This window comes from Lynx rufus, unplaced genomic scaffold (genome assembly GCF_022079265.1).
Source record: "Lynx rufus isolate CCGP_SWC_20201006 ecotype Redwood Valley unplaced genomic scaffold, mLynRuf1.p SCAF_8, whole genome shotgun sequence".
Taxonomy (NCBI): Eukaryota; Metazoa; Chordata; class Mammalia; order Carnivora; family Felidae; genus Lynx; species Lynx rufus.
Window position 1 is genome coordinate 74617548 of NW_025814896.1, and position 72089 is coordinate 74689636.

General features: G+C 36.6%; 1 protein-coding gene across 2 annotated transcripts; it reads right to left on the reverse strand.

Annotated features, from left to right (window-relative positions):
- Window positions 1-4882: 4882 nt before the first annotated feature.
- Window positions 4883-53453, reverse strand: PNPT1 (polyribonucleotide nucleotidyltransferase 1). 2 transcript variants are annotated; one of them, XM_047068829.1, is made up of 28 exons: window positions 53293-53453; window positions 46258-46318; window positions 45591-45665; window positions 44804-44909; window positions 43934-43983; window positions 42870-42933; window positions 42725-42772; window positions 41726-41839; window positions 34628-34814; window positions 33466-33517; window positions 33044-33101; window positions 31042-31138; window positions 30474-30576; window positions 26848-26918; window positions 24553-24589; window positions 21411-21477; window positions 21239-21328; window positions 19655-19708; window positions 15017-15123; window positions 14438-14509; window positions 14283-14346; window positions 12708-12791; window positions 12305-12388; window positions 11175-11281; window positions 11043-11098; window positions 10016-10094; window positions 6266-6313; window positions 4883-5158 (listed from the first exon to the last, which is right to left on the reverse strand). In XM_047068829.1, the coding sequence occupies exons 1-28, from the start codon at window positions 53451-53453 to the stop codon at window positions 5000-5002; spliced, it is 2355 nt and encodes a 784-aa protein (XP_046924785.1). In that variant the 3' UTR covers window positions 4883-4999. The 2 variants fall into 2 exon arrangements, with proteins under 2 accessions (XP_046924785.1, XP_046924786.1); XM_047068830.1 differs by lacking the exon at window positions 53293-53453 and having other exon boundaries at window positions 45591-45696; window positions 46258-46305.
- Window positions 53454-72089: the final 18636 nt, after the last annotated feature.

Genomic DNA, 72089 nt, shown 5'->3' on the forward strand with positions numbered 1-72089 from the left:
GAATTTCTACCAAACATGCAAAGAAGATGTAATACTAGCCTTCTCAAACAAGGATACCATAAGAGAAGAAAATTACAGGCCAGGCCAATAACCCTGATGAACATAAATACAAAAGTCCTTAACAAAATATTAGCAAACCACGTTCAACATCATTAAAAAGATACACAAGGGTCGTCTGGGTGGCTCAGTTGGTTAAGTCTCTGACTTTGGCTCAGGTTATTCTCGTGGTCTGTGAGTTTGAGCCCCATGTCGGGCTTGATGCTGACAGCTCAGAGCCTGGAGCCTGCTTTGGATTCTGTCTCCCTCTCTCTCTGCCCCTCCCCTGCTCATGCTCTCTCTTGCTCTCAAAAATAAATAGACCAAAAAACAAAAAAAAAAAAAAAAAAAGATCATACACCATGACTGAGGTTGATTTATCTAAGGGATGCAAGGATGGTCAATATCCACAAATCAATTGATACATCACATTAACATTTGCATAGAAGAATAAGCTATTGTGTGTAAAGTACAAATAAGGCCAGGAGACTCCAAAACAACTGTAGAGAGAGAACTGCCTCAGTTCATAATGACTTAGCAGTCCTGGTGCCATTCTGCCACAGGGAGTGTGACTTGGCTTCTGCGAAACAAATTCCTGTCCCTGGGATAAATTCCCTCTTTTGCTTTAGCTTATGTTGGTTTCTGTCCTTTGATACCAAGACATATTCTTAGTTTTTCATTTACATTGTCTACCTACCTGGTCTCAACTCTCATTAGCCTAGAATTTTGTAACAGCCTCTTGAGCTTTAACATGATCTCATTGTCTACCTTCTTTTTGTAAGTAAACAAACATATTCTTGCCTGATTAAATGCTTTGAAATATCGTTTTGCACTGGCCTCCTCTTGACTTGTTTTCTTTAATAAAATTTGCGAATTCTGGTGAAGAGAAGGCACAGATTAAGAAGTAAGACTATGTTAAATTGGTTTATAAAATGAAAAGGCTACTCTATAACATAAAATACCGAGTGAATATGAAGTTGTTAGTGCCTTTATCTGGAATTCTTTTTCCAGAATAGTGGCACATCTTCCTCCGCTCTTCATTCAGGTGTCTGCTTAAATGTTACCTACTCAGGCCATTCTGGTTAGTTTTATCTAAAATGGTAGCTTTTTTCTTTTTCTCATCTTCTTAAAAAATTATTTATTTAATTTCAAGTTAGTTAACATATAGTATTGGTTTCAGGAGTAGAACCCAGTGATTCATCACTTACATATAACATCCAGTACTCATCCCAACAAGTGCCCTCCTTAATGCCCATCACCCATTTAGTCCATCCCCTCCAGCAACCCTCAGTTTGTTCTCTGTATTTAATAGTCTCTTATGGTTTGCCTTCTTCTCTGTTCTTATTTTTTCCTTCCCTTTCCCTATGTTCATCTGTTTTGCTCCTTAAATTCCGAATATGAATGAAATCATATATTTGTCCTTCTCTGACTTATTTCGGTTAGGATAATACACTCTAGTTCCATCCACATTGTTGCAAATAGATTTCATTCTTTTTGATCTCCGATTAATATTCCATTATATATATACACATAACACACACCACACCTTCTTTATCCATTCATCAGTTGATGAATATTTGGGCTCTTTCCATACTTTGGATATTGTTGATAGTGCTGTTATAAACATTGGGGTGTATGTGCCCCTTCGAATCAGCATTTTTGTATTCTTTGGATAAATACCTCGTAGTGCAATTGCTGGGTCATAGGGTAGTTCTATTTTTAGTTTTTTGAGGAACCCCATACTGTTTTCTAGAGTGGCTATACCACTTTGCATTTCCACCAACAGTGCAAAAGTATTCCCCTTTCTCTGCATCCTCACCAACATCTTGTTTTTTTTTCTGAGTTGTTGATTTTAGCCATTCTGACAGGTGTGAGGTGGTATCTCATTGTGGGTTTAATTGTATTTCCCTGATGATGAGTGATGTTGAGCATCTTTTCATGTGTCTATTAGCCATCTGGATGTAGTCTTTGGAAAAGTGTCTATTCATGTCTTTTGCGCATTTCTTCACTGGATTGGTTTTTGGATGTTGAGTTTGATAAATTCTTTACAGATTTTGGATACTATCCCTTTATCTGATAGATCATTTGGAAATACCTTCTCCATTCTGTTGGTTGCCTTTTAGTTTTGTTGATTATTTCCTTTGCTGTGCAGAAGGTTTTTATCTCAGTGAGGTCCCAATAGTTCATTTTTGCTTTTGTTTCCTTTGCCTCTGAAGACATGTCTAGTAAGAAGTTGCTGTGGCCTAGGTTGAAGAGGTTGCTGCTGCCTGTTTTCTCCTGTAGGATTTTGATGGTTTCCTGTCTCACATTTAGGTCTTTCATCCATTTTGAATGTATCTTTGTGTATGGTTTAAGAAAGTGGTTCAGTTTCATTCTTCTGCATGTCGCTGTCCAATTTTCCCAACACTATTTGCTAAAGAGCCTGTCTTCTTTCCATTGGATATTCTTTTCTGCTTTGTTGAAGATTGGTTGGCCATACATTTATGAGTCCATTTCTGGGTTCTCTATTCTGCTCCATTGATCTAGGTGTCTGTTTTTGTGCTATAAAATAGTACTTTTTCTTAATCACTTTATCCCTTTACCCAGTTGTTTTTCTTTAAAGAACCTACTAGCTGTTATGCTATATACTTCTTTACTGTTGGCTTCCATCCATTAGAACGAGCATTGGAACTTCATCTGTTTTGTTTACTGATACATCTGTAAATGTTTACTGATTCATCTGTTTTGATACTGATACATTAATAGTGTTTGGAACAGAGTAAGTATTGAATAAATGAATGATTACTATGCTTGGCATAATTGAGCTAAGAAAGATATATTTATACTATCTTAAATCTGGAAGTGTAAGATACTCTATGAGAAGAAAAAATGATTGTATACAAACTGTAATTTATGGGCAAGGGGTTATCACAGTAACTAAGAATATGAAGGAAAAAGTCTTGTACGTACCTATAGTGCACGAACTACCAAAGATGGGCACTTCAGTTTTAGTTCTTATAGCGTTTTTAGCATATAATTATATGCACTTTCATTTTTTAAAATATTTTTCAACTTTTCCATTTTTTTAATGTTTATTTTTATTTGAGAGAGAGAGAGAATGAGAATGAGTGCCAAGTGGAGGAGGTGCAGAGAGGGAGGGAGACACAGAATGTGAAGCAGGCTCCAGGCTCCGAGCTGTCAGCACAGAGCTGGATGCCAGGCTCGAACCCATAAACCATGAGATCATGACCTCAGCCAAAGTCGGATCCTCAACCAACTGCAACCAACTAAATGCACTTTTAGAAGTACTTCATGGAAAATAGAGAAAACTTTCTGGGGTGCCTGGGTGGCTCGGTCGGTTAAGCATCCGACTTCGGCTCAGGTGATGATCTCACGGTCCGTGAGTTCGAGCCCCGCGTCAGGCTCTGTGCTGACAGCTCAGAGCTTGGAGCCTGTTTCAGATTCTGTGTCTCCCTCTCTCTCTGGCCCTCCCCTGTTCATGCTCTGTCTCTCTCTGTCTCAAAAATAAATAAACGTTAAAAAAAATTAAAAAAAAAAAAGAAAATAGAGAAAACTATCAATATTTGAAGACAAAAATAAAAGTTCAGACATAAAGTGTAAGCTCTTGGTTTAAGTGGAAATGGAATCTTTTTGGAGATTTGTTAGTGGGCTGTATTGTCACTTTATGGAACCAGAGTTTTAAGAACTAGCTTCATTTTTCTCCTAGTAGTAGTAGTTGGGAGTCCCTCTGAAAAATAGAAATTTAAGAAAAACATAAATTACTATTTTGAAATTCTACCATTAAAGTTTAGGTCTTAGAAGGCAAAGTGAGAAATGAAAGATTTTGGTCACTATTAGAGAAAAATCAAATGTACAAAGCATATAGTTTATATTTAATGTTATTTTCAATTAATCTTAAGTATTTCAGAAAATGTACCTACCATAATTATATATTATTTAATATATAATAAATATTATATAATCAGTATTTATGGACTTAAATACATTTAAAAATATTTGACTAAATTTCCAGTATTTTATAAACTATGTATGAGTTATGAATATACAAACATTTTATCAGAGTTATAAAAGGATTGCATATTCTAAATTATGGCTTCCATCAGCTATTCACTTTTTTGTGGATTATGTGATAAATAAAATCATGGAAATGAACATTTTATAGCTATTACTAATAATTATGTCAACAGCCTTTATATAGGACTGTTTCAAACATTAACTGAAAATCAAGGTCTTTCCATCCTTTATACCAAGAACATACCTATGTGAGCAACATACACAAAAAATGACCTAGATCCTTTTGATGAGTAAATGATTTTCCTGTATTTTCTAAATAGTCTAAATATATTTGCTAAATTTGAAAAATGTACTCCCTCATTCTAGTTAGCATCCCATTTATAATATTTATTCCACTACATTTATGGTTTTGTGACCAATTTGAAAGATGGTGTATCATTAAAAAAACAGATCAAATTAGCTTCTTCAACTCCTTATTATATCTGGTAACTGTACTAAAGAAACTGGCTTTGAATACAGCAAGTCCCAGTCTGTGAAAGTTGTAGGCAAGTACAGCACTTGTGCAGAGGTGAGCTATTACATGACCAAGGGTAAACTGTCACAACTATATACAAAGAAGGAAAAGAAGATATGTAGGAAGAGATCCATTACAGTAGCAAATGTTACCTATTATTTCTAAGGTTTTAAGCTATTTTGGAATTATAGGAACTGAAGGGCAATCTTTTTAAAGATGTATATAAATGGTTTAGTTTTAATATTTATTCATTTATAACATAAAAATAAGAATAGAAGTAACTCTTAAAATAAAAAAATAGACCACATAAAATGAGCATTTTAATACAAATCATTAGAATATATTTATACTATATATAAATCTATACATTAGAAGACGCTACTGAAATTTTGCTCTACAGAATATCATTCTAGAATTCTCTTTAAAACAACCAAATCACTGGGAAGAATTAGATGATGACTGTGAAACAGATTCTCCCATTACAATACTACTTCTGTCATTTAGAGTTTTGACAACAGTTGTAGCTGGAGACTGTAGCACTTTACGAGAGAGCCTCATTCTTCCATCAGCTGGATCACGTCCAAAGTATTTCACCTATATTAAAGAAACAAATTTACTTTGAAAGTTATAGTACAGTGATTGACATCCAAATTAGAAGATATTTAAATTTACATAGTGCAAATAAAACACTGATTAATGTTTTTACTTGTCTGTTGAAAGCATAGCTCAGTGCTAAGTAGAGGTATATGCTAATAAATATAATTTGGTTAAACAGTGATTATAAAAAAAAGAGACCAGCATTTAGTTGTCCAATTATAATCTTCTGTTAGACTCATCTGTGCCTTCCAGGTCTCTACACTGGAAGAACAATGAAAGCCATGGTCAATGATTCTAGATAAGGGATTTCTGAGCCTAATGGTGCTATAAACTATATAGGATTATGCTTGGGTCATTTACACTATTTCTCAAAAAGGACTATCACACTGGAGATTATTTGGCTTGACCTTAGACAACACAAATCAGGGGGAATTGTGGCAGTTTTAAAGTCCCTTCCGATGTTAAAAAAACAATCTTATACAGATATATCTTAGTTTTTATTCTTCTCCAGAGGCTACTTGAACAATGGGACTACAGATTGGGAATAAACTAGAAACCTTAGCTACCCGGGTCATGGATGATAGGTGTAGCTGGAATGTGGTATGGAAGAACAATAAAACAAAAGAAACAAAACCAAACCACACCAGACTGGCAATGACTTCCTTTATTCACTCATAAAAGACTATAGAAAAGGTCAAACAACATGGCTTTCATCAAACTTAAAAACTTTTAGCCTTAAGCAGTGTAGAAGCAATTAAAGTCTCAACTCCTCAATATGACATTCGAGGCCTTCAACAGAGTTATTACATTTTCAGGGTTCTCCTGTCCTATCTGCAAATCACTGCACAGTCATCATTGACCTCATGTATTTTTAAAAGCTCTAAAGGGGACTACTGTTCTAACTAAACTATAAGCTAGGGTAAAGAATTGCATCTTAAATCTTTAGTGAGTCTATTTAAGAGCAAACCTAAAGTTTAAAAAGCACAGCATATAAATAATGTAAATCACAGATGTTGCTTTGATTCTTTCAGCTTACTTAAAAAAAAAAATTCAAACTTCAGATATAATTTACAACATTAAGGGTAAAAAGTTGAATACAAGTACCTGAATTTCTTGGCCAACTTCTAATCCTAAGGCAGTGGGATGTTTAATCTGAAAGAGAACATGTTAATCTATTAGTTGTTGTATATAATTTCCTAATATCCATAGTAGTACACATTTTTTAAGTAGAAACAGCTTTGTTTTTTTGATTTATAAAATCTGTTGATAAAGACTTAATACATAAGTATTCAGATGATAGCAAAAATTACTGAAGACCTCTATACTTTTAGATCACTACTGCTACTACAAGTATTCAAATGTCTACTTAGTGTGTATTACATTTGTAAAAATGGACCTTACTGAGCTTGTCTTATAGTATGTTAATTTTTCATTCAATAATATGTTGAGGACATCTTTTTACAGTGGTGAGAATGGACATCCCTGTTTTGTTCCTGACCTTAGGGGGAAAGATCTCAGTTTTTCCCCATTGAGGATGATAATAGCATTTGTCTTTTGTATATGGCTTTTATGATCTTGAGGTATGATCCTTCTATCCCTATTTTCTTGAAGGTTTTTATCAAGAAAGGATGCTGTATTTTGTCAAATGCTTTCTCTGCATCTATTGAGAGGATCATATGGTTCTTGTCCTTTTTTTTTATTGATGTGATGAATCATACTGATTGATTGGCAGATACTGAACCAGCACTGCATCCCAGGTATAAATTCCACTTGGTCGTGGTGTATAATTTTTTTTAACGTATTGTTGGATCTGGTTGGCTAATATCTTGTTGAGGATTTCTGCATCCATGTTCACCAGGGAAATTGGTCTATAGTTTTCTTTTGTAGTGGGGGTCTTTGTTTGGTTTTGAAATCAAGGTAATGCTGGCTTCATAGAAAGAATTTGGAAGTTTTCCTTCCATTTCTACTTTTTGGAACAGCTTTAAGAGAAGAGGTGTTGACTCTTAACTTAAATGTTTGGTAGAATTCCCCTGGAAAGCTATCTGGCCCTGGACTCTTGTTTTTTTGGAGATTTTTGATTACTAATTCAATTTCTTTACTGGTTATGGGTCTGTTCAAATTTTCTATTCCTGTTTCAGTTTTGGTAGTGTGTATGTTTCTAGGAATTTGTCCATTTCTTCCAGATTGCCCATTTTATTGGCATATAATTGCTCATAATATTCTCTTATTATTGTTTTTATTTCTGTGTTGGTTGTGATCTCTCTTTTTTCATTCTTGATTTTATTTATTTGGGTCCTTTCCTTTTTCTTTTTGATCAGACAGGGTAGGAGTTTATCAATTTTGTTAATTCTTTTAAAGAACCAGCTTCTGGTTTCATTGATCTGTTCTGTTTTTTTGGTTTCAATAGCATTAATTTCTGCTCTAATCTTTATTATTTCCTGCCTTCTGCTGGTTTTGGGTTTTATTTGCTGTTCTTTTCCCAGCTCTTTAAGGTGTAAGGTTAGGTTGTGTATCTGAGACCTTTCTTCCTTCTTTAGGAAGGCCTGGATTGCTATATACTTTCCTCTTATGACTGCCTTTGCTGCGTCCCAGAGGTTTTGGGTTGTAGTGTTATTTTCATTGGCTTCCATGTACTTTTTAATTTCCTCTTTAACTTCTTGGTTAGCTCATTCATTCTTTAGTAGGATGTTCTTTAGTCTCCAAGTATTTGTTACCTTTCCAAATTTTTTCTTGTGGTTGATTCTGAGTTTCATAGCATTGTGGTCTGAAAATATGCATGGTACGATCTTGATCTTTTTGTACTTGTTGAGGGCTGAGGACATCTTTTTATATCAATGTATGAAACAATAGAGTATTCAATTATGTAATTTGTTTGATATCCTAAAGATGGTCATTTAATGTTTTCAATTCTGGTGTTGCAAATGTTAATAATTATTGAATCTAGGTGTAAGGTATATGGGTGTTCAGTGTACTATTTTTTCAACCTTTCTGTAGGTAATTATTATTTCAACAATTGTGTATTCATTTACTCAAATTATCCTCTCAAAACAAAGTCCTAATGTTGAACTTCTAGGGCCAAAGTTACTCATACACATTTACCAAACACTCTCCAAAATGTTTGCCCCAATCCTGTCAACAGTATCTGAAGTATATGAGAATGTCCATTTGTTTTACCATATATTTACCCACACTGGGAGTTTTCAACTATATGAAAGCTGAAAAATAGTAACTTAGTTTTATTTGCATTTAAAACAATTGCTATTGCTATTGCTCTTTCTTACTGATCCATATAATCCCTTTGTATATGAAACCTCTCTCATGTTATATACATTTTTTCCCCTGAGTTGCTACTTGCCTTTCAGCTTAATTTTGCCACATACTTTTTCCCCCTTAATGTTTGTTTCTGCGACAGAGTGTGAGTGTGAGCAGGGCAAGGGCAAAGAGAGAGGGAGGCAGAGGATCTGAAGCAGGTCCTGCACTATTGGCACAGAGCCTGACACGGGACTCGAACACACAAACAGTGAGATCATGACCTGAGCTGAAGTTGGACACTTAACTGAGCCACCCAGGCACCCTTCTGCCATATACTTAAAAAAAAAAAGGTCAAATTTAATCAATTTATTTACATTTTTGGCTTTGATATCATGCTGAAAACTATTTCTCCAGTCCCAATATTATTAAAATATCCCAATTTTCTGCTAGTGTCATTCCTCAACCCCACTCTCCCATGCCCAGATTTTCTTTTTCTTCCCTCATCACCTTAAAATGTTTTTTTGTTTTTAACAGCTCCTCAAAGCAGATGGGATTTTGGTATTAAAAAAAGTAGACATCAGGGGCACCTGGGTGGTCAGTCCATTAAGTGTCTGACTTCGGCTCAGGTCATGATTTCACAGTTCACAATTCTGAGGCCTGCATCAGGCTCTGTGCTGACAGCTCAGAGCCTGGAGTCTGCTTCAGATTCTGTGTCTCCCTCTCTCACTGCTCCTCCCCTGCTCACACACTCTCTCTTTCAAAAATATACATTTAAAAAAAAAAAAACGAGTAGATATCAAACCAGCTACTCCAATATGAATTATTAAATAATCTTTGTTTCTTCACAGACTGAAAATGCAACTTTTAGAATGTATTATGTTCCCATGCATATACCTGGATGACTTCTGGTCTCTATTTTCTGTTGCATAAATTGTCTATTTCTGGGTCAGTAATACACTGTTTTATTCTGTATAGCTTTATATTTCAAGGTTTGGCAAACCAAATACTCCTATTCTCTGCCCCCCCATAGTTTTCTTGAATAGTTTCGTATTTTTAGATTTATCCTGCCATGCTTGGTTGGCCAAGAAAAGTGGCAAGACAGGGCTACAACTAGACATTTGTAGTTAACTGCCACGTGTTAACTCTAGATGTAATACTCAAGAATGTTTCTATTCCATCATGAAAGAACAAATATAAACATCTGTGTTAAAGAGTATAAGGACCTTTTGTCATTTTTAGTTTTCTTTATTTAGGCTAGTATTGGAGAAAGTACACAATCCTCATCAACCCAGGTAATTTCACTATGATTATTTTAAGGCAGTTTTATATTTTTTTTAAATTTTTTTTTTTAACGTTTATTTATTTTTGAGACAGAGAGAGACAGAGCATGAATGGGGGAGTGTCAGAGAGAGAGAGGGAGACACAGATTCTGAAACAGGTTCCAGGCTCTGAGCTGTCAGCACAGAGCTCGACGTGGGGCTTGAACTCACGAACTGTGAGATCATGACCTGAGCCGAAGTCGGACGTTTAACCAACTGAGCCACCCAGGCGCCCCTTTAAGGCAGTTTTAAAAATAATCAAGTTATTTATTTTTTTTTTTACCTTTCGTTGATCAAGTTGTGTGTTATGAAGCAGTACTGCAGTCATATTTGGATATAGTTTAACCATTACTCCAGTGTCTCTGAAAAGGAAATAAGCCTAGTTAAAATAGTAATATCTGTGTATGTACTGATAATCAAACTGATTATGTATTCATATGGGAACAAAGTAAACACACACACACAATAAAAAGTAGGATTCTCTAACTTATATTTTCAATTGAACATACAACCCATATTTAAATACTTGTGAATCAAAGTACAGAGAAAAGATAAAAAGGACAAGCTTTTAGACTGTATATTTTTTTCATAGTATTTCCCAAAACATTTTGAAATGACATTAAATATTTTATTTTACTTTTAAATGTTTATTTATTTATTTTGAGAAAGAGAGGGAGAGAGAATCACAGGCAGGCTCCATGCTGGCAACACAGGGGCTTGAACCTATAACCGTAAGATCATGGCCTGAGTTGAAATCAAGAGACAGACACTTAACTGACTGAGCCACTCAGGTGCCCCTCCTTTGGTTTTTATTCTTTATTATTCATTTCATATCACTTTGAACATTCAGGCTACATCTGATATAGTTTTTTTTTCTTCTTAGATAGTGGATTTTCTCATTCTGAAAATCAATCTTTTCAGCTGATGTTGAAGCTGACATTTTAAAAAATGTGCTCCTTAGGCATTAAGTAATACTATCTTTACAACAAACTAACAAGAAACTACCAGAAAAAGAAGAAAGAAAAAGGAAATATTGCTAGGTCTTTTCTGGGCCTGTTTACTATTAGAAGATTTAAATGGTGGGAAATTTGGTTTAAGAAAACAATTCAGATATAAGAATATATTAGTACAATCGCAGAAACATCTTATTGAAAACAAACTAGTATAGAAAATAAAATATACCTTAAAAATAATTAATGATTCTATGGTAATTGACATAAAATCTAAATACCTTATACTTCCAAAGTACATAATGCAAATGTGAAGTTAATGTGCACTTATAAATCTTATAAAAACCAGAAAAGCATTACCTGATTTCAGTTATTGTGGCAGTATACACTGCTCCAAATTCTAGTTGGTGCTCTTGCTGTAAGTGCAAAATAAGTCATAAGATTAATAAACAGCAACAGAAAAGAAAAAAGTATTATAAGATCTATACTTACATCATCTCTGCAGATTTCAGTAATGAAGTCTCTTGCTTCATGCATAGCACTGGGTGTTGGTGCAAATACAGAAAATGTTTCTTCATCCACCTGACTAATAGTTACTCCTTTTAAAAAGATAATTTAACATATTAAAGTTAACTTGCTCATGTGAGGGGTGCCTGGGTGGTCAGTCAGTTGAGTGTCTGACTCTTGGTTCTGGCTTAGGTCACGATCTCATGGTTTTTGAGTTGGGGCCCCACACTGGACTTTGTGCTGACATCACAGAACCTGCTTGGGATTCTCTCTCCCTCTTTCTCAAAATAAATAAATAAGCTTCAAAAAAAAAGTAGATGTGACAGCAAGGGATTGACCTGTAAATAGCTGGGCAGGGTTGCGTTATATTTAGTCACTGCTTTCGGAATGATAGGATTCATTCACCAATAAATACATATTGCACACCTGCTATGTATCAGACATTGTGCTAAGCCCTAAGGAAACAACAGTGAGTCACTGTCCCTGTGCCCTTGGAGCCTACAGTTTGGCAGGAGAAAGCATATATGAGTTCTAATTTTGGAAGGTTTGGCTTTGCTCTCTTAATTATGAGTAGAAACTATACTATAATGTTTTCCTCACCTTTTCTTCTTTCTCTTACCCTTTAGAGTGATGAACAGACGGGTAAGGGATGAAATTATGTCAGTTTATCAACTAAAAAGCTGGTTAAGGCAACTCTGCTTCTCATTTTCCCTCAATAACTTCAAAGCTGGTAACTACTAGGTAACTTAGATTGTTTCCAGAAAAAACAAAGTATACTATTTCTATACATACTCTTTAAATAGCTTAAATAAGACTAAGTGAAAAACAGAATAGAAGATTACAGCAAAATCCTCTAAAGTTGAAAACTCAACATTTTTCTAAATGTTCAATTTTAAAATGTTGCAAAGAAACTGATGAATTCTAGGTGATCCTTCTTGAATACAGTTAAGGATGAATGCTGATTTATTAAGAGGCATACAGAAAACGTAAAGACATGTCAATGTTACATTCTTTTCTCTTGTTTTCTTAAACATATTTTTGGAGCATCACAATAGAGATGAAATGGACCCTTACATGGCCTAGCATTAAAACCCCAAACTTCATACAACTCTCACCTGTTTCAGCCTGAAGCTTTTTTAAGTGATATCCACCTGGTCCAACAAATTTTGCCCGTTTTGATAATGGAACCTGAATAGTTTCTGAAATGTAGTACAGACAAAATTATAAATAACTCAAATATGTATATGAATATAAAACATGTCTTGATCAGTCAAGATTTTTTTTGACTTAGACACATGTAAAAATATTTCATGTAAAATAGAAAAATAGTTATTTGACTAAAGTTTTTGAAAGTTCTAATGTCTAAAAATATCTCCCCAAATTTAAAGCATTTTCACTATGGAAGTATTTATAATATTTCTGTTTTATGTATGGAGTTAAAGGAAATTTAAAAGTAATAACATACTTTTATATATTAATGTTTACCTTATCATGGAATAAATAATTTTAATGCGTTACCTACAACAGGTCCATTTTCTTTTCTAGATGCTCGAGGTTTTGAAATAGTTTTGTTCATAATCTGTAAGATCTCCTTCTTTGCCACTACAAGAGATAAAAACATGATAAAAATTATAACTACAGTTGACCTTGAACAACTAGAGACTAGGGACATCTACCCCTGCTTAGAAAATTCATGTCTAACTTTTGATTCCCCAAAACTTAACTACTAATAGCCTATGTTGCCTGGAAGCCTTATCCATAACAAAAAAGTTAAGTAATACATTTTGTAGTTTATATATATTACACACTGTATTTTTACAAAGAAGTAAGCTAGAGAAAAGGAAATGTCATTAAGAAAACCATAGGATGGGGTGCCTGGGTGTCAGTTGAGCATCCGACTCTTGATTTTGGCTCAGGTCATGATCTCATCATGGTCCATGAGTTCAAGCCCCAGGTTGGGCTCTATGCTGACAGCATGGAGACTGCTTGGGATTCTCTCTCTTGCTCTCTCTGCCCCCCTCCCTCTAAATAAATAAAAAACATTAAAAAATTAAAAAAAGAAAACCATAAGGACCAGAAAATACATTTACAATACTGTATGTTTGTTTATTGAAAAATATTTGTACACAGGCATATCAGGTAGCTTAGCTAGGATGGGGGCTCCCTGTAGAATGGCAGAGCTTCATAGCCTGATTGCCTAGGCTCAGTAGTGGCAACCTCTGGGTGGCCTGCAGGTAGCAACAGTTGTGTGGAGACAAAGTATAGCTGCCTTATCTGCCTGGGCATGTACCACAGTCCCATGGCCATTCACCTGACACCTGTGGCCACTTGTGAGTGCACTGGTCTCCAGGGGTTCCTTGAGGCCAAGGTGCCATGGTGGGGAGTGGGTCCCTCCCCAACCCCACAAGCACTGAAGACTTTGTGCAGGGACTCCTATGCAGTGCTGTCCTGCCCTCTGGGCATGTTCCTCCTTTAGCTGAGGCTTCTGCCAGCCAGCCCTGGGTGCTTGACAGGACCACCCTCTCAGCTCACTGGGTGATCTTCAGCCCAGCACAATTATGGGCCCCCTGGGGGGCTGCTGATGGCCTGAGAAGGCCTCTCAGGATAGTCAAGAGTATAGCAGGCATGACCTTTGTGTGAGATGCCTTTAGTTGGTTGGATGGAGACTGGGATGGGCAGTAGAAAATAAATGCCTTTGCTGTAAACTTAAAAAAAAAAAAAAAATCCACATAAGTGGACCCATGCAGTTTGAGCACATTGTTCAAAGGTCAACTGTATATAAAATAAAGGAGATCAGATATAGCAGCATTCTTAGTTTTTCCAGAGTAAAACCCAAATTCTTTAACTTAATAAACAAAGCTCTTCATATCCTAATTACCTTTACAAGTCTACTTATAATCCCCCTTCTCCATAAATCCTATAAAAATTGAATTTTCTCTGGTCTCTCATAAAGGTTGTTACGTGAAATTTCATTTTCTAAAGTGGTATTTTATAAACAAGCCCATTTTCAATAATAAGTTTAATGGGAATTATAGTTGCCATGAACAAATGAACAATGATGGAAAGAGAATCAGGCACACTGGGTTAGCTTACCTGAGGCTTGTTGAATGGCCTCCATTACAATTTTTATTGGTATTCCGGGTAATTTAATATCAGCCTAAGATGGAAAAGCCAAAAAATGATATAAATATTACTTCATGACATTATTTAAGTATTATACAAGTGAAACAAAATAGGTTTTAAAATACCTGTAATGCGGTTATTCCCTTATTAGTGCCAGCTATTTTGAAATCCATGTCACCATTGTAATCTTCGATTCCCTGAAAGAATTTAAGAAAGTATGATATGGTTTTAAACAAAAATAAAATTCATCCAGTTACTGTAGAAGAATTTAAAAAAATAGCTTTAGAAGTAAACCATGTCTTCTGAGACTAAAAACAAAGAAGTGTCTTCTACAGTAACTACTGCTTCTCATTTGTGACTTTGTAACTATTTCATCACAAAATCACTTTAAAATCATGTTCCTCACATAAATACATAAGGATTCATTTACAATCACCCTAAAGTGAGCCATTATAAATATTTATAGTGTAAATGTATATATATATATATATACACACATATATATATATATATATATATATATATATATATATATTTACTCACATCCTATAAAATTCAAGGCTAGTATTCAGAAGAAAAAAGTAAGCACAAGGACCTTTATTTCTCAAGTAATTATTATTCTTCTAAACATACAATGTTTATAAAATGTTTATAAAAATGCACAATCTTCACTCTTAAATATTTGAAAATGTGGATATACTTGCCAGAATATCTGTCAGCAATCGATAATCTTCTATTTCATCCTTGTCAGGATTGTTTTTAGTGACCAATCCTATTGCCACACCTGCGACAGCAGATGAAATTGGAACTCCTATAGTTGAGAAAAAGAACTTGTGTGTAATGTGTATATCAGCCTAACACACATATCTATCATACTCTTGACATTTATTTTAATGTAGGTGAATAGTGTTTTAAATTGACAATCACCAGAAGTAAGTTGGAGAGGTCATCTGACTACCTCATTTCTTTTTAAGCATACGATAAAAGCCCCTTAAGACAATTCTAACAGGTAATTACTGTTCTCAGCAAAAACCTCTATAAACATAGCAACCTTAACTCCTAACAGAATCCATCCATCTTTTTGCTTTTGGTGTGTTTATCTTTTTTTTTTTTTTGAAAAGCAACCATGTATTTGGTAAATTCTTCTAGCTTGAACCCCTCAGTTTACCTTTCCATGAAAGCCATCATTAGGTTTTGTGTATCCTCCCAGAAAATTTCTGTGCCCAAATATGAATTGTAGTGTAATCTTCTTTACTTATGGAAGCATACTGAATGCTCTCACTCTCCTGCACCTTGTTTTTTTCACTTAATAACATACCTTGGATATTGACACATAATGCCACACAAAGCTCCACCTTCTTCTTTTGAATGGCTGCAGAGTACTCCCCCCCTAGGTTTATAGGCCACATAACAGAAGTGGGATTACTGAGTCAAAGGGTGTGTGGGTTTACATTTATTATAAGTCTGTCAAACTGCCTTCCAAAGAGTGTAGCATTTTATATTTTTACTGGCAGTATTTGAGGTTCTACATTCTTAATTCCCATCCAATCTCCTGACCTTTGTTCAGATAAAGGGTAAAAATGTAGCTTATTGTTTTTAATTTGACTTGTTTTTATGAGAAGGGCTAAACTTCTTTTGAATGTTTATAGGAAATATAAAAAGATTATTTCCTAGTCAGTTGACTTTCTTTATTGTGATTTATTTTCCTGTACAGAATTTTAAATTTATATGCAATGATGGTTCCTGGATTCTGCCTAAAATGGTTTTTCCTAAGATTTTGATAAAATCTTCAATGTTTCATTTTTATATAAGCATTAAAAAAAATTTTTTTTAATGTTTATTTATTTTTGAGACAGAGAGAGACAGAGCGCGAGTGGGGGAGGGGCAGAGAGAGAGGGAGACAACAGAATCTGAAACAGGCTCCAGGCTCTGAGCTGTCAGCACAGAGCTGATGCGGGGCACGAACCCACGAACTGTGAGATCATGACCTGAGCCGAAGTTGGATGCTTAACCGACTGAGCCACCCAGGCACCCCAAACATTTTTTTTAATCACTTGGAATTTATTATAAAGGAGTGTGGCAGGGGAATCTCATTTCATATTCTCTAAGTAATGTCACTTATGCCCATGGTTTTTAACCATCACCTATAATGCTGATGACCTAAAAAATCCCTCTCGCCTGCCTACTTCTCTTTGCTAAAGCCTTACATCTGTATACCCAATAATCTGCCTTGGACGTCTCTTGCTAAATGTCCCAAAAGCACCTTAAATATATATACGTATATTCAAAATGTAATTACCCCCAATAAATCCTTTTTGTCTTGCCTTTCTTATCTTGGTTGAATGCAACTAAGACACTTATGCCAGAATCAACACTTCTTTCCTCATGTCCTATATCCCATGAAGTCACAAAGATCTGATAGTTTATCCTTTAAATATTTTTTTTTAGAAAGTTGTCCTTTCCCCTAAATACTGAAACATCCATTGCTACTCCTTTAGTCCAAGTTCACATTATTTCTTGCTCTGACAGCATTCTCCCTGTCTGGTTTCCCAAATTTTAGTGTCTCCCCCCAACTCTCATTCTCTCCTACTTCATCCTCCAGGGCTAACATCTAAGCTGGGAAAAACTACCAAAAAGAAAAAAAAAAAATCAGATTAAAAAAAAACCAAATTCAAATCAAATCTACATAAAATTCTCTGAGTTCCCCATTGTCTCCTTTCAAGAAATTTTTATACATTTCTATGGTCAAAAAAGTTAGGGAAATAGTATATATCCTATTTCTAGAGATTCAGAATTCATACTAGCATATTAAAGTTTCTTTAACTCATATTAAATAAACCTGCTTAACCCTGCTCAAATGTACTTTAGAACAGAAACATTTTCAATAATCAATATCCAGCAGGAACACTAGTTCATAGAACACAATACGGAGTTGTTAAATACTAGCTTTAATTTCAAAATCCTTAGCATAACAATAACCTTTAAAATCTGGTCCCAATTTAATATTTTTTTCAAATACATTTCAGAAACACGCTATACTGCTTTCTAACTTTATACATGTTGTTCCCTTCAAATGAAATATGGTCCCTGCTCCTAATGACAGATCAAAAACTACTCAACCTTTGGAACAAGATGAAATGTAGCTGTCTCTATGAAGCAAATTTTCTTCAATCTAATTCTTCATCTATATTGTACATATTTATGCCTTTTACCTATTTGTATTATCTTTCTGATTTGTTAGTGTCTTTGGGTTTTTCACACCTGTAAGATTTAAAAAAATAGGTACCATTTGTATCTCTGGAGCACAGGACAGTGCCTGATATAGGGCGTGGCAAGCACTCAGGTTTTGAGTTGAATTGTATACACTTTGTTGGCTTTTCCCACAGGACTTGACATTCCTTCTTGTCAAATTAAATTTTTTTCTATTTGGCTTTTTTTTTAATCCTGTTTTTTACATTTTTTAGAGATCAAAATTGTCATTTAACTATCGGTTACCTACTCCTTTTTAGCAGTATCCTTTTTATCAGCAGGCCAGTTTTCTCAGTTCAGTAACAAAAACATTGAAAGGGACAGGGTTTAGAATGAAGTATCCTCAAGCATTCCACTTGAGGTCTCACTCCAACATACTGATCTGATTCTCTTATCTCCTCTGCTCATCCTTCCACCAGTTATGAAGGTGCACCTATCATCCACCTCAATTTCTGCATCATTTACAGAAAGATCATAAACTATTTATCTCTAGATACACAGCATAAGCAACATTCCTCACACCCCCCTGCTCCAAATCTAGTACTATTTTCGAAAAATGGAACATTAGTTTACTATGACATGTTTTAAGTCAGTCCCTTCTGGTCCCTTCTCTTCACAGTCCCCTTCCTTCCTAAAAACACTTATACACCTTTCTTTTCATAATCTATTTAAGAGTCTTCCACAGTCAAGTTCACTGAGTTATGCTTTACAGAAAATACTTTCCTTTCTTTCAAAATTAAAAGCTTTTTGTGTCCTTGGTATACCACATTCTGATTTTTCAAATACTGCCAACATAGGTCAGTTTTCTCATCCTGAAGATCGTCTTTTTAGGTTGGGTTTTTGTCTAGACCAAAAGATCTGAATTCATTTAATGCAGTTAAAGGCTCTCTCTTTTAACTTTATCTTTCAGTTCACCTTTTTGAGAATATGTTGTGTTTTCCAATATGAAATTGCAAGACTGAGGAATTCAGGACCCACAAGGACAAGGACTTCATTTTGTTCATCTCTGTGTCCCAAGGGCTTAGATTAGTACTTGGCACAGGAGTGACATACAGTAAAGATTTGTTGAATGAATGCATGATGGTGAAAACAGCAACCTTAAATACCAGATTCTGTTTTCCTTCCCCTAAACACAACTGAAAATTGCCTTTAGCATTTTTTTTTTTTTTTTTTGCTTTGGCTTAAGTTTTCATCTTTCTAGATTCTTTCATCTCATTCTTGGTTATGGTATCCTTTCTATCCATTTCTCTGTACTATAAATGTGTGAACTTAGAGGGAACTCCTTGTATGGCCTCTTGAGTATCTTTAGGTTCCTTTTTCTTCTGAATGGCATCATTGGTGGGATGCAGGAATTGTTTTCAGAGCCTCTTAACATGTTGACTCTTTCCCTTTTGGTGTTTTAGACCCAGAGATTATACTGAACCACCTGCAGTCTTCCTTCCTAAAATTCTGTGTACCCTTCTATGGGTGGTATTGTTCTTCTTTTATCTTGCATAAATTGACTAGAAGATTACATGGTTACTTTCTTTTATGGGTCCTAAATACTTGTGCTTGGTGATCCAAACTTCCTTAGTGAATGGAATCAACTGCAGAGCTCTTTACCTTTTGGAAGGTGAGAAAGCTCACTGCATCCCCAAGGCAAGTAAATGATTTCAGTGTTCTGCTTTTTGCCAAAGATAAGAATTCTAGTAGATATCTGTATAGTTGAAGGTGTACTTTGATCTTGCTCTAGTTTAGTTTGGTAATCTGTAATCTGACTTCTCCAAGTCTTAGTAAAACCCAATTTTTTTTTTAAATTTTTTTAACGTTTATTTATTTTTGAGACAGAAAGAGACAGAGCATGAATGGGGGAGGGTCAGAGAGAGAGGGAGACACAGAATCTGAAACAGGCTCCAGGCTCTGAGCTGTCAGCACAGAGCCCAACATGGGGCTCGAACTCACGGACCGCGAGATCATGACCTGAGCCGAAGTCGGATGCTCAACCGACTAAGCCACCCAGGCGCCCCAGTAAAACCCAATTTTAAAGAGATCTATATTTAATACTAATCAAATCCATATAAAGCGTTAGTAGTTTTGAGACATAATCCTTTTACCTGCATCCATTAATGCTAAGCTTCCACCACATGCAGATGCCATTGAAGATGATCCTATGGAAAGAAAAATACTTGCTTTATAATGTACTGATTTTTTTAAGTGTTGAAAATTATTATATTGGTTATTTCCTTGTACATATTCAGTTATCTTTCCTTCTTTCTTTTTATTTATTTTTTATTTTTTAAAATTTACATCCAAATTAGTTAGCATATAGTGCAACAATGATTTCAGGAATCGATTCCTTAGTGCCCCTTACCCATTTAGCCCATCCCCCCTCCCACAACCCCTCCAGTAACCCTCTTCTCCATATTTATGAATCTCTTCTGTTTTGTCCCCCTCCCTGTTTTTATATTATTTTTGTTTCCCTTCCCTTATGTTCATCTGTTTTGTCTCTTAAAGTCCTCATATCAGTGAAGTCATATGATTTTTGTCTTTCTCTGACTAATTTCACTTAGCATAATACCCTCCAGCTCCATCCACGTAGTTGCAAATGGCAAGATTTCATTCTTTTTGATTGCCGAGTAATACTCCATTGTATATATATACACCACATCTTTATCCATTCATCCATCGATGGACATTTGGGCTCTTTCCATACTTTGGCTATTGTTAACAGTGCTGCTATACACATGGGGGTGCATATGTCCCTTCGAAACAGCACTCCTGTATCCCTTGGATAAATGCCTAATAGTGCAATTGCTGGGTCGTAGGGCAGTTCTATTTTTAGTTTTTTAAGGAACCTCCATACTCCTTTCTTTTTAAAAGCAATTAACACAAGCTCTGCTAAACCACAAACTACAGGACTACACAATCCAGTATGATAGGTACATGTAGCTACATGTAGCTACTAAATTTAAGTTAATTGAAATAAATTCAGTCCCTAAACTGCATAGCAGAGATAACTTTCATCATCACATAAAGTTATATTGGGTAGCAATGCTATAGGAGATTCTAAGAAACCTCCCACAAAAACCAGCACACCTCTTTTGTTGCTTAATCAGATGTCAATTAAAGATACAGGCTCTGGCTCTCTCACTGGACCCTAAGTCACACCCAGTAGAGAACAGAAAGTCTCTAATTTAAATTCAGAGGGTGTTTTTGTTTTTTAAAAATATTATCTGATCTATGTCTGATATATCTTTGAGATCTCTGTGATCTTTCTATCTCTAATGACCATACCTTGCCTTGACCTGGGTACTTAGTTTTAATTTAAATTTGATCTTATAATTCAGACTCTCTCTGCTATTTACTTGTATCTGTGATATATGATAGGTGTCCCCTACCAAATGGATCACTCTCTTCTGGTGCTTTCTTGCTGTAAGCTGGCCTTGTTTATTCTAAAAATAAACATCCCCAACTGGATAAGTTATAAAAGATAAAGGGAAATATTCACTTTATATTGCTTTAGAAACATCTCATTGACTAAGAACAGAGATTTAGACAGTATATGATTAAACACATTTTTCTTTTGTAATGGACTTGGGCACTATAGTTATAAGCATAATGTAACATTAATTATGAAAAGAATATATAGAGAGAGTTCTGGTCTTTTTGACTAGAAAAAATTTATATTAATACTCTACCATTTGACTCTAGGACTTCAGATGTGACTCTTATGGTGAAAGGAAAATCCTTGGGGATAACAGGATACAAAGCTTTCTCAGCAAGAGCACCTAAATTAGAATAGAAAATAATAAGGATAAATGTATTAAGTCTCTGTAAGAATAGCATTTGAGTTTACAGATTTGTACTCACCATGCCCAAGTTCTCTTCTGTTCACACCAGTGACTTTGCCAATTTCATTAGTTGCATAAGGAGGAAACTTAAAAAAATAAACACATATACATAAACAACCAACATGGAAAGATATCTAATCTATATTACCAAAATAATAACAAAAGTTACAAAACAGTAGAATCCCATTTTTTTTTAAAGTACATTTATATATGTAGAAAACGTCTGAATATCTGAAATATACAACAAACTGCTAAAGGTATCTATTTCTAGTGTGTATATGAGCCAGAGGGGAACATGGATGGTTATGGGGACTTAATAACAATGACAAAGTATTACATTTTTATAATAAAAAAATATATACAAATTAAAAAAAATGCACACTGAGGAAATAGAGATCTTTTTAGTAAGGGTTTTCTTTTAGTCAGAGGTTGCAAACTATTTTATTTGACCAATACAGTATCTCAAAGGAATATGAATTAGTTGCAGTCATCTAAAATATTGGGAAATTTCCCATAAAAATTTGGAATTCCAGTTTCTTAAACAAAATATTTTTATTTAAGGGGTGTCTGGGTGGCTCAGTCCGTTAAGCATCCAACTTTGGCTCAGGTCATGATCTCACGTTTCGTGAGTTCGAGTCACACATTAGGCTCTCTGTCAGTTTGGAGCCTGGAGCCTGTTTCAGATTCTGTCTCTTCCTCTCTCTCTTCCCCTCCACCACTCAGTTCTGTCTCTCTCAATAAATAAACATTGAAATTAAAAAAAATTTTTTTTAATAAAATTGATTTTGAGAAAGAGAGAGAGAGTGCAAGTGGGGTAGGGGCAGAGACAGAAGGGACAGAGAGAATCCCAAGCAGGCTCCACACTGTCAGCACAGAGCCCCATGTGGGGCTCAAACTCGTGTGTGCAAGATCATGACCTGGGCTGAAATCTAGAGTCAGATGCTTAACTGACTGAGCCACCCGGACACCCCTAACAAAGTATTTTTAAAAAGGAGTGATGATGGTACATGAATCTGATCAAGCCTCTGGATCTAGCCATCAATTTTCAGGAATGCAGTCAATTTTCAGGAGATAGAAGGACAGAGAAACTTGCTGGATTGCACCATGAGTGTGTAATCAGCAACATGCAGACTGTGGGGAACTCTACAGGTCAGATGGCTCTGGGACTTCAACAGACAGACTGAAAAGAAAAGAATGTACTGGAGGAGAAACCTATAGATTAAAAGAGAAATCCCAAATTAAAAAAAAAAAATGGACAAGACTATAGTGTCTAGGGATGTACACTAAAAATGCAAGGAAGTAATTACTATAAAACTTAGCAGAGTAGTTATTTTTAGGGAAAGAATGATATTGAGACTAGGATGAAAAGCATGGAGAGGTTTCTGGGGTGACTGGGAACATTCTACTCTCTACCTTGGGTGGTAGTTTGTAAGGGTCTCTGCCTTATAAAAACTCATTATGCCATCCTTTTATAGGTTTTTCAGTATCTGTGTTTCATTTTACAATAAAAAGTTTAAAAAAAATGAAATGATATAGCAGGGGCACCTGGGTGGCTCAGTTGGTTAAGTGTCTGACTCTTGATTTCAGCTTAGGTCATGATCTCACAGTTTGTGGGTTTGAGCCCCAAATTGGGCTCTGCATTGACAGGGTGGAGCCTACTTGGGATTCTCTCCCTCTCTCTCTTCTCTGCCTCTACCCTGTTTGCTTTCTCTCTCAAAATAAATAAGTACACTTAAAAAATTTTTTTAGGGGTGCCTGGGTGGCGCAGTCGGTTAAGCCTCCGACTTCAGCCAGGTCACGATCTCGCGGTCCGTGAGTTCGAGCCCCGCGTCAGGCTCTGGGCTGATGGCTCAGAGCCTGGAGCCTGTTTCCGATTCTGTGTCTCCCTCTCTCTCTGCCCCTCCCCCGTTCATGCTCTGTCTCTCTCTGTCCCAAAAATAAATAAACGTTGAAAAAAAAATTAAAAAAAAAATTTTTTTTTAAAATCAAATGATACAGCAATAACAGCCTATATCCTTTTCATGCCCCACTTCTTTTCCCAGTAATCAGCTAGAGCTGCATTTTTCAGAACTGCCCTTTTAAAAAGACTGTCATGTGCTGTGTAGCTCACAATGAAGGATATGCTTCACTCAGTTATAATTCCTCTCTGGCTTCTATAACATCTGGGTATATCCAGAACAGGGTATTTATCAAGGACTGAAAACCTGTGAAAATCTCCAGGTTTCTGGATATTCTCTAGCAATTACTGTCTACATGAAGTGTTCTCTATTATTTATAGCAGACTCAATAAAATTGACATGTTGGGATTCTGAGCAGCCAATAATGGTCACTCAAAAGTGAAGAGACTTGCTACTTTTATACCAGCCTCTCTGCATATATGCTTCAAATACTAAAATTAAAATGCTATATATAGTGTCTGGTTCCTTAGGATTAGTTGTAAATAAAGTCAATCACAAACTCATAATAATTTCACATAAAGTAATTTAATATCAAATACCTTAGAGTTCTTTTACTATTTATCAACTGAGTAAAAATATGAACATTTAAATGAACTAAAGGGAGAAGGTGATTTGTCGTTTAAGGTATTTGAAAAGTCCCAGTTTTGCTTGACACATGTGAATGGGTATGACTTTTTCTTGACTAAAACAAAGCTGTCTACTATACTTTAACTTTTATGTATGATTCAGAACATGAAGTTGTTGATTGAAGACTATGGCTTAGCTCTCTAAATTCCGTTCTGCATGTAAGAAAACAATAGTGCCCAAATCCACTTTTTTTATTTTATTAAAAAAAAATTTTTTTTTTTACATTTTATTTATTTTTGATAGAGAGAGACAGAGCACAAGTGGGGGAGGGGCAGAGAGATGGAGACACAGAATGTGAAGCAGGCTCCAGGCCCTGAGCTGTCAGCACAGAGCCCGACACGGGCCTCGAACTCACAAACCGCAAGATCATGACCTGAGCCGAAGTCGGACGCTTAACTGACTGAGCCACCCAGGCGCCCCCCCAAATCCACCTTAACAGATATATAAAATGAGCGCCGTAAAATATTAATAGAACCGAGGTAGTGGGCATATAAGTATTTACTATAAAGTTCTTTCAACTTTGTTATATCCCAGAAATTTTTCATAGTAAAATACTGGAGAAAAAATTTATCTTACCTCATAGTGCAGCATGAAATTTTTATCTTTTATCCCACTACAAACAAAAAGCATAATATTAAAAACATCACATAGATACAAAAACATGATTTCAAAGAACTTAAAAAGATTTAAGGGTATCTAAAAAATAACTAGGTATTAAAGAGTTGGTCTGAAATTGAAAACCAGAAGAACTAGAAGGATGAATGTCAGAGACAGTATTTTTTTCTGGGACTTATAAATGAATTTTACACAGATTTAGAAAATAATTTTGCTTTATAAGCACTTTAATATTCAATTTGAATACTAAAGACAGTAGACATTTATTTTTAAGCATTTGTAACTACTGAGAGAATCTCAAACGTTTAAACACATTAGTTAAATCTCAGAATTATGATCTATCTCCCAGTCAACATGTGAAATGAAGATCAATAACTGAAATGATATATGGGAGAGCAATCAGGAGATCAGAGAGGCAAAGATTTTTTCAGGGTTTGAAATGAGAACTGTTATGACTCTGTCTAGAACAATGGGGGGAAATAAGGATGAGAAGAAACACAATTCCTGAAGTAGGAAACCAGATTTATCTTTAACTGAAGAAAAGACTAGCATATATAGGGTCTTAGCTCAAATAGTGTCCCCTTTGGGTGGATGTTTAATTACAAAAAATACCTCTCTCCGCTGAGTATTTAAAAAGTGCTGGATTAGGGCTAAATCTGCATAATCATAAGCCACAGTCTTGGGAAAAGAAATATAAAAACCTGACTCTAGAAGACTAAAGGAGTAATAGATTTGATTTGGGGGGCTAGAGAGAAGGATATGGATCATTAGCCCAGCACCTGCATTTTACAAGTATGAAGAAACCAAAAACCAGCATGGCTGACTGATGTGTGTGTGCCCTCTCACTAACATAGGTTACAGACCTAAGACTAGAACATAAAGAAGTGCCCTGGCCAAACACAGTGCTCTTTCTTATGAAGCTGTGTTGCCTCCTACAAGGGAAAGGAGTCAAAGTGAAAAAGGGCAGGGCAACCAAATTGGGGCTCAGATGGGAATTTATTTTTTTTTATTTTATTTAAAAAAATTTTTTTTTTCAACGTTTATTTATTTTCGGGACAGAGAGAGACAGAGCATGAACAGGGGAGGGGCAGAGAGAGAGGGAGACACAGAATCGGAAACAGGCTCCAGGCTCCGAGCCATCAGCCCAGAGCCTGACGCGGGGCTTGAACCCACGGACCGCGAGATCGTGACCTGGCTGAAGTCGGAGGCTTAACCGACTGCGCCACCCAGGTGCCCTGTCAGATGTGAATTTAAAATACAAAATATAAAAGCTCCCCCCCAAAGGATTATGATTACAATGAACAATCTCACCTTATACACACAGCTGCATTGTCAATTTTATCAGAAAACTGAAAAACAATTAGCAATGCTATCCTGAAAATACTGGGGATTATCCTCATAGGAAGAGTGCGACAGAGTCTTGTGGTCTTCTGAGACCCTCACCAAGGGAAAGGGAAGCAATGCTGTTAGGCACTGAGGAAAGAAAAGAACTGTGGCTATGAGTCCCAGGACTGATGCAGTAACGCTGGTGAAGACTGTAACACAGATTCTCATCATCTAAAATTGATCAACAAGATATTATTGCTGATTTTTTAGGAAAAGAGGAGGAGAGCCAAGTATTTCTGAACACAAATTCCAACGTGGCTTGGGATTAGATAAAGCTTTTTTTACTTATTAACAGCCTCCAGATTCTTTTTAGCAACTGGGACTCTTGCTTATTTATTTGCTCTCTGGTTTGTAATAGAAAAACCTACTTATATCTCTCCTGAGAAATGGTTCTAGAGACAGAGAATAAATGTACCCATGTTAAAAATACCTTAAAATCACTATTAAGTAAACAGAAAAATAAAGTACAGATATATAGGTTTAAAAAAGTAATAATGAGGGGAGCCTGGGTGGCTCAGTCAGTTAAGCATCCAACTCTTGATTCTGGCTCAGGTCATGGTCTCACTGCTGTGAGATGGAGCCCCATGTTGCACTCTGCACTGGGCGTGGAGCCTGCTTAAGATTCTCTCTCTCTCTCTCTCTCTCTCTCTCTCTCTCTCTCTCTCTCTTCTCTCCCCCTCCCCTGCTTGCGCTCTCTCTCTCAAAAAAAAAAAAACATAAATAATAGTAATGAATAATATACTATGAGCTTCAATTATATGCTGTAAGACCACAACTTCAAGACCTATCAAACGTATGTTTTAGAACATAGCAAATGTATGTTTTAGAACATACCAACATACTTATAACTTACCAAAAAACTTAACTTACTTTATGGCTGTTATAATTCGGTCTGACTTAATACTGGATTCTAATGAATCAAACGTAACAGTACAAAGTACCTAAAATAATAAGAAAAAAAAATTGTCAGGCTTTAATTTACTAACAATGAGAAGAAAATAAAATATCTGAAGAACCCAATTAGTTATTAAAGAAATGGGACAAATTCTATACAAAGCTTGTCATGCTACTTAACACAGTAAACATTTATTCATTTTATAAATATTAGAGTTATGTGTAAATCTCAATAATGCAAAGGTGTAACATCACAGACTACTATGTAAAGCATTGTACTAAAAGTGCTGGGGGAGGACAGAAAGAGGAAGGTATATTGGACCATATAGGAAGCCTCAATAAAGGTCTAGCCAACAAAACTGCCTACTTAAAAAAAACCCAGTCTCATTTAGAGGGACACAATGTAGTCCAAACTCTACAGCACATCATTCACAACATCTGAGATACAACGTACAAAAAAATAAGAAATGGGAATCATTCTTCAGAGAAAAGACAATGAATAGAGATTGCCCCAAGCTAATTGAGATCCCGGATTAACAAACAAGGATCTTTAATAGCTCTTATAATTATACTTAAGGACATAAAAAAGAACCAATAGAAATTCTAAAACTGAAAAACACATTATCTTATAATGCAAACGAGATGACAAGAGTCAATAAACATGTAGATAGATTAACAGAAATTGCCAAATCTAAAGAACAAAGAAGAAGGGGTGTGGGACTATTTCAAAAGGACTAACATATATACTTACAATCCCATAAAGAGAGATAAGAGAGAATAAGGTAGAAAAGTATTTGAAGTTTCATTAACAATACAAATTTACAGGTTCAAGCTCAGGAAACCCTTAGTATGATAAATACAAAGAAAACTACACTTTTTATAGTTATATTGTTGAAAACCAAGACAAAAAGAAAATCTGGAAAGCACCAAGACGAAGACAATTGGAACAATGATTTGAATGCATCTTGACTTTTTATTAGGAGAAAAAATAAACAGTGGAACATTTTTTAAGTGCTAAAAGAAAAAAAGCATCAACTTAGAATCTATACCTTGCAAAAACATTCTTTGTATGTGAAGGCAAAATAAAGGTATCTTCAGATAAATGAAATATAAGAATTTGTTGTCAGAAGACCCACAGGACAATAGCAAAGGAAGTCTTGTCAGATTGAAGGTAAACAATACTAGATGGAAACTTAGATCTTCAGGAAGAAATACGAAGCATCAGAAATTATATATGTAGGTCAATATAAAAGACTATCTTTGCCACTTACCTTCTTAAAATACATGATTGTTTAAAATTCAAGTTGTAATATTGCCTTGTGGACTTTATAACATGTAGATGTTACTCATGAGCCAACTACAGCATAATGTGTGAAATAGTACAAAATTAACTCTAAAATGAAAAATTAATGATATATACCGTATTCTCAATAGTCACCACTAATAATGTAAAGATACAGCTAAAAAGCAAAGAGACATATTAAAATGGAATTCTAAAAAAATATGCAGTTAATCCAAAAAGGAAGAATAGAAAAAAAAAAACAGAGGGGGCAATCAGAAACAAATAATAAAATGACAGGCTAAATTCAATCAAATCAGTAATTAAAACCAAACATCAATGGACTAAACACTCCAGTTAAAAGGCTGAGGCTGTCAAAATTGCTAACAAAAGTATGCAGGATATCTTAATTGAGTTATTTTTAAAATTTTATTAAAAGGCATAAAAGAAAACCTGAATCAAGAGTGAGGCTATTTACTGTAAAGACTGTGATTTAAATTGTAAAAATATCATTTCTCTGTCAAGTTAATTTATAAATTTAGCACAATACCAATCCAAATCTAAGGACCTTCCCCCCCCTCCCCCCGAACGTAATTTAACACTGAAATTCAAATGAACGAACAAATGCACCAGAATAGCTAAAACAATTTTGAAGGGCAGAGGAGAATAAAAAGGGAGGATTTTGGGTGCCTGGGTGGCTCAGTAGGCTAAGCATCAGACCTCAGGTCAGGTCATGATCTCGTGGTTCATGGGTTCGAGCCCTGTTTTGGGCTCTATGCTGACAACTGAGAGCCTGGAGCATGCTTCTGATTCTGTGTCTCCCTCTCTCTCTGCCCCTCCCCCGTTCTCTCTCTCAAAAATAAACATTAAAAAAAAATAAAACAATTAAAAAAAGGAGCATTTGCTCCTCATATATTAAGACAAACTTTAAACCATAATAACTAAAACAGTTTGACACTGGCCAAGGAAATTCACAGAACAGAATATAGTTCAAAAATATATTTATAAGCTCAGAATATATCAACATTACAAGTCAACAGGAAAAATGAATTAGTAAATAAGTTGTAAAATTGGCTCATTCTGGAGGTTTCCACCTCACACCGTATGTAAGAGTAAACTCCAAGATAGATTAATGGTCTAAATTTGATAGCTACAACCAGAAAGTTAACAGAAAAATTAGGTGCACAATTTTGTGACTAGGAGGGTAAGGAAAGATTCCTTAAATAAGACTTTAAAAACACAAATCACAAAATAAAAAAGAGGAAGGATTATCTACATCAAAACTAAAGATTTCAGGTTCACTCTTCACAAAGCTAAAAGGCTTATGACAAAGAGGGAGAGGATATATACAAATTCTGGTTACTAAAAAGGATTAATATAAGAAATCATTAGAAAATAGGAAGAAAAAAATAAACCACAGTAAAAAAAAGAACAAAGAAAAAAAACTGGCCAAAGGATATGACCAGATAATTCACAAAAGAGCAAACCTGAACCAGGAGGAGCACGTTGCTTAAGTTCAGGGACCACTATCTAAGTGAAAAGAATGTCCTGGAGGGTGTGCAGCCCTCCAGGGTATGATTTATGCAGTGACCACACTGATAGGCTATTTATATAAAGAGATGCTTAGACTCATAGGGAAATACAAATGAAAGCAAGGACATACCACAGTTTGTACCAATTAAACTGGCAAAATTAAAGTAGTGATTAATATAAGAAGAGGGAGGGAGTATAAAGCAAATACCATACACAAAACAATGGATACACCTATATGTTAAATATAAGGCAATGGGTGCCTAAGTAAAGGAAAAGAAAAGGACTGAGGTATAAGCTAAATAGAGAAAACAAATGAGGGCCTTGAATAGACCAAAAATGACAATATGCCATAACTGAAGAGCATGGGTGATTCAATTCTGTGCATGAAAATTAAAAGAAAAATATGATAGAGATACCAGGTAATTCTAGAAAATGCAAACCAATTTACAGAGACAAAAGCACATCAACAGTTGCCTGAGGAAAGGGAGGGGAGCAGGAAGAAGGGATTATAGAGAGGCAGGAGGAAACTTTGCAGGGGTGATATGTTCATTATCTTAACTTTGGGGACAGTTTCTCAGTTGTATACACCTGAAAACCTATTAAACATACACTTTAAATATGTGTAGTTTTGTGGATGGCAATTATACCTCAAAAGCCATTAAAAATATTTTTAAAAAATCATGTATTAACACATTCCATAAGATAAAAATCTATAGTGTCTACATAATGTACTTCTATTAGATCTAATTAAGCAATCCTGTTAGCAAATACAGCTTTTCACATATATTACCTGTGTTTGTCCCCTCTGAAATAATGCTGATCCATGAAGAATTTTAAACATATCTACCTCACAATTTATATTCCTAAGTGAAGTCAAATCTCGACCATCGCACCTACAGTAATAAAGGAATAAGTATGTAAAGCAGTGTTCAAAATCATAAATATCACCTATTATCTCTTTATTCCTACCAGAAAGTTCTCAATCCCAATTGTGTCATATCACCTATGGCACTTTAAGAACTTTAAAAAAAAGAAAAAAAAAAAAAAAGAACAGTTCCTTGAACAAGTTGTCACTTTCAAAGCACCTTATAGAGACAGCACATATTTCATTCAGTTCCATCAAAAAAAGATATATTGGGGCACCTGGGTGGCTCAGTCAGTTAAGCATCCTATTGAGCTTGGCTTAGGTCATGATCTCATGGTTGACCGAGTTCGAGCCCTGTGTCGGGCTCTGTGCTGACAGTGTGGAACCTGCTTGGGATTTTCTCTCTCCCTCTCTCTCTGCCCCCTTCCCCTCATGTTCTCTGTCTCTCTCAAAATAAAAATAAAATAAATTAAAAAAAAAAAGATATATTTACCTTTTGTATTCATTCAAGATAATACTTCTAAAAACCTCCTTTGCAACAACATTGAAGGATTCTATTATTTCATATGTATCAGCCTCTGGAAACTTTTCTGTAGAAGAAATACAAATCAAAACAGAGGTTTTCTCCTTTTGGAAGATAAGATTTCTCTTCGATTCATAGTATTCAAATCAGTTAACTGTGGGAGTAAACCAAGGGGGAGGTGAAGCTGAACATTTTGTCCCCAGGCAAACAAAGTAGATGAATCAAATATTCTGAAGTAGGAGAGACACAAGTATTATACCTCAAATGTATTGTTATCGAGAACTCAGTCTGCTTTCTACAAGAAAAACAGTGCTTTGTAATTAGCTCTCTATTGTATTACATTAATAACAAATCCAGCCATATTATGAAAAGGTCTGAATGACACTCTTTAAGACTAATCACCTTCACTGTTTTACCTTAGGAACTTGTATCTTAGTCTGCAAAGAGAAATAATTTTCTTTATGTTACAAATCTATAGTTACAAATCTTTTTAGTTAACATTTATCAAATTCTTTCATGATCCATGTACTATATATATATATATATATTTTTTTTTAAAGTCTTTAGTCTTTGAAACAACTTATGAGGTATATTCTATTATTATCAACATTCTAAAGAAGAAAAATCAGCTTAAAGAAGTAAATTGCCCGAGATCACATAGTGACTGACACAGCTGTGACACTGTTCTTTAAGGCATTTGGTTTCTTAATTATAACTTTAACCAGAACTAAGAAATGGACACAGAGAGATATATTAAAAACTGTACCTTCATCAGGCAAGAATAATTTTATACACTTTAGTATGAACTTTTATGCTCTGACTTGCACTTGGAAAAGAAAATAATTAGTAATTAAATATTTAAAATATTATCCTATGAACTCAAAATGTCCTCAAGATATTCTACTACATATAATATTAACACAAAATCACTTTTCTGTTTAAATAAGGCAACAAGTGTTATACAGCTCATTTTTAACAAATAGGATGAAACGTAATGAGAAAAGACTATACATTTTCAATGGCAATTATAGGCAATGGCCTTAGTATCAATACTAACAGCAGAGTTATAATCTTAAAAATAAGATAGGAGAGGGGCGCCTGGGTGGCGCAGTCGGTTAAGCGTCCGACTTCAGCCAGGTCACGATCTCGCGGTCCGTGAGTTCGAGCCCCGCGTCGGGCTCTGGGCTGATGGCTCAGAGCCTGGAGCCTGTTTCCGATTCTGTGTCTCCCTCTCTCTCTGCCCCTCCCCCGTTCATGCTCTGTCTCTCTCTGTCCCAAAAATAAATAAAAAACGTTGAAAAAAAAAATTAAAAAAAAAAAAATAAGATAGGAGAGAGGACATTTATCTCTTAACCGAAAAATTAATAAGTATATGTCATTCTTGGTATACATTCAGTTTGTGATTGATATTAATATAATAAGATCCTTTGCTTAATAATTTCTGGAGAGCTAAATTCTCTAAAATCTAAATTTTACAATCCTACATGTTAATAACAGTGTCAGTTAACATTTTTTGGACAGTTGGTATGTGGCAGGCACAAATGCAAATGATTTACCTATTTAATCCCTATAAACCAGATATTATCAGTATTATAATTTCACAGACTAAAAAGTCAAGAATTTTAAAGAATATTTTTCAGATGTTCAAATGACAGGATACAAAATTTCCTATCATAGAGGTTTAAGAACCTGATCCAGAAGAGATTGGGAGTATTTCACATTCAACATTTACTGGTGATCACTCTGTATCAGGTACAGTGCTGACCACATTCACAGAAGTTAATTTAACAGTACCCCTGGGATGCAGCATTATCCTAAGTTTAAAGTAAGTTTAAGGTAAGTTTAGGTATCCTGAACATAAAACTAAGGAACAATGAGAATACCTGATTCTTTGAAGTCTTCGAGTAAATTGAAATTTAAAAAACATATTTCCTTTAAATATTTTTCTTCAATTAAAAAAACCAAAATTTACCTTTTAGTTGTTCCTCTGTATCTAATCTTATCTTGTTAATAGCTTCATCTCTGGAAATCTAAAAGAAAGATGAAATTCAGTATACATGGCAATATTTGCCATTTCTATTTTTACATTATTATACAATTAACACAATGCAATAGTACTCAGATTTTTCTACTGATATTCTTCAGAAGATTAGAGCTGGTTATTGATTTACAAGAGCTATTAGCTGTTGAATTCAGTCAAATATATTTGCACACTTCCCTAAAATTTGCATTAATCAACAAAAGGAGAATGGAGAAGCAAATTGCTATGCTTCTATTTACTTAGCTGTTTAGAGATTTTTAATAAAAATAGGACTAACATTCATAAATAAGATTATGTGAATTATGACAAAAAAGAATTCCCAGAACAAGAAGACAAATTTCGGGTACACCTACTTTATCATGTTCATAATCAGTAAAAACTGCGTAGAGTCTTTCCATGGCGAGTCTATTTGAAGCACAAAATAAATGTCAGAATAAAAATACTTAGAAACATGAGGCAGTGTCTATTATAAACAAAACAAATATTTAATAGTAAGCTAAAATACTTAATAAGCATTTCATAGAGAATTTAAAAATATGTATTTATTATTCTTTAACACAGCTCCTCTGTTTACTGTTTATAATGATACACAAATTTCTTTCTCCCCACCTGTCAGGGAAATCACTCACACATGGTGCTATGCCCTCCCTTTTTCTTAATTGTTCAATTTATTTCAACTTAGATTTTTTTCTTACACACAAAGTCTCTCTCCCGAAACACTCTCTTTTAACTTCTTGCTTTTTTCTATTCTGTCTATGTTGGCTGTTATTGCAGGCAACTGTTTTGTTGGGGACAGTTTACATCTCTTTACTCTCTCACTGATGGCTATGAGATTGATACTAATGGAAATATTAACTTTTTCAATTTATTTGAAGTAAAATGAAATACTTTTTCTGGTGATTTCATTTATATTTACTCAGTGCTTGCCTATGTACCGGCACTGCTGTAAGCACTGGGCATAAAGAGATGGTCATACTTTTTTTTTTTTTTTTCAAACTCGATTTCTTTTCAAGAACCTCAGCAATTTCCTTGGATAGATATCCTATACTTTCTTTTTACTTTTTGACACAGAGTTATGTGGATTATATGAATCATAACCAATAAATTCCCTCCCCCTTGCATTTGGGATTCAAGCTTAGGCCCTTAAAGAGGGAAGTGGGTTTATCCCTTTTAAGGCATTAATGACTGATACTTATGGCACTCTTAATTTGGGGGGTGGGGCGGTTAAGAGTACACAAACTGGGGAGAGGGGCAGAGGGAGAGAGAGAATCTTAAGCAAAGCATGGAGCCTGACATAGGGTTCAATCCCACAACCCTGAGAATCATGACCTGAGCTGAAATCAAGAGTTAGACACTCAACTGACTAAGGCACTCAGGTGCCCCTGGCACTCACTTTTAAAATAGAAGGGTACCATGTTAGTAATGCATAGACAATGCTTCCATGAGAAGTTTTTTTCTGAGAGGAAATTAAATCTGGTAACAATTTCAAATTTTCTTTTGTACAGATATTCTTACTTATGAGTGTGTTCCACAATCTCTGGTGAAGGGGTAAATAACTTCTGAGGTGTCCTCTTGGTAACACCAATTTCTTTTACCAACTGCTGGATGCCCTGAATTATTTGTTGGGTATATTTTACCCCCACTTTAACAGCATGGCAAAAGTCCTGTTGTAAAATGTTCTCTGCAGAGGCTTCCATCATAACTATTTAAAGGGGGAAAAAAAAGACTGTCATTGAATCTTTTACCAGTATAGCATTGTCAGTGCTACATATGACATGCATGTATATGACATGTATACATACATGTATACATGACATAAATACTACAGATCAATTTTATTAATAGTATATCTACCGTTTAAATTTCTTCCCTTAAAATCAACATACTTCCAAAATGTAAACAGCAATGAATAAAGAAAACTTAATATCTGAAATTAGGTTTACATTTTCCTTTAATTTAATAAGGGACTTCTCATAACAAGTGAAACGAATTATGCATACTTCTTTTTAAATAAGTTCTGAGCTATAATTCAAATACCATAAAATTCCACTTTTTAAAGCATACAGCTACATTTACTTTTAATATATAGTTAAAATGAAATTTAAAAACAACAGCATAGTAGATATCCAATAAATGTTTCCTGTTTAACAACTATTTGCTGTGACCTCCTACTTAATTTTGTCATTGTCACATTGTCTACTGCTTGCACAGGTGGGTGAAAATCTTTTGAAGTGATACTGTTTCAAGTAAGCCAACTAGAGGACAGTAGCTATTACCATAAAAAGGCTGTTTATGGTTTTGTAATAGTAAAACTCCTGTGTAAAGCAGAAGAAACCCCAAGCAGTGCTTCTAGCATGGTATCTAGCTAAAATCTGCTATTTGGGTTTGGCTTTGGTTTCTGCTAGGCTGACAGACTCTGGCCTGCTTGTGTGTCATTCCTGGCACTTCTCCATTTGTACCAAGTCAAAGATCCTGTAATGCAAAGATATGATAGTAATTATCACATCTAATATGTTTAATTACATCATGTTGTCATTAAGGTCACTTGTAAAGCTTCTAGTTATAATCTAGAATGAAAAAAAATCTTATGTGCTTTGTATGTTGGAATTCCATCAGTCAGTTGAAGGAGACCTGTGAAACTAAAACGTTAAAAACCTAACATTTTTTGGGAATACAAGCTGGTGCAGCCATCCTGGAAAACAGTATGGAGGTTCCTCAAAAAACTAAAAACAGAACTACCCTACGACCCAGCAATTGCACTACTAGGCATTTATCCAAGGGATATAGGTGTGCTGTTTCGAAGGGACACATGCACCCTCATGTTTATAGCAGCACTATCAACAATAGTCAAAGTATGGAAAGAGCCCAAATGTCCATTGATGGATGAATGGATAAAGATGTGGTATATATATACAATGGAGTATTGCTCGGCAATCAAAAAGAATGAAATCTTGCCATTTGCAACTACGTGGATGGAACTGGAGCATATTATGCTAAGTGAAATTAGTCAGTGATAGACAAAAATCATACGACTTCACTCATATGAGGACTTTGAGACAAAACAGATGAACATAACGGAAGGGAAACAAAAATAATATAAAAACAGGGAGGGGGACAAAACAGAAGAGACTCATAAATATGGAGAAGAAACAGGGTTACTGGAGGGGTTGTGGGAGGGGAATGGGCTAAATGGGTAAGGGGCACTAAAGAATCTACTCCTGAAATCATTGTTGCACTATCTGCTAATTGGATGTAAATTTAAAAAAATAAAAAATAAAATTAAAAAAAAACAAAAACAAAACAAAAAAACCCTAACATTTGTGTCATCTGAAATCTGGAAAGAGAGGCTAAAGATGGCAGGCTGAAAAGTACTGGAAAAATAATAGCTGGAAAGTCCCCAGATTTGGCAGTGACATAAACCTACAGATTCGAGAAGCTGAGTAAACCCTATATAGGGTAACCCAAAGAAAAACATATCATAATTAAACTTCTGAAAATCAAAGACAAAGAAAAAAAATCTTGAAACCAGCCAGAGAAAAACAACACCTTACCCGTATGGGAAAAGCAATTCAAATAACACTAGATTTATCATTAGAAACCATGGAGGCCAGAAGGAAGTGGCATAATATTTTTTAGGTGCTGAAAGAAAAGAACTGTCAACCCAGGATCCCATACCCAGTGAAAATATTTATGAAATAAATAAATGAAGGAATGAATATTTAGAAATGAACTGATACTCTTAAATGAAGGAGAACTAAGAAAATTTGTCACTGGCAGCCCTCCCCTAAAAGAATGGCTAACAGAAGTTCTCTAAACAGAAACAATAAAGAAACCATGGAATATCAGGAAGAAAAGTACCTGTTAAGCAAAAATGTAGGTAAATACACTTTCTTTCTCCTCTTGAGTTTTCTAAATTATGTTTGATGGCTGAAGCAAAAGAAAAAATTGTAACAGCCTGTTGTGGTTCTAAATGTAGAGGAATATTAAAACAGTTATATTACAAATGGGGGAGGGTAAAGCAAGGTAAAGTTTCAATACTTCCCTTGAGATATGAAGCAGCTTTTCTGTCACCATGACACTGAAATGGTTATATTCTTCTCATCAGTATTCCCATGACATCCTCTCTCACTTTTCAGATTAATTTGAACTGAAGGATTTTTGTTTTTTTTTTTTAACATTTATTTTTGAGAGACAGAGAGAGACAGAGCATGAGCAGGGAAGGGGCAGAGAGAAAGGTTGATACAGAATCGCAAGCAGACTCCAGGTGCTGGGCTGTCAGCACAGAGCCCAACGTAGGGCTCGAACCCACAAACCATGAGATTATGACCTGAGCCAAAGTCAGACGCTTAACCGACTGAGCAAGCCAGGTGCCCCTGAACTGAAGATTTTTAAAAATGTATTTGACAAATGTAAATTATACCTCAATAAATTCATTTAAAAGAATATGAAAGGAAGAATATAATAAAGAAAATTAATGGCACAAAAACAGACACATAGACCAGTGGAATACAATAGAAACCCCAGAACTAGACCCACAAACGTGTGGCCAACTAATCTTTCACAAAGCAGGAAAAGAACATCCAATGGAAAAAAGACAGTCTCTTCAACAAACAGTGCTGGGAGAACTGGACAGCAACATGCAGAAGGTTGAAACTAGACCACTTTCTCACACCATTCACAAAAATAAACTCAAAATGGATAAAGGACCTGAATGTGAGATAGGAAACCATCAAAACCCTAGAGGAGAAAGCAGGAAAAGACCTCTCTGACCTCAGCCGTAGCGATTTCTTACTTGACACATCCCCAAAGGCAAGGGAATTAAAAGCAAAAATGAACTACTGGGACCTTATGAAGATAAAAAGCTTCTGCACAGCAAAGGAAACAACCAACAAAACTAAAAGGCAACCAACGGAATGGGAAAAGATATTTGCAAATGACAGATCAGACAAAGGGCTAGTATCCAAAATCTATAAAGAGCTCACCAAACTCCACACCCGAAAAACAAATAACCCAGTGAAGAAATGGGCAGAAAACATGAATAGACACTTCTCTAAAGAAGACATCCAATGGCCAACAGGCACATGAAAAGATGCTCAACGTCGCTCCTCATCAGGGAAATACAAATCAAAACCACACTCAGATATCACCTCACGCCAGTCAGAGTGGCCAAAATGAACAAATCAGGAGACTATAGATGCTGGAGAGGATGTGGAGAAACGGGAACCCTCTTGCACTGTTGGTGGGAATGCAAACTGGTACAGCCGCTCTGGAAAACAGTGTGGAGTTTCCTCAAAAAATTAAAAATAGACCTACCCTATGACTCAGCAATAGCACTGCTAGGAATTTACCCAAGGGATACAGGAGTACTGATGCATAGGGGCACTTGTACCCCAATGTTTATAGCAGCACTCTCAACAATAGCCAAATTATGGAAACAGCCTAAATGTCCATCAACTGATGAATGGATAAAAAAATTGTGGTTTATATACACAATGGAGTACTACGTGGCAATGAGAAAGAATGAAATATGGCCCTTTGTAGCAACGTGGATGGAACTGGAGAGTGTGATGCTAAGTGAAATAAGTCATACAGAGAAAGACAGATACCATATGGTTTCACTCTTATGTGGATCCTGAGAAACTTAACAGAAACCCATGGGGGAGGGGAAGGAAAAAAAAAAAAAGAGGTTAGAGTGGGAGAGAGCCAAAGCATAAGAGACTCTTAAAAACTGAGAACAAACTGAGGGTTGATGGGGGGTGGGTGATGGGTATTGAGGAGGGCACCTTTTGGGATGAGCACTGGGTGTTGTATGGAAACCAATTTGACAATAAATTTCATATATTGAAAAAAATAACATGATAAACAGTAGATGGGATATTTCAAGCACAATGTGAGCTTTTAGTAAAATAAACATGAGAATAAAGCTCCCTAACAACAAAAAAAAGAAAATTAATATTCCTCAAACTTTGTTTTCACTAAACTTCAAAGCAATTCATTTTAAAAAATACTTGATAAGAAAATTCCTTACAGTTTTGTATCTATAGACCCATGCTGTCCAATATGGCAGTTATTAGTTCCATATAATTATTTGCATTTAAATAAATTAAAATTATATAAAATTTGAAATCCAGTTCCTTAGCCATTCTAGCCACATTTCAAATGCTCAGTTGCCACATATTCAAATATAAAACATTTACTTAATTGCAGAGTTCTACTGGACAGCACTGCCATAGAGGCTAAAAATTTACACAAAAATAGCTTGTCTAAATGCTTACTCTAAACTGTTAACCATTTTCAGCAGTTGAAGATTTTTGAGATTAGTTTAAAACTATGAATTCTAGATATAAATTCCTTAAAAATTGTTACTGGTATACTTTTTCCTAAATTATATCCTAGCACATGTAGAAAGATCAGTGATATTAAGTGTACCAGTTGAACACAAGCAGAACGTGTAGAATGATGGCTGCTGAAGTCATCTGGCAGCTAAAAGCACAAAGAAATTATTCTTCCCCTATAAGGTCATGCTTTAAAGATTTGGATTACTAAATTTTTAAATAATGGAATGGCAGTAAGTAATTACTTTTCTGTATTTTTGTATCCCAGAAGTTCCATGACTTGGGCCCAATATTAACTTTAACACATGAAACATGAAGTAAAATGTGTATCTGGTGCATCGTTATCAAAGTAGAGAACTGGCTGAATATCTTCATGGAGACAGTGATGGCAAAAGACATAAAATGGAGGCTGGTAATTTCTGAAACCAGTCCTTTAGGAGGTTGCTTCTGAATCACTTTCAGTCTCCTAGTTACTCAAGATAACCTACTGATGGTTTCTTCAGTCTCTAGACTGCAAGAGAGCAATCCATCTAGAGAGCAAGAGGTAAGAAGAAAAAGTAGAAGGTTGCCTGTGAGGTTTCTACAGCATGCCATAGATGCAATAAAGATCCCCAGTTCATTCCTCCAACATCTACATAAAATTAGAGGAGTTCAAAGTCCAAAGTAGGTAGAGGCTATATATATGACTATATATGTGACCATTTATATGATATAAATTTTGAATCAAGTTAATTTCTGTGTCTGAATGATAACAGCAGGTATGAACGGTATGCCTACTAGGTACTAGATATTATGTTAGGTACTTTACAAATCCTGACTCTAATCTTCACAACAACCCTATAAAAAAATAATTTACTAAGTAATGAACACTACTTGTTCACTTGTAAAACTATTTTTAAGCAAAAAAAATTTCAGATTCAGATCAAGTAAACTTTAGACAGTAAACCAACACTTTGCTCAAGGCCCCTTCTGAGATGTTCAAGTATGTAAGAGTCATCTGTTATTCATGGCTTCCCCAAATCTTTGCAATGTTCTCTCTACATTGTAATAGTTCCCTACAGTATGAATCTCACCTTCTGGAGGTAGAATCCAAAACATTTCCTTGCTTCCCCTATAGTCAAGGATGCAGTCATGTGTTACAGTTCTGCCTTAGTGTGATGTAGGTGAAAACTGCTATGTCGGGGCTCTAGGAAAGCTCCTTGAAAGGGAAGGTGACTTACTCAGTTGGCATACACCTTTTTGTTATTCCCCTCTTTTTTCCTTCCTCTTGCCTACAAATCAGCTTAGTTGGTCAGAGCTCCAGTAGCCAGTTCATAAGCATGAAATAAGGGCCACCACTTGAGGATAGCAGGGCAGAAAACTGAAAGGAATCCAGATTTCTTAAGATCTCATAGAGCCACTATAAGTGTCATGGACCCACTTGTTATTTATTTTACCAACACAATCTCTAATATGTAGATAACATACAACTCCTATTATATGTGTTTTATCTACCATATAGTACCAGATTCCATCTCCATTACTGACCAGTATTCCAAAAGAAGCTGGAAATGAGGTATTTCATATGTTAATTGTACAAAAAAGTAATAAAAGCTCAGTAGTTTACATTTCATCAAAATATTTCCACATCAGAAGATCCCATGTCAGAAAGTCCCAGATATCAAATATCACACAGAATACACTGATATGAGACCTTAATTAATTTGTCCAAGGTTACACAGTTAACTGTGAGGCAGCTGTTGGGTTTCAAGCACAGGTTATTTTGACTGTGGAAGCCAATTCTCCTTCAACAGAACTATGCCACTTTTCATTCATACAATTATGACATTTTTGTTACGAGGAGCGAGGGTAACCTATGGTCAGTGCATTTCTTCATTAGTTTTCTACCTACTAGAAATAGGTCACCTCTTTTTCAGAGGACATTAAACAGGTTTTGAATGATGAATTAGCTAAATTAACATATTTAAACTAATAAAACAATTTATTACCAGATTTAGAAATTCAATTTTTAGACTAGCTTTTTAGTCTAAAAATAATTACCAGAACTGTCGTGGAAAATAAAAATTTTTGTAGATTTCAATTAAACTTGTACAACATTCTATAATTCTAGGTATTGTTTGATATGTAGCAAGAGCACTACCATAATAGGGCAGCAATAAAATAGAACAAAAATCTTTATGGCTAATTGACAAAACAAATACACAGAAGTATACAAATGCATTTTTAAGGAGCCAAAATTTCTAAGTGAAATCCAGAACAAATGTAGTAAACTACTTACCAATTTGACTTTTAGGTGCTCCAGCAACCACTAGATTTAAAGTACTGGAAGACATTTCTTTCCGTGTTGGATTAACAACACACTCTCCATCAATCATTCCTATTCGGACGGCCCCTAAGATATTCAAAATACAGGCAGTTGTGCAATAAAAACTCAGTTTTCAAGACATTATTTCAGTGATAGCTTCAATCCCTATCTTTAATTGTGACTACAATAAAATCCATATTTCTACCATGGTATTTAAGGCCCACAGAACATCCTACCCCACCTTACCTTCTGGCCTCACTGGAGCACTCTGAATTGCTCAAATACACTATTTCTTCCATACCTCTGTGATTATGCTCATGCTCTTTTCTTGGGCTAGACTGTACTTTCTCCAAGGCAAATGCTTACCATCTGTTCCTACTAAGGTTCAGCTTTAATGGTGAGTACTCTGAAAAGCCCTCCTTGACAACCTGACTTCACAAAACTAAACCCACCCTTTTCTATCATTTTCTTACCATTTTTACTATACTTTTATAATGCTGTTTATAAATAATTGTTTCCCCTGCTTACATTGAAAGCAAGAATTGTGCCTAGTCTGCCTTTATTCCTTCAGTTTTTACCTTAGTATCTGGCATTTAGGATATTCAAAAATTACTTACTTGATGAGTCTTTTTTATATTGCATGAATACAACTTTTAAGAGTCATTAAGTTCTAAACATGTTGTTTTATCCTGAAAGACTATGTACTCTAATAATTTCCTATTCCCCCGCAAAAAGTCCTTAAACAGAGGAGGCAACTAAGAAGTCAAAGTATCTAGGAACATAAAAGTCTCTAACACTATAACTTATTGCTATCAGAAATAAAACTCAAGGATGAAAATATCTCAAAAAGGAATCTTAGATGGTCATCTAACTAAACTCCCTATGAGATTTACAGAGCCAGTAAATCTATGCCCTTGCTATAGCATGCTCACTAGTAAAAAACATGTTTCTTATTTTCAAATCCTAACTTACCAATAGGTCCATTCCAAGGAATATCTGATAATGAGAGGGCTACAGAAGCTTAACAAAAACAAAGAAAAAAAAATAAGAGCTGAAATAAAATTATTTCATACCTTTAAAAAAAGGTGATAATTTTAATCTCGATTTTTAAACTTACCACCATTAATTGCTAGAACATCAGGTTCATTAACACCATCTACTGCTAACAGATTACAAAGTACCTGGTACAAGGGGAAAAATTTAAAGCACTTAAAAAAAAATCTACTTGATTTAGGAGGATTATCATTTTTGTTAACATCTTGAACTAAAATAAAGGATCACCATGTGGTTAAAAATATGGACTTTATAGTCAAACCCTTATTTCTGGCTATCATTTAACTACATGCTTGACTATGGCAAATTACTTAAGCCTCAAAAAGTTCCTTATATTTAAAAGGGAAAGATAATAGCACCTCCCTAAAAGATATTCTGTAAGTTAAAGGTAATATTATTTGTAAAGCATTTACAATACTGGGCATGTTGAAAATATTTAGTAAATGTTAGCTATTTCTATTACATAAAAATACTGTTTTCTATTAACAAGCATATAGAAAACAAATGAGTGAATTACTTTATTATTACACTGCAATAATACGCCTATGTCATATACTTAAGAAAACAACTTAAAAGAGAGAAAACTTCTTGAGGCATCCTTGCAAAGGCATATTTATTTTTGTCAAATAAATAAAAGTTAATTAAAGTAAATTAATGGGTCATTATTCAGAGAGAGTAATATTCACAAAATATTAAAATATAATAAAGTAGAAGAGGACCCAATAAAAATAGGTAATAAAAACTAGTTGCAGTGATTGTCCTAGCCTCTGACACTAATCTGACTTTCAGGCCCCAGCCTGATCTGTCCCCGACCTCCTTAATTGCTATAAACTTTTGCTCTAAACCCTGTTTCCTTCATCAGAGCTTTTGTGCTTCCCCCCCATCTGCTCAGAATGCTTCCTCCACACTCCTAGGTTGGCTAACTCCTACTCATAATTCGGTATCAATTCAAATTGACATCAGATTAATACTAATTTTTAAAATTATTGGTATGTTTTTTAAAAAAAATGTAAAATAGCATGACAAAAAATTCTTATTTTGTTCTTTAATATTTAGCCTAAGTAGTATTATAGAGATTCATTACGTAATTTTTGATCAATCTGGAAACAAACGTAAAACAGAATCTACCTGTGTATCATAAAAGTAGCCAGCTGGAAAGAGAGGTCTAATTGAACGATCTGCCAAAAGAAAAAGAAAAGTAAATAGTACTGACAAAAGTTGCTTTATAATTCAACCTTTTCACTCTATTAAACACCAGGCTGGAAAATAATATAGGTAGCTGTTCAGATGTTAAAAAAAAAAATCCCCTTGGACTGACTTACTGAGAGGGTCATGGATAAATGTGAGTGCTTCAATTAATCTATACCATGCCCTAATAACAAAAAACTAGCAGGGCTGGAGCACACAAGTCTAAAATTGGGGAGCAACTTTTCATTTCTGTTCCAAAGGCATCAGTTACATATATAAGCAGAGGAAAGAGACTTAAGGCCAATAACAGACCAAAAGAAAATCTTTCGAGGTATTTTGTGTCAGAAGAATGCATATACATATACACAAACTAACAATTTCTGTTGTAGCAGAGCTATAAACTCAAATGATCCCACAATATTTAAAGATGTCAAAGATTTGAAAGATTGCAGGCACATTTCAGTAGTTGAATATAATGCTTTCAGGAATTACTATGCTGAATATGAAAATGAAAAATACTAGAGCAGTAGAGGCATGAGCCACGGAATTTATATTGTCAACAGAGATTCATTCATTCCATCGACCTGTATTTACTGAATGCTCATTTTGTGCCAGGTGGTATACCAAGTACCCAGGATTCAGTAGTGAATAAACAAAATTTTTTCTTTCATAGACCCCACATGAAAGTAAATAACCTCAGGCAGTGTTAACTTAATGGAAGAACATTTAAGGGAACTGTAGAATATAGACAGAAGAAAGGCTAACACAAGCATATCAGAGAGAGTTAATGTCTCTGTATTAATATCTTACCTATTACTCGACTTGTAAGAATTTCTTTATCAGAAGATCCAATCTCTCTTCTAAGATAGTTTGTGGGAATTCTACCTGCTGCAGCAGCCTTCTGTCTATAGTCAACCTGAAGTAGTTATGAAAAAAAAAATGAAGTTTATTTAACTCCTTTTTATGGCAACTATTTCCCAAGAACCACTATTCAGATACTAATTCTCCTGAGGTTGCTAACAGTATGGTCCAGATTAAGAATGGAGAATATTTTATTTACTTTTAGTGTTTTGTATGTCTTTGGGAAGTGAAAGCTGATACAAGTATTTCAGTAAATTGATTTTTAAAAAGCCCTCCACTTAGCAGTGAGAGGACTATGTAGCCTCACTACTTCCCACAGTGGCTTATTCTACTCAAATTAAACATTCCCTTTTTTATATCAACTCTGTTCAATAAAACTGCATTCCCCTTTTCATAATAGAAGGAAGCCATAAACTCCTAAAGAACTCTTTACTCTTCACCAAACATACTTGCAGACTCATACTGAAGGGAAACCTATGAAAGCAATGAATTCATTGCTATTCAGCATCAAAGTATTAATGCACTTCACTGTTGTCAACCTGGACGTTCTGAAGTATGCTTACTACTAATACGAGAATTGGTTATGAAGGAATCAGTCATAATGACTCAGTATCAACTAAGGAAAATCCTTTACTGTGCAAAGTTTACATTGTGCACTCACTAGACACTAGACAAAAATATTGCAAATTCTACATTTGTGCCATATTACTGTTTAAATAAATCAGCAAATACTTACCACCAAAGGCATGAACTGGGAAGGTGAAGGTTTTGTTTTACTGACTGCTGTGACCATCACTGCAGTGTCACCTGACTTAAACATAAACAACAACACTGGCAAATTCCTTAAAAATCAGACATTAACATATAAGTAGTGACTGAATGAATCCTTGCTCCAGTTCAATACAAGAGAACAGTTATCCCAAGACACCATGATAATGAAAATAATCACAACTAGTCCAATCTTGATCCTTTCTACAAGATCATGATCTGTTTTATAACAGTTGCTGAGCTTTGCAAAAGCAATAGAACTAAAACAAGAGGCTTACTGATAGCTTAACCACATCCAATCATATTTTCTACTTCTTATGAAGAAATTTAGGATATATATAAAGATTTCTCAATTATTACTATTAAAAGAAAAAAGTAAAATCACATTCTCTAGAAAAGCATTACAGAATATATTAACAGAATAAAACAGAACCCTAAGTTTGGAACACATCTTAAAGGTCATTTAATATACCCAGCCTTCTGACTCCCTACTTCTCTGGAATGGTTCTGAAACTAGAAATGGTCTGCATTAATTTCCAATACCACAATTCTAAGAAGTTATATGATGCTGTAAAGACAGTACCAGTCTCCATAACCATTTTTAAGATGAAAATTTTTAAATCTGGACTTTTTACCTGTACTACAGCAGAGCCATCTGCAAATCTGGCCAGTTTTCCAGAGGATATTTCTAACTTTCTGTTTAAAAATAAAAATTCAATACAAAAGGACTTAGGTCATCAGTACAAATTCCAGCTTAGTATAAAATACTCTAAAATATCTAACAGAAGAACCAAGCCACACAGGCTCCCACCCAGCAAAAAACAAACAAAAAAGGGATAAAGTTCACAATTATTATCAAAAGTACTAGGGGAATTTAAGAGCTGCTTAAGGAAAATATAGAAACCAATGCACAGAAATAATCTGAATGAAAGATAAAGTATTTTGGGGGTGCAGAAGCTAACTGCATTCCTAAATGTTAATTCCGTTTACAACCTTAGTCTGTCAACCTTAGTTTACAACCTTTGTCTTGTTGATAAAAGTAGACTCTTAACTCACACACTGAATCATTTCCCTACTTACAATCCTTTAAAATATTCTCCAATGCTTTCAGGACAAAATATAATTTTTAAACATTGCTTACAAGACCTTCATGTTCAATAATGGTGCCAAGACAAGTCAATAGGGGGAAGAATAGCCATTTCAACCAATGGTACTGGGACAACTGGATATCTATATGCAAACAAGTTAATAAACTGGACCCCTTCCTTTCCTCATACTATAAATAAAAATTAACTCAAAACAGAGTATAGACCTAAATGTAAAAATTAAAACCATTAAATTCTTAGGAATACACATAGGAGTAAATCTTCAAACTTGGGTTAGCCAACATCTTCTTATATATGACATCAAAAACACAAGTGACAAAAGACAAAAACAAATAGAACTTTATCAAAATTAAAAACTTTCATGTTTCAAAGGATATCAAGAAAGTGAAAGAAAATCCACAGAATAAAAGAATGTATTTGCAAAGCATGTAACTGGTAAGGGACTTGTATCTAGAATATGTAAAGAATTCTTACAACTCAATAGAAAGACCAACAACATTAATTTTTAAATTGGCAAAGGATTTGAAGTCTATCCAAAGAAAATCTACTAATAGCCAGTAAATACATGGAAATATGCTCAACATTGTAAACCGCCAGAGAAATGCAAGTCAAAACCAAGATGAGATAATGACTTCACATGTACAAGGATGGTTATAATAAAACAGATCAATAAACAGTGTTGGTGAGGATATGGAGAAACTATAACCCTCATACAGTATTAATGGAAATGCAAAATGGTACATCTCCTTTGGGAAATAATCTGGCAATTCCTCAAGAGATTAAACACAGAAGTGCCATATGACCCAGCAATTCTACTCCAAGGTATATAATCAAGAGAAATGAAAACTTGGGTGGTGCCTAGGTGGCTCAGTCCTCTAAGCATCTGACTTCAGCTCAGGTCATGGTCTCACGGTTTGTGAGTTTGAGCCCCACATCATGCTATCTGCTGTCAGTGTGAGGCCTGCTTCAGATCCTCTGTCCCCCCATCTCTTCTCCTCTCCCACTTGTGCACATGCTTTCTCGTTCTCAAAATAAATAAACTTAAAAAAAAAAAAAAAGAAAAGAGGAGCACCTGGGTGGCTCAGTCAGTTGAGCATCTAACTTCAGCTCAGGTTATGGTTTCATTGTTCGTGAGTTTGAGCTCCACGTTGGGCTTTGTACTGACAGCTCAGAGCCCGGAGCCTGCTTCAGATTCTGTCTGTCTGTCTGTCTCTCTGCCCCTCCCCACTCGTGCTCTGTCTCTCAAAAAAATAAAGAACATTAAAAAAAAAAAAACATAAAGAACAAAAAAATAATAATAAAAAGAAATGAAAACCTGTATGTCCATTCAAAAATTTGCATATGAACGTTCATAGCCACAGCATTTTTCATAAAGGCCTCAAAAAGGAAACAATCAAAATATGTCAATGAATGAACAAAATGTGGTCTAATACATACAATGGAATATTATTCAGCCATTAAAAAATGAAGTACTGATACATGTTACAACATGGATATACCTTGGAAACATAGTAAGTGAAAGAAGGCAGTCACAAAAGACCACTCATCATATTCTATTTATATGAAATGCTCAGAATAGGCAAACCCATACAGACAGAAAGTCTGTAGATTAGTGGTTGCCTAGGGCTATGGAGTTTGGGGAGAAATGGAAAGTTACTGCTAATGGGTCTGAGGTTTCTTTTGGGTGCGATGAAAATGTTCTAAAATTGTGGTGATGGCTGCAAAACTGTGAATACACTAAAAACCACCAAATTGTACATTCTAAATGAGTAAATTGTATGGCATGTAAATTATATCCTAATAAAGCTGTCTCTCTATATAATAAACAGTCAGTATTATTAGCATTATTTTCCAGCTTCTGGTGAGTACAAAAAGAGGTTAATGAAGGCTTGAAACAGATCAGCAAAACTTGTCAAAGAAACTAAAATTCATCAGAGTATTGTGAAGCCTAACCAACTCAGTGACTCCTGAAGATACGGAGGAAAATGTTCTGTCCCATGAAAGCAGCTTCCAAAACTTTCTATCAACTCCCAGTGCTGAACACACACACACACACACACACACACACACACACACACACACACAATGCCCTGCCTCTGTACTTTATATACAAACGGGATAAAGAGATCACTCAATATTTCTACTCATTAAACACTTCTGTCAGAAGTCTGAGTTCATGAAAAGCACATTTACCTATTCAGATAGTCTCATTTTGTTAAATTTGAAAATCAAAAAAAGCATGTACACTTGTGTTATCAGTCTTGAAAAACTGAGGATTTTTTTTAATCACAAGAAATATTTGAGATATTCAACACAGATGTTGCAATGACAGCCTATAATAAAATGGGTTTACCTTGAGAGATGGAATAATGAGATGCAGAGATAAGAATGAAGCTGGAATAGAAGGTGGAGGGAATGAGATGCTTAGAGCCAGTAACACTGGAGCCTTAAGCAGAGCCCCACCAACCTATAGCTGAAATCAGTATTAAGGTTTTATGTGTAAAATGTAAATTTAGGGTCTTGAAATTTTGTTTAATCTGGAATAAGAATACATTACCACTGTTTCTCAAGATTTATCAGGAATTGGCATTCCATCCAATAATGCAAATTCTGAGTATCTGAGTGATCCCTGTGAAAGGGAGAGTATCTCTAAATAAATTGAAGTGGGCCCAAGACAGAAGAGCTGTGAAAGCTACAGTTCTATTCCATTCATAGGGCTCTTGCCCCACGGTTTTTGAGATTGCCCACAGTGGCATATTCTTTTGAGTATCTTCAGCGATGGTTAAGTCTTTATTCTTAAAGGGGATATAATTTGTATAGGGGACGAAGAGAAGGCAGTAGAGAACAAATGTTAAAACATGGGTTCTCTCTGAATAATGGTAAGCATCACTGGAATAAAATAAATACTTCAGTCTGTGGATAACCTGTATCACTTCATATTAGGTTTTGCTGGTGAAAACCAGTCACATAGCCCCACCTGTGTAGGGACTAGCAGTGTACCAAAGAGAGCACACATACAAAGAAAGCTTGAGGCAAGGAGTAGAGGACCCACTCCTCTCCTAAGAACCAGCCTTTCCCAGTTCTATCAGCAGGCAGAGAAGCAGAGAGAAGGCAACACTGTTAAGCTTCCAAAGCTAACCTGTTTACAATGGGAGCTGAGTGAGAAAAACAAACAGGTCTGCAGTGCCCCTAGATCTTAGACGTGCACGCTTGGATTTATGTATTTATTCAAACATCCCACCTTCCTGCCATCTTTGTTCCCTCTCTTGAGTCTACCCAGTGTCTCCATTAGCGGTCCTAGCCCACACACCAGACAGTCCTGTAGTCCTGCCTTGATGATTTCCCTAATTTGAACTCTTTTTCTTCCAGGTGTGTGCAATTTATATTACACAAAGAACCAGCCGGTTACTTTTCATTATATCTCATGATCTCAGCTGATGTTACCTGACCTTGTAATTTTTTTCCTATTCATGCAGTTTTGGTTCTGTTTTTAGTGCAAACTGGTTATTACTTTTATACTTCATAGTTGGTTTTACCTTTTAACAACTTACTCTCCAGTATTTTATGTGTAAAACATCTCCAGATGCATACAAGATTGGTAACACAAGTGGCCTTTGGGAACTGGAATTAGGCAGCTATGGAACCATATGGGAAGGAGATTTTTGAACTTCTTAAAATGCTGAATCATGTGAATGTTTACCTAATTAAAAAAAACACTTGAAAAAAATAAAAAGGATTAGGATGAGCAAGGAGATTCTGTTGGCGGGGAGAAGAGTGGGTAAAGGTAGCTGAGGAAGAGAAAGGGAAGAGCAGAGCCAGCTGCTACAGGGAGTAGAACTTCAGGGAGAGAGATGCTTAAAGAACATTTTTAGGGGTGCCTGGGTGGCTTAGTTGGCTAAGCGTCCAGCTTCAGCTCAGGTCATGATCTCATAGTTCGTGGGTTCGAGCCCCTTGTCGGGCTCTGCGCTGGCCGCTCAGAGCCTGGAACCTCCATCGGATTCTGTGTCTCCCTTCCTCTTTGCCCCTCCCCTGCTCATGCTCTCTCTGTCTCTCAAAAATAAACATTAAAAAAATTTTTTTAGAAACATCTGCAGAATGATGTGGAATGTAACCACCTTGCTCCAACTTCCACAGAGAAAAATTGAGTAATACAAAACTAAAAAAACAAACATCTTTATGATTTGGACTCTGCCTATGTCATTTGACCTTTGATGCTAAACTCCCATTTTACCTTTTGCTTCATCCACATTGAGTTATTTGTAGTTACTCAAATACACTCTCTCACTTCCCTGTAATTGCACTTACCTCTTTCTCCTTGCTAATTCCTCCTCCTCCTCACCCCTCAAGATTCACCTTCAATGGAAAGCTTTAGAATGGAATATGCCTTTGCTCTCCTTTGGCACCCCATCCATACCTCGACCACAGTGATTTTCCCTGCACCAAACCTGTGTTTATCTTACTCCCTCATCAGATTCTGTATCTACAGTGCCCTGTACACAGTAGATTCTCAATAAAAGCTTGTTGGAATGTGGGGCACCTGGGTAGCTCACTCAGGTAGGTATCCAACTCTTGATTTCGGCTTAGGTCATGATCTCATGGTTCCTGAGCTCAAGCCCTGCATTGGACTCTGTGCACACAGTGCAGATCCTGCTTGGGATTTTCTCTCTCCCCCTCCCCAACTCATGTGCATGCACTTTCTGTCTCAAAGTAAACATTAAAAAAAGAAAAAAAATGTTGAAATGAAAATTAAACAGTTGCCTCAAAGGTTACTCTGAGTGTTAAGTACAGCATTTGAAAAACACCAGAACAGTATATAATCTATAGTGTATTGTAAATAATACACAAGATAACAAATATAAAGTGAATGGTACATAGTCAAATTTAATAAATGCTGCAAAAAAACAAACAAACAAAAAAACAAACAAAAAACAAGACAAAGATGAAGGAACTAATTTACCCAGCGGGTATGTTATTTATGAATCTAGTTGTTACAACACATGATGCAGTTTAAAAGAACTTTCAGGCTGACTAATAAATGATTTAAAGTAGATTGTTTATGGAAAATTTAAAAGGCAGGGACTAATACTGTTGCTTTTGTGTCCATTAAAGGAGTCTGTATAGCACACAGTAGCTGTCTGTTGAATGAAATGCTTTGAGGCATTTCTTCTTATTTGAGAAAAAGAGAGAGCACATGCATGCAAGTGGGGAAGATGGGCAGAGAGAGAGAGAGAGAGAGAGAGGGAGGGAGAGAGAGAGAGAGACGGTGAGAGAATCTCAGGGAGGCTCCACACCCAGCGCAGGGCTCAATCCCATAACCCTGAGATCATGACCTGAGCGGAAATCAAGAGTCTAATGTTCAAACAACTGAGCCCACTCAGGTGCCCCCGCTAAGGCAGTTCTTCAAAGAATGTTAAGTCCTTGAATAATGGAAGAGATATCCTCTCCCTCAAAAAATCACAATCATAAACCTTGAAAAAAAAAAATTTAAAAAATCACAATCAAAGAATGTCAGAAGTGGAAAGGGTGCTTAGAGATCATCTAACTTAGGGATCAACAAACTATATAGCCTGTTTCTGTACAGCCTTTCAGCTATTTTTTTTTTTTTTTTTTTACATTTTTAAAGGGTTTGTAAACAGGAATATGTGACAGTATGCAGTCCTCAAAGCCTAAAGTATTTACCATCTGGCCCCTTTCAGAAAAAGTTTGACCCTTGACCTAGACCAGTCTTCTCATTTTGCCACAAAAAACTTAACTTGTTCAGGATTCGGTAAGTTAGGAAACAAGACCTGTAATCCAAAACAGATTTTTCAACTTTTTGCACGAATGAGGGTCAAAGAATTTTAAAGTATATGTAAAAAAGATAGACATATAAAGTAAGTAGCAATTTAATTTATTCCAAAAAGGATCCATTTTGTTATTTTAGACGTGAATTGTGACAAACGGACCCCTAGTAGAAGCATGGGCTTGGAGAGAAACATAAAATCCACCTAGTCTCAAAGTACTGGCTTTGTTGACTCTGAGAGAGTTACTAACCCTTTCTGAGCCTCTGTTTTAACTATGAAATGGGGGTAACAGCACGTTTACCACAGGTTTAAAAAGAGTGTATCACAAAACTAGCGTTCAATAAACTGACGTTTTCCTTCCCTTCCTACCCAGGGTCATACTGGCCACGCATTTAAACAATAAACTGGATTGGATGACGTAGGCATCCATTATCAACTCATTATCCCGAGGTGGAATGTTACCCACTTAGGAGTCCAGGAATCCAAGCAAATAAAGGAGATGAAAGCCAAGTACACAGACTCAGCTGGAGAAAGGAAACCGGAACAGGGTAAAAGGGAGGACCGAGAGGCAAAGGACATGAGGCTGAGACAGCGCGGCAAAGGGGAGGGTACCAGGAGACAGCCTCCAAACCCGGAAAGGGAAATCCAGCATTTTACGTTTGGGGTAAAGAGGGATAAACGAGACTTGTGTTGCCGGATTTCTAGCCTGGGAGATGAATATACATGCGATAGCTAGACAGGATGCCTTGTGAAAGGACAGAGAACGTACACCGTTACTCACCTGCTGCCTAAGTCCACGGCCACGGCTCGGAACCCCGCGCCACCCCACAGTGCTCGCACTTGCAACTGGGTGAGCGCCCGGTCCCGCCCAGGCAGGCGGAGGGTACCATCGCCGAGCGGCCGAAGCCGCAGGCACGAGCAGCAACGCCTGCAAGCCGCCATGACACCCGGCACGCGATCACCCCGGGCTGCACCCTGATTGGCTCACTCTGCAGACGGTGGGGCGGAGCCTTATGCAGTTTTGTGTCCGTAGTGCCTGGGGGCGGGGAACGCGGGGTTGCGGATTACTTGGCCGCTTCCTACGAAGACTAGAGAGGGTCAAACATAACTGAACGCAGTTGTGACAACCTGTTTTTCCTATTGAGGTATCTACCAGTGAAAGACAATTGGAAACGTAATGCCGTGTGTGTGTGTGTGTGTGTGTGTGTGTGTGCGCGCGCGTGCGCGCGCTCGGGCGCTATCGTAGTTTTAAAAAGTTCTAGAATAATGTATATGTTTAATAAGTAAAGTATAGTAATAAGAGAAGCCACCAGACAACTCATTATTATTTGGCTTCTGTGAACTGGCAATTACAGAATTTGTGTTGTGGTCCATGGAAAGAGGTCTCGCCGCTTCTCTGCCCTGGTTTTTACTTTAATAATTTCACGCAAATATTACTGCAAAGGTTTATGTTAATTTATTTCTAATAAGTTAATTTCACTTCTTATTGACCTGTATCATTTTAGATATCTTTAACATCATTTGTGATTCATCTTCATTTCCATTGTTAATATTTAGCAATTCATTTCTCTGCCCCTTTTGATCAAATGTTAATCTTTTTTAAACCAACTTTTATTAAATGCAAAATGCCAGCGAGTATTTAAAGGAAATGTTTCGGAAAATGAAGAAAAAGAATTTTTGGAATTCGAATTTGGTAAATTTTTAGGGAGTAGATAAATCTCTCCCACTCGTCTTAATCTTGTCTGTTAGAAAATTTTCATAATGGTTCCTTGAATGAACCAGTGATTTTTTTAATTATTATGAGGGTCATATTTCTCTTTTAAGGTCGTAACTTCTTTCCTCCAAAAAACTCCAAACAAAAAAATCCAACACACAGTGGAACATGGTTTTAAGAACTAAAAATGTTGAACTTCAAACAAATGATTTAGTGGCAAAGCAGCTCCCTGACACCTTAGTTTCCAGGAGCTGTTATCACTGATTTTGGAAGGGATTACTACTAACACTGCTTAGGGGTATTTAGTGTTAAATAAGTTTTTTGCCTCTTGCTCTACATATGACTGTACTTTGTGTTGCCACAATGTTTTCAAGACCAATCTATTGAAACCTGTCCTAATGACAAATCTGTCATAATCTACTTGCCACAATACAACATGACTTTGGATTTATAAAATAAGAATACTAAATCACCTTTTGGTAAAGCACTTAAGTACTATAAAATCTTTCATTTAGGTGGTGTTGCCTACTAATTTAGAGCATAAACTTGAAGTTAGTCTTGAGTGGTCCCAATCTAAGCTCTGCCATTTACTAGTTGTCTGACTCTACCTTTCTAAGCCTCAGATTCCTCATTTATAGAAATGGTTACTAATATGTATCTTCTGGGGTTTTTGTAAAGGTTAAATGTGATAGAGAATGTAAAATGTTAATCACAGTACCTGGCACATTGTCAGCACTCAGTAAATGGCAGATTCAGCTTTGATCCATCCTTTTCTTAATTTTCCCTCTAGTTTCCTCTGAAATACTGAACAACCCTCTTTCCTGTAGAGCCCCATGGATCTATTAAACTTTCATCCATCTGGAAATACTGGAAAAGCAATATTCACACATTAAGTCCACCTGTTTCTTCACACCCACACAAAATAACTGATATGGTAGTAATTGGATCATAAATTTAAAGGTAAATGTGGGTATCGAAATTTGTTATAACGTAGTCATAAAGATGACCCAGACTATGTTTATATTGAGTGTGGTGTCTCTCTTGATCAGATGAAGGCCCCCAAATGTGGGGTGACAATTGGGTGAAAAATTTCACCCAAGGCAGAACAAAGGAGATAGTTTACTGAATATACTACAAGGGAGCAGTGGGCAAGACGGCAGAGGAGAGGCTGTCTGCAATGAGGCAGTGGGGGCTGTATTTAAAGGGAGAAAGTGAGGAGGTATGGTGACGTTGGGAATTTTTTTCTATTTTGGTAACTGCTGTCCACTGGTTAGTTAGGGTCTATGGGTATTTTGAGGTGAGTCGCCTGATGGTCCTGTCTGTATTCAGCCAGAGTGTCGCTGTGGGCCCTTTCTACATTCTATTGCTCAAGGCTGTTTGCCTAACAGTGGCCCCTACATTATGTATCTTAAGATTAACACAGAAACAGGGTGCCTGGATGGCTCAGTCGGTTAAGCGTTCGACTTCTGCTCAGGCCATGATCTCGTGGTCTGTGGGTTCGAGCCCTGTGTCAGGCTCTGTGCTGACAGCTCAGAGCCTGGAGCCTGCTTTGAATTCGGTGTCTCCCTCTTGCTCTCTGCCCCTCCCCCACTCATTCTCTGTCTCTCTCTTGCTCTCTCAAAACAATAAACGTTAAAAAAAAGATTAACACAAAAGCAAAAATATAAAAAGTTTAAATTGTTGTGGTTGTGAGATAGGGAACCTGAAGAATTCCTTAAAAATGTGGCTTTTGCTCCTTTTCCTGCTCCTGTTCATGCTACGACCTGCACCACCACTTTACACATGCCTCAGAATGTAGTGTGTGTCCCCCTTGTAAGGGACAAAGAGTTAAGGATTTCTTTAGAATATAGAACATCTATGGAAGGACCAGATGAGAATGATGGGGCAAAGCTATCATATGCATATTCCAGACAACCAGGAGCTAGGCTTCTCAACGCCAAGACCTGCTGGCTCCAAGGAATGACACCTGGGCCCTGTCTTTATTCTAACCAGTCCCTGGATGCCTGAGAGGACAGGTATACCAGGCCACAATCCTCAGTAAAAAACCCCCAGACCTCAAACAAAGACAAGACTCATACTCCTTTCCTTTCTGAGTCTCCCAGACACTCCATCTGTATCTGCTCTCTCTATATCTTCAATTAACTTTGCTCTCACTTCCTGCTGGCTCATGTTTGATTTCCATCCTATGTGAAGCCAAGGACCATTTTGGCTGGTCCTGGGGGACCCCCTCTGGGTCCCTGGACCCGGCCTGCCAGGCTCATTTGTATTTAAAGAAGCTATGATTCACTGAGGTTCAATGTGAGATGTCACATTCTAGAAATATAGTTCTGCCAAGTATAGTTCAACAGCCAAAATACAATTTAAGAGGAAGTTCTTTACCTATAACTCCTGAAGGACATTAAAGATGATCTAATTTAAATCTACCAGCAATATTTTTCAGATCTCCTTTTCTCTTTTTTTCAAACTCCAACGAATGTGCATCCAAATAGTTAATACCACTGCCTGCTCTGAGTGGCAATTTCGTTTAAGTAAAACATCATTGCATTAAATTACTGTTAATTAAAATTTAATTTGATTTGTAGTTTGGCTTATGAAGTATATACAATTGTTTCAGTTTGATGACTGTATAAGAGGTACCAGACTAAGGAGTTTGTGTCTTCTTATGTATTTGTACAAAAAGTATCAGTGGACACCAAGTCCACTGATACTTTTTTCTCTTAAAGAAGTGTAGGCTGCTCAACTTTAAGAAGACTGCTCTATGTTACTGCCAGAGGGAGTTTTCTAAATCACAGCCTAATTGTATCTCCATTCTGATTAATTTTCTTTAATCACTTCCTAATCTTTAATCTACAGGATAAAAATCTAAACTGCTTAGTGTTGACTACAAACTTTGCCTTTTAGACTCATCAGTTTTGACTTTCTACCTATTTTCTTCTCATTTTATAATCCAAGGAAACAACTACTTGTTCCCCTCCTAACATACAACCCTCTCTTCTGCCTCTGTGTCTTTGCATGTATGAGTCTCTGTCCTTGGTACATTTTCTCTCCTGTCAGTCTGGCACACTCAATCTTCAGGTCTTAATACGGGAGGTCTTCAATATTAGCCTCTCTGACTTCCGCATACTGACTTGTGGGTACAATCTATGTCCGCCCTTCCACTTTATTAATTAATATGTGTAGTCATTATTTCATCCATGGAAATGAATGTGGGAGTAGGTATTGCATAGTGGTTAAAAGTGCTGGCATTGGCATCAGATTCTCTAGGTTCAAATTTCACCTGTTACCTCCTAACCATGTGACTCTTGTTAAGTTGCTTACCCTTTCTATGCCTCAGTTTCCTCACTTGTAAAGTAAAAATATCTACCTCTTAGGGTTGTTAGGCAGATTTAAGTGCAATCTTATTTTTATGCAACTTAGCATAGTCTTTCGCATACCTACTTTATGCCAGGCAGTATGCTAGGCTCAGGGCATACAGGCGTGTAAGACAATCACAGGGCATAATAATTCCTGCATTAATAGCTTGAAGTTTAGTATGAGAGACTGACAAAAACACAACCAAACAAATAAAAAGAAAAAAGTAGAGGGTGATGGTAAGAAGAAAATAAATTAGGTGAGAAGATAGGGAACAATGAGATGGAAGAACTTACTTCAAATAAGGTGGCCAGGAAAAGCCATTCTGCAGAGACATTAAAGCCACCCTGAAGGATGAAAAGGAGACAAGTTCTGAAACATGGGGCAAGGTTGGAGCAGTGACTGGGAAGGGGGATGGTTGCCCCTGAGTCTTCAGAGAGTTTGGCTTTTATGAGGACTTGGAAAAGCCAGTGTGGCTAGAGAGTAGTAAGTAGGGGTGTGGCAAAGATGAGGTAGGAGAGGACTACACTGTAAAGTTTAAACAGAGAAGTGTCATGACCTAGTCTACATTTTAAGATGGTCCCTCTGACTGCTGAGTCTAGAATTGATTGGAGGAAGATAAAAAATAGGTGTAGAAATCAGAAGTAATATGGTGACAAGGGTGACAAAGAGAAAGGATGGGCAGATCTGGAATATATTTTAGCTTGTTGATGAATTGGATACTGGCAGGGGTGAATTAAGATAATTAACAGGATCAGATGAGTCAGAAATGCAGTATAGGAGACACCCAGAAGTAGCTGTCAAGGCAGTTGGATCTGAGTGTAGAACTCAAGGAAAGGAATGGTAATTGGGTGCCTGGGTGGCTCAGTCCGTTAAGTGTCTGACTTCAGCTCATGTCATGATCTCACAGTTCGTGGGGTTCGAGCCCCGCCTCAGGCTCTGTGCTGACAGCTCAGAGCCTGGAGCCTGCTTTGGATTCTGTGTCTCCCTCTTTCTCTCTGCTCCTCCCCCCCCCACTCATGCTCTCTCTCTCTCAAAAATAAGGAAACATTAAAAAAAATTCAAAAAAAGTAATCAGCATACCAGTGATACCACAAGCCATGGAAATGCATAATATCACTTAGAAAGATGGTAGAGAGAAGAAGGAAGGTTCAGGTTTGCACCCTGAGGAGGGAGAGGCTGCCAAGGTTATGGAGGTGGATCCTGTGGTGATGCAGTAGTCAAGCGAGGATGATTATGCTGGGTATTTTCCATTTGCACCCACTCCATCCATACCCTTGGCTCTTCTCTGTGCCCCCATAGGTCTGATGTATGGATAGCAGCACGCCAACTCCCTGGCTCTTTTTTGGTTTGGTCAGCCAATGAGAGACACCAGCAGCCGATGAAAGGGCAGGATGAGGGAGAAACTAAAAGTATAGAACATAATTACTTATGATGTGGCATTGACTGCAGCTGCCTGCTACCTGCTTGCTGGGCTCTAGCTATCACTCCAATTGCTGTTTCTTCTCCTTGCCACTTTAAGTCTTTACAGTTTCCCATCATTGGTCATCACTCAGTGCCTTCAGCATTCCTCATCATTAGTTCCACAATCTGCCTTCCCCACCAGAAATAGTCTCTTCATTAAGTTCTCTTTAGAACTCATCTGAGTGTGCCCTCTGTTCCCTGTTTCCCTTTGCACTGCTTCTCTGGGAGCACGCCCTGGCCTCTCTCCCGGCAGTAGACCACCATTACTTGTTAGGAGTAGCTTGTTACCCTGGAGGTGGGAGGTGAGGGGTGTGCAGTGCTATCTGCTGTTCTGACTAACCCTCAGTCTTAGGAAGGTAATGTGTCTATGGATTCTCAGTGCTCATGCCCCTCTCCCAGCTGTAATTCTGGGCCCAGCATGTATTCTACCCATTATGTTCTATTCCTTCTTCTACCTGGGTTTTCACAGCGCCTTAAGATTAACAGTATTTGTCACATTCCCACAGAGCATAGAGCTTTGATTCCTATGGAGAGATAGGGGAGGAGAATCCAGTAGGGCTTTTGCTTTCCCCACAGCGCTGCTGGGTGCCTTCCCCAGACCTGCACCTTTGTCAGGAGTTTTGCTTTTACCCCAGTCTTTTTTGTGAGTGCTCGGTGAAGTCCAAGAAAAGCCTGTGAGAGGTTGTGAATTCCTGTGTCTGCAGTCTCCATGGGTTCCATATACTCTCATTAGTCCACACTGAGCCATTAGCGATTGGTTAAAAAATCTAGTTGGATTCTTTTTACCCATGTCTGTTGGTGACTATGTTGGGTGAGCAAGAGCTCATGTCCTCTTTGTCTTTGGAGGCTCTTATCTTTAGATTTCAGATTCACTGGTTTTTCTGTCACTTTTAGCTCTCTGATGGGTTTCAGAAGAGTTGTGAATTTTCAGACTCTCTGGCTTTGTTGTAACTGTTGTTACTATTACTCTTGTTATAAGGATGGGATGCTCTTTCCAGATTTCTGAATCCTAAGCAGAAGTGGGTCTCACATGCATTTGAAGACCTCTTTTCTCCATTAGTCTGGAGAAATGAAAAAAGGGCATAATTTGTTCTTTCACTATTTTTTGTAGCTTGCTTCTGCCTCCATAATTTTTCTGGTTCTTAAGAATTGGGACACAGGAACAGGGAATAGAAGAGGGATGAAAGAATTCAAATTCTGGAGCCAGTGGAATTTTTATTTGACTGATGCTTGTTGGTTTTCATGTCCACTATTAATGCAGACGTACAAAAGCTGGCTATGATATGGGGTGGATGTGGGAATTGCCTGGTGACCTCTGCTGCGACCTCCAAAACTGCATAGTTTCCTAATGTGGGTACTCTTGGGGTGACCTTTTGTGACCTTCCCAGCTTCCACTCCTGGTGGTCTGTTGCACAGCTTCTTAGTGCTGAGATCCTCTTGTCTTGGCTCTTATCCTTCTTGGGTGAAATACCATCAAAACAGCTTCCCTGGGTTTTTTTGGCCCACATATTCACACATCTTTGCCCCCAAAACAAGTGGAATTGAAGCTTCTCTCAAACACTGATTTCTTGCCTTGTCATTGCAGGTGAATTCAGTAAGCCTCTACCTTCCAAATTCTCTTAAATGGGAAGCAGGCGCTGGTGTCTATATTCTTAAATGCCCCTGTATGGCCATTTTGTAGTAGCAAAGTGGACCCTCATCCAAAATTTGGCTTGAATGTCAAGACTGATGTTCTCTGCCCTCCTTTTATCTGCCTTAAAGCTGAACACAAATTTCCCTTTGTGAAGGTGGCGTAAATATACCCCATCTCCTGTACCAGGACGAGGAAAGTGACCATTGTCTAGAAATGGAAGGCTGGCATTAAGGTGAGTCTGCATCAACATACTTTACTAAAATAACTCTTCCATTAGTTTCCCTCATTTATTTCCTACTCACTTTCCCACAATTTATCACCAAACCTCCCTTTACTTTGTCTACTTTTTTTCTACAATTTATTGCCCTTTGTTAAAATGTACAACCTCTGAATCTAACTACATCCTTAGGTTTTCCCCTTTTTCTGTGAAGCCCCTATACATGTAAAAATATTAACATCAACAATATTTGCATGCCTTTTCTCCTGTTGATCTGTCTTTTGTCAGTTTAATTCACAGGCCTCAGTACTGAAATAAGTGGATAGAGCAAAAGCTTAAGAAAACACCTTTTCATCATTGTCATGGATTCATTAAGAAAGCCATGACTGGATTCAACCACTGGCTCACATTTTCTGCTATGAGGAAAGCAGTAAAGGTTTACTCCTTTGGAATGGGCACCTAGCCTTGCTAGTATAGATAGTAGACATCTCTTATGTATCTTCACTGGGAACCAATGGACCTGAGCAGTTTTGAGGTTCTGGGTCATTTGGATAACTGAAAACTCCCACCTTCAGAGAGAGGGTAGGAGCAGATTCGGTAACCCATGGTAATACTTGCTACTACATATTTGGACAAGAATTCGGGATAGTGAAAACCCCTTCAGCTTGTTTCTTGGTGTACTGAAAATTTCCTCCATCCCAATAAAAGAGAATCAGAAAGACATCTGCCCCAGTAAGGGGATCATCCCTAATTTTTTCATACCTTAAAATAGCTAGGGTTCAGTATTCAGACCCTCAGTCTATAGCTCTCTCCCTCTTGTGTCAAGATACCTCCAATCACCATTATGATTATTTATTTTCTTCTGCCACCACTAGTCATTGTAATTTTTCCTAATAGATTGATTTTCCTGTACTGACTACACTCCTGATGCCTTCAATTCATTGTCACAAATTACCTCAGACAGAGTGTTACCGAATTGTGATGAACAGAATCAATTTACAAATAGACTTTTGCGTGAGTTGTGTGTCTTTAGAATTCTAACTAACTGCAACCTGCATTAGATTATTTAAATTTTCATGTTGGTTAGTTGTTTGTAGGATATTGGGATCATTGTTCCTTCCCACAAAAGTTTCTTTAAAGTCAGCTTGAATGAACAGTAATTGAGCACAAAAGCCTGACCTTGCCAACACTGCATTGCATGCTCAGTCAAATTAGTTCAGACCATTATGGTTTATATTAACTATATTTGTCATTTGTAATTAACATGGATTAAGATTTGGAGGAGATTTCTGGTACTTGTTTTTGGTTGATTATGCTAGTGGGAATTTCAGACCATATTAACATTTTCTCTTGCTTCTTAAGTTTGTTTTGTGTTTTCTTAACAGAATAATTATATCTTTGATCTGATTTTGGAATAGTCTGGCTAATGTTTGCTTAGGAAGAAAATAAAACCATCCCTTACCCAATTTTCTCATTCTCCCTTTGACAAGTATATAAAAGGTTGATCGGGAGAGAAGCAAACCATACATTTGAGTTTTGGCTCATTGTATAAGATGATGATAATGATCCAAATTTAGAATGTCATGAAATCTCTTAAGGTTTTGTTTTAAAATGCACTTACCATGTCTTGGATATGAAACAGGTGGTTCTGCAGACAGGCCTGAGTTATCGCCAATGAACAGACTATTGTGTGCAAAGTAGCTTTTCATTATCATTGTTAACCCTCATTAAAATCACAAACCTTTAGCTTTTCACAGCTTTGTTTTCTTTTAAAGAGATGATGTTCAAGGTTTTTGAAATGTCTACATTTTCTTGAAATGTTTTCATTTAAAATAAAACTTCTTTTGTGGTTATACACATGCATCAGTATTATGAGAGAGGAGGGTTTGAAGCTGAGCAGTAATATTAGTTTTAATATTTTATTGTCTTTTCCAGTCTTTCATAAAACTTTCAAAAATTAATAAATTCATAAAAATTTCATTTGGGCATCTGTATTTGCATTTTCTCTTCCTTTAAACAATCCCTGTGTCTGCTGGAAATATGCATCATCCTCATTACCACTAAACATTTATGGAACAATATACCATTATGTAAGAAAACAGCAATTTCTGTAGCAAATGCCTGCACATTTTTGCTCTTTAAACACCAACTCCCATGGACTCATTGCAAGGTAATATCAGGGTGAGGAGGGCATTTGAGATTTCTTTTAGGCCTCAACCTACTTCTCATTAGGCCTCCTTTAATTTGGTTTTGGCCTTAGACATAGCTTAATTTAATTGTTCATAGCTGGTTTGCTTCACTTTCCCCCTCAAAGTTTAACTCTTCTAATCCTCCCAGTATATTCTTATGGAAAATTTTAGATTGAGTTTTTATCTCTTGTAAAGTTTGGTTGCTTTGATGGTTAAGAAGGTACACTTCAGTCAAACCTTGAATTCTATGCACATTCAAATTGTTGCTCTTTTTGATGAAGATGTAAATTTTGAAATGGTACTTAGAGTATATGGTTCAGTTTCAACAATAATTTATTGAGTGTTGGGTATAGGCACTATGCTATTTTCACATTTGCTGTTTTACTTAATTATAAAGAATAAGGGATCATGGCTGTAAAGACTTGACCGAATATAAATTCATGAGCAATGTGTTATGGGGGAATTCAGACCATATGGAAGACTATCTTCTCTTAAGAAATTTGAAAGGAGGTATACAAATATAGTGAGATTACATTTTGAGATACTTATTCTTCCTTTCCAATATTTTCTGCTATCCTACCACTCTCCCACACTCAGGAGGTGACCTGAGTGTAGTATTCTCACTGCCCCTAAGCAAGGTTGTTACAAGAAAGAAAATAATAAATACTTGGTTTATGACTTTAAAAATAGATGCAGACAATACTTTGAAAGAAATTATTTGTGAGATACAGGGCAGAAAGTTCTGCACATCATACAAAACAGATTAGGAAGAATACAGGATGATGTAAATTCATTTTTCCAGTTTTTAAAAAGATGTCCGAGAGAGAGAGGCTAAACACAGGTGTGAGAGGGGCAGCAATAGGAACTTCATGGAAGCTTGAATATCTGTGAGAAGAGAGGACTGCAGCCATATGAGCTATTTTCAGTCCCCTAAAGAGCCATGCTGGCATATGCCTTGATGATTTTGTTCATCATCATTTTTTGCCTATATTTCTTCTGACTGATGTGTGTCTTTTGCTATACAACTCCAGTGTCATTTCTGTTGGGAGGTCTTCCTAAGCGCCCCCACTCTACTGAATTTCTATAAGTGGTAAAGGATTAACTCACTAGTAAAGGATTAATTGGTTGGATTAATTTATCCAAACCCTGCACATTCTGAGGATCTTCAGGACTGGTCTTGACCACCTCCTGGGAGATAACCTCTGATCCCTTGAATATTCTTCCTGATAACTGTGTCTTTGTATACCTGAGACTTTGTATCACACTAGATGGCTTATGTATGCTAACCCTGTTGGTGGCAAACGCTTGTTTTTTTATGCCTTGGGCTTTGGGTCATTCTGCATCAGTTTGACCTTTGGGTGGGGAGCTGGCGACTGTCATATAAGACTTCATTGCTTCATGCCTATGTGATTAGCCCAAATAAAAACCCTGTAACAAAGATCTCAGGTGGGTTTCCTTAGTTGGCAACACTTTGCATGTGTTGTTATGCATCATTGCTGGGAGAACTAAGCACTGTCCATGAGACTCCTCAGGGACAGAACAATTGGAAGATTGAATATGGTTTCTCTTGGACTCTGCCCTATGCCCTTTTCCCTTGCTTATTTTAATCTGTATCATTTTGCTGTAATAAACCATAACTGTGAATATAATAGCTTCTCTGTATCCTGTGAATCTTTCTAGTGAATCCTAGAACCTGAGGGCGGTCTTCATACTCTACAATAATTTTTGGTTATAACACTTACTGTACTTCTATTCATTCATTAGTTTATTTATCCATCCATGCATTTGACTAATTAACTACTGAATGCCCACTATGTACCAGATATTGTTAAGCCCTGAAGTATGAGAATGAGCATGATAGGGAAAATTCCTACCTTTGTGAATTTATAGTCTGGTGGGACAAAGGGGGAAGGAAACAGATAAAACAATTTGGTATGGTAGCAGCTATTATGGACATAGTACAAGATGACATGAAGAACAGAGACCTCAGACTCCAACACAATCTGGTGGGGAGGGGTGTCAGGTAAGCTGCTTGATAAGTAGGGAAGTGGCAAAGGGATAGAAAAACAGTGGTTATGCAGATTCAACACATATACAAAAGCCAGAAAGTAAGAGACAAGTGAAGTGAATTCATTGTGTCTGGATAAGCCTGTTTGAGGGAGAAAGTGACAAGAGATGAGGCTAGAGAAGGGGCCAGATGATGCAGGGTTCTGTTAGCTGCATTACAGAGTATGGTTTTTATCCTACAATGAGTGGGAAGTCATTGAAGGATTACAAGCAGGTGAGTGACTTGATTGGATTTGCTTTTAGAAAGAACACTCTGGCTGTGGTTTGTAAGAATGCATTGGTAAAGCCCAAGCATAGAGGGGGCAGACTCATTAGGAGACTATTGCAGAAATCCAGATACGAGACGATGGAGGTCTAAACTGGGGTGTTGGGAGTTCATTGGAAAAGAGTGGATAGATTCACAAGATGCTTAGGAGGTAGAATTGATAAGACTAGCTGATACGTTGGATACTGGGGAGAGGGCATGAAAAGAGTTAAATATGACATAGTATGCCCATCTTAAAGAGGTGTGAGCAGCTGTGCCTCTGTTAGAGAGGTGTGAAGAAAGTCAGATTTAGGAAAAAAGATGAATTCAAGTTTGGTCATGTTGATGTTGCTTAATGTTTTTTTTCTCCTCTAGTCTGTAATCTCCATTCAGTCAGCTAGTTGTCCCAATGCCATTGTTAAAAAAATATAATCTATTTTGCTATAATTCAATAGTATCATTCCTAAGATACTTTTCACAACATAAAGTATGTTATCAAAACAATTGTTTCAGTAGCAACAGGAAATTAGGGGTTAGAGAGTTTTAGATTGTCAATAACCAAGTTATTTTTGCTGCAGGGATTTCAATAATAAAGGAATTTTGAATATAAATGTATTTAGTTACTAGATGCTAAAAATAATAAATTATATTAAAACTGACAAAACACATTTCATTTTCTTTACATTCCACTCACTCCAGAGCCTCATTTTGCTCTTTAATCTTTGGCCTTACCTGGCAATTTTGCTTGCAGCACACTTCATAAATATCAAAGTTAACATAAGAACAAACATATACTCAAATAAATATCAGACATGCCAACAGAGTAGACAGCCATTCCAGGAAAGTGGTTCTGTGTCCTATGTCTCATACACATTTTCTCTACTCACTCAGCATTAGCTCCCTATCACAATCAAATTATTAAACTATTAGTCACATTGTATCATATATATATATATGTATATATATATGTGTATATATATATATATATATATAGTGAAAATTAACACTGTTGGAGAAATGGTTGCTATCTTGCCACCCCCAATGATGTGATATGCCACCTTTGAAATATGCTCAATTCCAACTAATTTATGTTTAAAAAAAGCTCTCCAGGATATGCTGATAACTCAGTCAGCTTTCTGTGTGATGTCTATGAAGAATGTAAAGATATGTGCTGTAAGCCAGAATTCCTTCTCTCTACCAAATCACAGTCCTGCAAGTGAAATGGCACGAACATAACATTTCAGTTTAACTAACATTTATTGAGTGTGTGAGGCACTGGGCTAGGAGTCAGAGCTACAAAGACAAGTCATGGTCTTTGCCCTCAAGCCTGGTAATGGGAGAAGCAAGTGCATAACCAGATGTTTGTTTTAAAATATGGTAAGAAGCCATGTGCAAGACTACAGAAGAATTCCAGGAAAGCTTCTGGGAGAGATGAATTTTGAACTGGACCAAAATAACAGGTATGAGTTCATTAGGTAGAGAAGAGGGACTGAGGGTACCAAGGGCTATTGCTGGCACAACAAATTGTATCCTGTGTGAATGGTATCCCCAAGGGTAATGCAACGCAGAACCCTGCAAAAGGAGTGTTGATGAGAAGGTTAATCCAGGCAAGAACAAAGGCAGACAAGTGTAAAATAACAGTGTGTTCAAGGAACTAGAATCAGTTTGCAGTTACTCAACTGTAAAGTGAAGGTGGAAAGTAGTAGGATGCAAAGTGGAGGATGGAAGTTTCTCTGCTGTGGATCTTGGACTGTGCTCTGTGGGCAGTGGAGAACCTACAGATGCTATTAAGCAGGAGAGTGGTGTGGAGTTTTGAATTTCCAAGAGATGTCTTGTGTGGTGAGTTGATGCATTTGAGGAAGTAAGTAAGATCAGATACAAGAACAGCGTTGACACTAATTGCTATAGTTCTGTGAACGATAAGGGGGAACCTAAACCAGGACATTATAAGAGTACTCAGTGGGAGCAAATGTAAGAGATATTTGGGGAGTACAAAATCTGGACCCTGATTTACTGTAAGGGGTGAGGCTGAGGGAAGGAGGAGGATTCAGGATAACTCCCAGGTTTCTGAAAGGTTTAGACTTGAGAGATGGTGACATCAGATGCGAAATTTGAGGTACTTGTCAACCACTCCCGTGGATTTGTCCTGTAGCACAAGGTGAGAAACAATAAATGGCACAGGGGAAGTAGAAATAAAATTTAGAGGAGCAGAAGTAAATTCTAGTTTGCATAATCAGGAATGATGGGAATCATAAAGAAAGTATTTGGATGTAGGCCTTGAAGGGTTGGTAAGATTTGCATTTAGCAACTTGATGGGGTGGAAATGTCCCAGAGAAGGCATGGATACCCTCAGGATATTGTTTGAGAAGAGCTGAGACTTCCTGTTTGTGACTGGAGTAAAGAGTTTGCTAAGCATGATAAAGAGGATGTGGCTGGAGTGGTGGGTTGGAACCAAGTCATGAATGCCTTAGGGTTCTATGCCTAATGGGCCTTGGGCTTTGCATTGGGCAAATGTGCAAGCAGAGCCATGCTTTGGGAAGAATGATCTCAGGTAGTAAATGAGACAAAATAGAGGCAGAGAGATTGAAGCCAGACAGAAGAGTCAGGATGGTGCACCAGAATGCTAGAAACGGGAATAGAGAGAAGGAGACCAGCAGTGAAAACATTTGGGTAGTTCACTGCATTTGGTAGTGTGGCTTAGGTCAAATGTTATAAATGGTTGGATTACAAGGGATTGAGAACATGCTGCTGCCTCCATAGAAATAAAGGAGTCTAAGAGGAACAGATTTATAAAGATAATGGGGCACCTTCAAAGAGAATACTACTTGTGTCCCCACTTGTCTTTTTCTTTATTATTGGCAAAAAGATTAAAAAAAAGGAGGAGGTAGTATGCCTCCTTATACTGGTTGACTATAGTTAGAAATTCTTGGCTTTAAATCTCTGCTCTGTTCTTTATTAGCTGTGTGCACTTGGGTGAGAGTTCTAAGCACTTTAAGTCTGAGTTTCCTGATCTGGAACATGGAAATAGGAAGACATCCAGTAAGCTTGTGAATAACACATAGTTTACATTGAATAAATGCTAGCTGCTATTATTAGAATTCTAAAAAGAAGGAAATGCAGAATACTAATTCAGTTACTATGTTCAAAAATACAATTTGTTCAAAATTTTCATCAGCTCTTCTGATGGACTGAAGGGTTGGTAGGAAAACATTGATGTCATGTTATAATAATCCAGCTGGTGGTTACTAGCAACCATGCAAACTCTAGAGATTACCTCTTCGACTTAATATCTTAAAGATGTCCTGACCTGAATCCCTTAGACCTGGATCTGAACCTATAGCTCTGTGCTGTGAATTCAGAGAGATCCACGCAGTGGGTCAGGATACTTTACAAAATACAAAAGATTGTTTTATATAATGTCAAGTAAATGGAAACAAGGCTGATGACTTCAGTGAAAGTCATAGGCATTTTCAAGTGAGACCAGTAGAATTTATTTATTTATTTATTTATTTATTTATTTATTTATTTATTCTCTCTTTCTGAGAGAGTCAGAGCGTGAGGGCGGGAGGAGCATAGAGAGAGAGGGAGGCACAGAATCCGAAGCAGGCTCCAGGCTCCAAGTAGTCAGCACAGAGCCCTGTGCGGGGCTGGAACTCATGAACTGTGAGATGATGACCTGAGCCGAAGTCGGACACTCAACAGACTGAGCCACCCAGGTGCCCCCAGTAGAATACATTTATAACTTGAGATAATTTTAAGAGTTTTCCAGAATCCTAGTTATGTGTATTAACGTGCTATTTAGGTGCTTTGGAGTCTATAATGTAAATAAAAATATTCTCTGTCATCATCATAGTAATTGATTCTTGCAAGAATCATCAATGGAGCTAAAACTAGTGGGTAAAAATCTGAGGAGTAACAGATTTGATTTAGATCAATCTCATCTAAAATTTAGCTTCCTTCTGTTTTCATAACAGTTCCAAAATATCTCCCCTAAAGTCAGTCTTTTTTCGTATATTTGTCCTCAATACACAATACATTCACTGACTTCAAAGAGTTCAAAAAGTAATGGAAATCTCATTTATTGCTGTTTAGCATGGGAAACACTCCTGCAGCCTTTGGACCATGGAGAATTCAGTTCCCACCAGAGGGCGCTCGGTTGTCACTTAAGTCACCATTTTGGGTTTTGGGACTTCCTTTGTAACTCAAAAAGTTAAATGGAATTTTTATTTTGTACATCTGTAGGTGAACTTAGAGATTTGAGGATTAATGTAACTAACATTTTAAAGCTTGGGTAGGTCTTGCTTTTACTTGCAGGTTAAGGACAATTACCTAAATGACATATCAATCAGAATCCCTTACCAGAAACCAAAAACCAAAAACCAAACAAAAACAAAACAAAACCACTATAGAACACAAAGCAAAACAAAACAAGTGAACGTCCATTTTTTGTTTTATTTTGTTTGTTTTTCTCAGCAAACACTTCCAGTCTTGGTTCATTGCAGGTTTGAGAGCCATAGTTTCTTCTTCACCTCACTCACTTACTCTGGAATTAGGTCATTAAAGGAGAGGTGGGGCCAGGATGGGAGGAACTCAGTTTCAGGGCCTAGGTGCAAGGTGCTGACACTCCCGTGAGTCTTGCTTCTTTCCCAGAATGGTCTTGCCTTCCTTGAGACTGTGTCAGGTGTTCTCAAAGTCTCTCCACCAGCAACATCAGCATCACCTGGGAGCTTGTTAGAGGGCAAATTCTTGGGCCTTACTCCAAACCTACTGAGTCAGAACTTCTGGGGGTGGTGCCCAGCAATCTGCATTTTAACAAGTTCTCTGAATGATTCTGATGTATGCTACAGTTTGAGAACCACTAAGCTAGACACTTTGTTTTTGCAAGGCAAGCTGCTTTTGGGCAATAGGAGCCTCAGGATTATTGTTTAGTTTTCATTCCAAGAATTAGGAGCAGACTTTCTCTAGGCCAGGTCTCAAAACTTTTAGGTAAAAGGTAGTATCAAAGTGGTTTTCTGCCTGCTTCAAGCTTCCAGAGAAGCTTGTTTTTCACCAGTCTAAGCAGAGGTACCAGCCCATGGAAGGAAGTTTTGGAAATAGATCACTCACATGTAGAAGGAACCGAGAGAATCCGTTAAGAATTTAGGAAGGAAGTGTAGTGTGATGGTTAGGCCTACAGATTCTGGATCCATCTTGCCTGCTGTGACAGCTCTGTGTGATCTTGGGCAAGCTGTTATTGTTTTACCTGTCTAGAACTCAATTTCCTTATCTGCATATTAGGGATGATAATAGTACCTATGTCATATGCTTGTTATGAGAACTAAATTAGACAAGATTTCTAATGTGATTAGAACAGACCATTGGCACAATGTAAATGTTTAGAAATACTGTGCTGTCCACAGCACAGGTCCCCCTACCATCCTACCAGCACAATACTATCCCTTTTGGCTAGCAGCAAAACAACCATAATCATACTTTTTTCCCAATTCTTAATGGGAAAATCTTAATGTAAACAATCTCCATCACATTTATACAGGTGACAGGAGTCCTAGGAGCTCCTTTGAAATGAGAACTTTTCTTTTAATTTCAGCCCTCCTACCTAATAGATGTTCAGCTTTGAGCAAATTACTTAACCTCTCTTTAAATCTCACTTTCATTTTTATTTGTAAAATGGGATTATAATTCACATTTTATAGGGTTTAGTGTGAGAGAAAGGAACACAGTCAGTGGGCAAATTGTAGAAATAAAGCACCGTTATCTGTATACTACTGTTCCCAGGAAATGCCATAAAGAGAGTAGGATAGTTCTTGGCACATAAGAGGGCTCAGTACACATTTGTTCCTTTTCATTCACAGCTTATACATTTTGAGTATTTAGGGACCTTTTAAATCACCAAAGCACTAATTATGTTCTTGTACTGTTTACTTTTCAGCTTCACACTTCAGCTCCTGAATTTCTGGCCTAGAGTGACTGGGAGAGTCTTGTTTTCCCTTCTTCTCACATGGGAACCTTTTGGGCTAGATTTTCTAGTCAGCTCTTTCCCATTTCTTTAGGCTGACTTGCCCCCAAGATCACAAAACTCATATTTTTCATTTTAGAAAATTTGGAACATTTCAATAAAGCATAAATAAGAAAACGAACATTGCCAATTCCTCTCCAAAAGAAAACATCATAAATGATTTGGTATATTTCCTGCTAGACTTTCCTACCTTTGCTTCAATAAAATTGCTACCATAAAGTATGTTCAATTTTCCTTCTTGCCTTGGGGTTTCTACAGATGTGATCCTCCTGGCCTGGCATGTCCTTCCATGGCCTAGGATGCTCCTTATTTTCCCACCCCTGATGTTTCGGATGAGGCCAGGTTTCTGTATTAGACATTTTTAAAGCATGCTATACTCTTTCTGGACTTACTTCTGGTTCTTAGTGATATACAGTATTTACTGTGTGAGTATGTGAGCAGTATTTATCTCCATGACTAAACTGTAAGCTCCAGGACAGTAGGAACCATGTCTGGTTTACTTACAACTGCATTCCAAGTGCCACCACAAAGCTGGACACATAGTGTATCCTCAACAAATGGTTTTCAAATGACTGAATGAGTAAATGAAATGTGTTGTAAGCATTTCTCCATCCTGGGCATGATCTTGAATGTCTGGGTTTAAGTGGCATGATTTTTAACTGGTACGTGGCAGGGTGATAGGT

Bases quoted from the DNA above. Each gene is read 5' to 3' on its own strand.
- PNPT1 (XM_047068829.1), bottom strand. From the start codon at position 53,453: ATGGCGGCTTGCAGGCGTTGCTGCTCGTGCCTGCGGCTTCGGCCGCTC. The intron at 46,319-53,292 runs GTGAGTAACGGT...ATTTTTAAACAG, and splicing joins GCCGTGGACTTAGGCAGCAG to AAAGTTAGAAATATCCTCTG. The intron at 34,815-41,725 runs GTAAGTAGTTTA...CCCTTTAAATAG, and splicing joins AGCACCTAAAAGTCAAATTG to TTATGATGGAAGCCTCTGCA.